Below are 69366 nucleotides of genomic sequence, written 5' to 3'. Positions count from 1 at the left end.
CAGAGTGGGAAGGCACCAAATCAAAGTCGAGTTGGGGGTAAGGGGGCAGCAGTGGGGGTGAAGCACTGTATCCCCTGCGATGCCCACATCTATTTAAAGGCATCGAGAGCATTGATCCACACCACATGCTCCTTCTCCAAGGACACTCTGTTGTGTAGCCTTTATCCTCAATCATAGAATAGAATCCCAACAGTGTGGCAGGAGAGAATTGGCCCATCAAACCCCACCAACCATCCAAAGAGCATCCCACCTGGAACACTCCATCCTTGTAACACTGCATTTCCCATGGCTGATCCACTGAGTCTGCATAATCCTGGACACTGTGGACAATTTCGCACAACTGATCCACCTAACACACAAATATTTGAACTGTGGGAGGAAACCAGAGCACTTGGAGGGGGCCCACACAATCATAGGGGAATGTGGGAATTCCACACAGGCTGTTGACCAAGGCTGGACTCCAATCTTGTACCTGATGCTGTGAAGCAGCAGTGCTACAATCACAATTTAAATCAAAACAGATGATCCCTGCTCACTGTCACGTTGCTGCTTGTGGAGACTTATTGCCCAGACAGACATCCTGAGATTCAGAAAGAGACTATATAAATTCAGTCAACTCCAGCTGAGTTAATGTGATTAACAACAACATCAATACTCCAACAGTGCCATCAGACCTCGTGCCTACTCTATCATTTACGATTTTTAACCCATGGGAAGTTTGTTACCAGCTTCGATGACAGCCATAATGCTCTGACCACTTTGACGGAGCCAGTGCAAGTCAGTTCTAATAGTTATCAATAGATTGAATCTAAACAGGATGCCCCACAACAGGAAGTGCTCTGACACTCAATGCCTGTAAGCCAAGGTCATTTTCCCAAAACCACTCACGTCTGGTAATACCATTGAAGATATTTTATACAGTAACGTTTCAGTCTCAATTTCCAGTTCCAGTCCATGAAGCAGTCAGTAACATGCACCAGTGAATTGAATTCTAACAGCAGCATTGCCCTGGCAGGAGAGATTGAGGAGCTTGAAGCTGTCTTCTCTGGAGTATCTAAACATGAAACACTTCAAAGGAACAAAAATCTTCAAGAGCTCCAGAGGATAGATACAGGAAGGATGTGCTCCTAGGCTGGTGTGCCTGGAATAAAATAAACGCTAACTACGGTATCTTTACCCAGCATCCCCTTTAGCTGCATCAATGTTTAAGATTTATTTGCTGCTCTAATTACACTCCCAGTTTTAACTGCTGTAATGTTGATGACTATGCAAATGTATAAAATATAATTTAATCCATCCCAAAACCTCTCTGTATCTGTGTCTCACTTGTGCTCACCAAGACACTCATTCAATCTGACCTCTTTACAAACCCTGCCCTGATATTTCCTTAGAGGGCTCAGAATGAAATATTCACAGAATTGTTACTGTGCAAAAGGAGGCTGATTGGCTCATCAGCTCTCCAAAGGATCACCTCACCGAATGCCATTCTTCTCCCTTTAACCCTAAACATTCCCATTCATCCTCTTCCAATAACACCAGTGAGATCACAAGTAACCACAGCGATTGGATTTGTTTTGTTTGTTCATGGGATCATGGCATCACTTGCTGGGGCAGCATTTGTCGTCCATTCTAACTGCCCAGGAGATGGTTCAGAGTCAACCACGTTATTCAATGTCTGGATTTACATGTAGGCTGGACCAGGTCAGAATTAACAGTTTCTCGGACCCAATGACACGAAGAGTTGATTTCTGGCCTATTATCTTATTTCTGAAATGATAATGAATAATTTTTGCAGTTGAATTAAAAGTGAAAGACCAAAATGGGTTTTTTTTCTGATTGAGCACATCCTCCTATTTTCTAAGTTGTTATTGACAGTCTCATTCCCCTCGCACCAGAACCTGTTCCAGAGAGTGTTACAGAAAAGGCAGAATGGTCAGCTGCAGCTGGTCCCCTGACCGGTCACTGGACCCAAAGGTTCACTCCACAGATGCTGCCAGATCTGCTGATATTTTTCCAGCAATTTCTGTTTTTGTTCCTGATTTCCCAGCGTTTGCAGATGTTTTGTTTTTGAATATTGATCTTGTCTGTTGCAGAGGAGTTTATTGATGAGTGCAACTTAGGACACAAATCAGCCATGATCTATTGAATGGCAGAGCAGGGTTGAAGGGCTGAATGGCTTCCTCCTGTTCCAATGAAAGTGATCCATCTGCAGCTTGTGGTAACATTTCCCCTCACTGCTCACTTCACCTCCATGTCTAACACACTGTTACTGACTGAACAAACCTCCTGTGTTTGAACTAAACCTGCTCATGTTCAGTGGTTCCCTCCACTGCCACCCAGATTTAACTCTCATCATGGAATGCTGTCTTGTGTTACTGTGGGAATGCCCACAAGGACTAATCGTGGAGTATGTGTCCCCTGGGATCCAAAAATCCCATTTATTTCCTTCTTCCTATTTCATTCTGGCATTGAGCTCTCGGTTTCAATCCATTCTCCTGTCATGCTCTTCAACATGCCCATGTGGGTGGACTATAGGCAGCTGGCACCTGAGATTGTGGGGGGAGGCAGATTCAATCAGGGATGTGGGAAAACACTCAGACACTGATCTGTCCATCTGATTGTTGACTCAGACAGACAGGCAGAAAGAAAGATGCCCATTTAGATAGCACCTTTGATGACCTGGGGCAACGAAACATGCTTCAACCCAATGATTTCAACCTCAAATCTCTGAAAACACAGACACAAAGCTTTCTACTTGTACCAGGTTGTCTCTCAGCCTCCTCTTTTCTTAAGAAAAGAGTTTTAAGCTGTTAAGCCTTTCCTGGTGATTATAACCACTGTGTTTCTGTCAGATTTGTGACTGAACCTTTATTTCCTGTTGTGAGTGATGCAAGTAGCAGAAACAGTTCCTGACTTGTGAGGGGTTTCGGTTGGAGTATTTATATTTACACATTCATTCCCACCCTCATATACAGTGTGAAATTGATGTAAAACAGAAGGAAAGGATTGAGTGAGCACCCACAGAAACACAAAAGGCACCATGTGTAACTGAGTTGAATGAACCTGGACTTAGCAAAATGTGACAACAATCAAAACTAGTTAGAATTACAGAATCCCTCAGGCGCACAAAGAGACTATTCGGTCCATCGAGTCTGCAATGTCCTGCTGTCCCACCCTACCTCCATAACCCCACATTTACCATGGCTAACTCAACGCATCTAACCTACACACTACAGGCCATGTCAGCACGGCCAATCCATCAAACCTGCACATCTGTGGGAGGGTCTCATATCATGTCTAAGTGCTCAGGATTGTGGATGAAGGCTCACAAATACTTGACTCTGACGCAAATCCTCTTTTTTTTTCAAAATAAAATCTGGGGGAAACTGCATCCAGCAAGATTTCTGATTATCTCATGAGGAAGAGAATTCAAAACTCCTGCCACTGACCCAGGGGGCGAAGTTAAGTCACAGAAGTCTCGGAACCATCAGAAATGTAACAAGTTGTGAGCAAGGTGGGAGTGAGACAAGGACAAAAAGACAGTCTGTCACATGGGGGAAGGCAGGAGAGATTATATTGCAGAAATGGTAGTCCATCAAGGCCATGGGGAATGGAGTTAGGGCTGGGAAAGAAACCAGGAAACAAGGTGAGCAGCTGTCAAAGAAATACAGTGAAAAAACAGATAATAACAACATAGAGGGCAGAGTACGCAGTCTGAAATTGTTGCTCTCATTGGTGAGTACAGAACGCTGTAAAGCCTGGGTCATTCTATTACAGCCAACACATGCAGGATAGACCAAGTGGCCTCGATCTGTGCTGTAACTTTCTGATAAATTTATTCTGACATTTGGAATTCAGGTCAGATGATGTTAATAACTTCTCAAATTGGATTTGAGTTTAATATTCTGGAGAAATGTTAAATCAATCACAATGATCCCATTCTGCAGACTTTAGTCCACAGCCCTGCATGTTCCAGCATCTCAGTTACATCCATGTCCTTTTATTCTAATGTGATGCTGGTTACTGCCTCTGCCACCCCATCAATGAGTTCCTGCTCCCCACCATCTCCGAGTGAAATGAATTCTCCCCTCCCATTCTTTCTGGGAATTAGTTTCAATCTAAATCCTCCAGTTTCTGACCTCTCAGTTAATGAATAGCTCCTTCCTATCTACTCGATCTGGATTCCTCAGCATTTTATCACTTCAATTAAATCTCAGCTCATCCTCCTCGGAAATCATCCCCAGCCTATCCAACCTTTCATCAGAGCAGAAATTTCCCAATTGTAGAAACATTCTGATCAATCTCCTCTGTACCCTCTCTGGTGTGATCACATCAATCCTGGAATAAGGGGATCAGAAGTGTGTGCAGTACTTTAACTGTGGTCAAACAAATGTTCCTGACATTTCCCGTGTCACCTCCATGTTCTTATGGTTGTCGCTCACACAAGAAGTGTCTTGGATTTCCCACATGGAACTGGATGTGCACTGGAACTGGATGTTAACTAATCCTAAATTAACTTCAGATTAAAACAAGATTATCAGCGACCTACCAATCAATTTCTTCCATTATACTCAAGTCACCTTACTTTTTAAAATCTCTTAAAATTATTACTATCTAAACACAACAGGCTTTATTTTGCTGATCAAGTATTCAGATGTCTCCACTGTTACAATCACTTGAAGATTCTCTTTACCTTCAGTTACATTTGGTGAATTGAACACTGATTGTAAATATATGAATATAAAAGGACTTGGGTTTTATGGTAATTAATCCAGTCTGACATTCTTGTTGGTTAATATCTTGAAGGGAACTGTCCTCCGAACTCCAGCTGTGCACTGACTTCATTCACAACTGGATGTGGCTGGACTGCAGATCTTAGATCTGTTCTGTTGTTTCCCGGATTGCTTTGCTCTATCTATCACTTGCTGATTATGCTGTTTGGAACACAAGTAGTCCTCTTTGGTAACTTCATCAGGTTAACACCTCATTTTTAGGTATTCATGCTGCTGTTACTAGCATGCCCTCCTGAATTCTCTCAGTTGAATGAGGATTGATCCTCTGGTTTGATGGTAAGAGGTAAGTTGGGGAATATGCTGGGCCGTGATTCTGTAAGTTTTGTTGGAGTACAATTCTACTGCTGTTGGTGGAAGGAAAGGGCTAAACTCTTGCACTGTAAGCCGTATATGTAAGAAGCTACATGCAGTATCATGAACACTGATAGGCCAAGACATGAAATACGAGCAACACTGTACAATGATGCAGGATCACAACTGCAGCAAGGGGAGATTAAGAGCCAACTTGACATAGGAGTAGGGAAAGAAGCAGCTGTTCAGATTGTCTCATTCATAGTCACAAAGAGACTCTGTGAGATTATTGTACTGTTGGAGTTGAGGATGGAGGAGGTCGGGGAGATGGAGAGGCCTTCAAAAGAAACTAATCTGCCTGAGAGTTATGAGATCGACTTGATTGCCATGCATTTAATAGAAAGCTAATTGAAACTGTTTTTATCCCCAAAAGATAACAAGACAATAGAAACAAACTCCAGAATACATGGTTCAGTGATGGATGTCAATAGCCCCTCAACATCCAACTCCCACAATTATTCAGCAAACGTATGTGTGATTACCCTGTTCTGATGAACCAGAAAACCGCTGTTCACTCTGTGCAGATGGACAGTGATGTGGGCAAGTATTGGCCGAGCGGTATTGACACTAGACAGTTAATCCAAAGCCCCAGATAACGTTCTGGAGACCTGGGTTCAAAGCCTGCTGCAGCACTTGGGGGAATTTGAATTCAATTTTTAAAATTTCTGGAATTTAAGAATCTAATGATGACCATTAATCGATTGTCAGAAAAACCCACCTGGTTCAGTAATGCCCTTTCAGGAAGGAAGCTGCCATCCTTCCCTGGTCTGGCCTACATTGTGACTTCAGTCCCACAGCAATGTGGTTGACTCTTACCTGCCCTCTGGGCAATTAGGGCAGTTAATGCTGCCAGGCCAGCGATACCCTCATCCTGTGAATGAATAAAGGAAAATAAAAGTATCTACCCAGTGTGAATCTGTACATGTTCAACGATGTTGTGAACATTTCCAAAGCTAAGTTCTCTATATGCAAAACTTTATGAACTGCCAAAACCATTATTCATTACTTGGTGTGAACAAGAGAAAAAAAAATCCTTCAACTTGTGGTTATGAGTATTGGTGAGTATTGGTGTCTCAGCAGGATGGATGCCTGAGTGAATCCCTTCCCCCGTTCCCTGCCTTCCACCACCCCCCCCCCCCACCACCACCCCACTCACACACACACACACAAACACACAGAGCAGGTGAACAGCTCCCCAGTCTGACTGGTTTGGCCAGTTTCCAGGTGGGATGGGTAAAGAATTCCCTTCTTGCATTCCCCACATTTCCAGAGTCGGTCCCTAGTGTGCCTGCACTGGTGTTTTGCCATTTCAGATAAATGCTGGCAGACTGTTATACACACCGTTACACACACCCCTCCCCTCCCCCACCCCAGAACCCAGTATAACACAGTAAACATTATCTCCTGCTGTGGAGGGACAGACTGTATTGGACTGAGTAGGAACACTGAGCAGATTTACCTCAATGACAATTTAATCGATGACCAGAGCAAGTTAAGCAAGTCCAAATAAAATGCAATATAGCACAGAAAGAGGCCCATCAAATCCAAGCTGGCTCTCTGTAGCAGAATCTCACATTCTCATTCCCCATATGTCCCACAAATTCTGAAATTTTATTTCCCTCAGATCTGATATAATTGTTTTTATCAATCATTCACCTTCTCTGCTTGCACCACCATAATAGGCAGCATGTTCTGCATATTTCCAGCCAATACAGTCAGCAGAGATACTTACTCATCTCCCACTGTCTCAAAACCTCACCTCTGATCTTAATTCTTGTGCTATCACCTATCGAAAACAGATATTTTTGTCTGTTATATCTAGGTGTGTTATAATCTTATACAGCTTTATCAAAAATATATTTAACTTATTTACTTCAATGAAAATAGCAATCTCTTCAAATCAATCCAGTGACTGCATTTTCTTCATCAGTGAACCACTTCAGTAAGTCTGTACTCCACACCCTGAAGATCACTCAGATCCTTCCTTGTTAATGTCTGTTTTGTTCCACAAATCTAGACGACACAAGTTTTCTGCACAACAGCAGTAGCTTTATTATCGGACAGCTGGCAAGAATTTCAAAGCATCTCTAAAGTAGCCGAGTGTCTACTTGTACAGACTCTTCTTCATGAATCTCTGCCTTACCCACAGAGACAGTATATTTAATAGGAATTAGACAAAGGCATATCAGTCACATGGGCGATTGTCATTACATATTTTAAAGCAGGTAATTATGAATTTACAAAGTTTGATGAATGCCAATGTCCTGTGATAATGTGTGATGGATTACAGAAACTGATTATCGTATTGTCCATGATTATGTGTTGATGGGAAGAGATTAAGGCAGAAGGGTTCTTCCTTCAGTAAATGGGGGATTCACTTACCTATGCTCATATGGAGGGGAAGTAGTGAGACAATGGGAGCAGGAGGCAGTTTAACAGGGTTGTGCCCAGGACTCTCAGTCTCTGATTCTCTGTCCGTCTGCAACTTCCCCTCTCAGCTCATGCAGTCACTTTGTCAGTTCTTTCACAAATTGTTTCACCCTATCCTTGCCATTGTACATCTCCTGCTCTCCACTACCATACCCTCTGGCAGCTGCATAGTCCAAATTCAAAGGGGGATTGCTCAGTTCCCTTTGCTGGGGTTGACGTCAGTTTTATTAGGATTGTGGGGAGTACACTAACCCATCCCTGCCTGTCTCTGTCAGGGCCTTAGTCAGACTAGCTTTCAGTGTCTGCTTCATTCCTTCTTCTGTCCCTGAGCTCTGGGGATGGTATGTGAGATGGGATTTCTGCTCAGTACCAAACAAGCCACAGAGCTGCTTAACTTTGTTTCCTGGAACATGTGTCCCTTGGTCAGAATCTGCAGGGGAATGTTTCCACCCACTGAGTAAACCTGTTTATTAAGACCCAGCAGGATTTCCTTCCCTGGGATTGGGATGGGGGTGTTTGTAAAATCCATCTGTAATTGTTCCCATGGGCCCCTGGATCCCTGCTGCTGCCTCCATTTTATTCTGATTGTTTTCCCTGGCTCACACTGTGTACAGACTACACCCCTTCGACAAAACCTTCTTGTTCCAGAACACCCCTGTAGTTGATCATCCGATATTGCATTTTATCCTGCTCACTATGGGCCAGCCCATGATATGTTTTTAATAATGTTTGTCTTATACAGTGGCACTGCTGGATCATCCTATGTCCTATTACTGCCCCACCCTTTTCCCATTCCTGTTTCTCCTGCTATGGGATTGTTTCTGGAAATGTCTTTAAACTTTCCTTTCTCGCTTCTGTAGCTACTGCCACTGCATCCTCCTCAAATGTCTGCACTGATTCAGTAAGTATGCTCACCCATGCTCACCAACTACCCCGTTGGTGTGGGGTTTCTATTTTCCTGTGAGCTCTAATCTTCATTATTGCTGCTTCACTGGGAACGTTAGCTGCTTCCACTAACTCTCTGACCTGTTCTTCATGCTCAATGTGGCCCCCAGACAGGGTGATATGCCTTCACCGAGCCCAGTCATAAATATACAAAAGGCATGCTGACTGTGTGCATTTTGCCTCCCTCACGCCTGGTTAATGTCCACGCTTCTGCCAGGGCTCCTGATGGTTCTCTATTTCTGGATAATTCCTCACAAAATTCCCACAATAATTAAACAATCCTAAAGTTTGCCTGATCCCTTTACGGTGTGCAGGTGGATAGTTTTATAATCATAGTTTTTGTTCCCGCTGGTCTGTTCCCTCTCCCTTCCTGATTTGATCTCCCCAGTGTGATGTCCCAGTTCTGTCTCTCCCTACCTTCCCAGTTTCAATCTTTGTGTGTTAACTTTAAGCCTGGCCTGGCTAACCTGATCCAATACTCTCTCTAATATCTGGATATGTTCTTTCTCACTGCTTGAGGTGATGAGGTGTTGGTAAGATCAATGTGACGAAATCCATCAAACACACATCAGTGGGATATACTGGAATATTGCGGGATCCCTGAGGTAATAGTATCCTGGTGGACTGTTCTCCTCGGTCAGTAAACACCACTCTCTTCTGCCATTCAATGTCCACAGGTATTGACCCAGACTATTTCCAGCTTCAGTCAATATATCACTGTCACAATTACTGCCTCTTCAGCCCCAGCTTTGATGAGATCCCGTTTGTGTGGGGAGTGAGAGGGCCCTCGATCTCTACAGAGTCGATAGACAACAACCCACTTTCCTGTTTGAGTTACGCACACTGCTGAGTGGGTCCGAGCTATAACCCACCAGATTCTCTGACTGTCCCATTCTCCCTACAATGTAGCTACTCCGGAGAGGTTGCCTCTCCTTTTCTTTCTGTCCCAGTCCTGGCCGGAGCATCCCCATGTTTAAATTCGGGTGTTGACGTCAATAGTTGCCATTTTAGAATAAATAGGAGCAACTCCCAGAATGGTCCCTTCTTGAGTTTCACACCTCCATATCTGAATACATTTTGTCATACTCCCGGTCTACATCGGGGCAGGTTTGCTCCATCCAGCTTCCGAGATAACCTCTCCGACTGCTCTCATTTTAGTAATTGAGGGGGTGAGGGGTAAATCCTTATCGGTAACTGACAAAGATGCTCCGGTGTTAGAATCATGCAAGTGTTGGCCCCTTAACAGCACATCAATAAATATTCATGGGCTATGCATATATCTACATGAACACAAGCCACTCACAATGTGAACACCTATCTCCCTCTCTGTGCCTACATTGCTTGTCTATGTGCCCTTTTCCTGCTTCCCTTGTAACATTGTGGGTCTGATTACCTTCCCTGTACTGCAGCTATTCCCCTGTGTTTCTGTGTTTGCCTCAGCTCTCATGGCCCAATTCAGAATGTGGTTAGAATTATCTCCCACTGAGAGTCCCATGTTTATAATTACAATTAAATCGGGTCCCATGTCATCTTTTAAATGCATCAAACCTATTTCATCATCACAGTTTGGGGTTTGGTAATCCCCCGTGGTCCTTACACACCTCAGGCTTCCTCTCTGTATGATCCTCGATATTACCCTTGGTTCCCTGAGTCACCAAGGTTATTTTAGCCCATTCAGCCTGTCCCCTCCCCAGTGTGTCCCTGCAATATCTGTAAATGCCTGGCGCCATGGATCAGCTGTACTCTGGGGGGGAACCGACTCACACCCCACCCTCTCATTGCAGGGACAGTTTCTGCTGTACACTTCAGGGCATCTTGGCCCGAGGGAGGGTCCATACATCACCTTCGGTGAGACTGTGTACCTCTACTAATTCATCGATATTGTCCCAATAAGGCCCATTATTACCATTTCTCTATCAGGCTGGTGTTCATTCACCAACATCTGTCATTCAGCGGGTGAACGGTTCAGGTTTGGTTTCTGTCAGTTCCCCTTGTTGCTCCCTACTGTCTAAGTTGAGCTTTGATGCACAGTGGTGCCGTAGACAGGGCCTTTTGGGCCTTATAGGGTGGTGGGTCATCCCACCCATTGCCGTCCCTCTGTCCATACGTGGGTGCTTTGTCATCTAAACCGTTCCAGTCAGTGTCACCATCCTCTCTGCCTTCTGAGGAGAGCGGGGCACTAGGTACCTCCCCCCACTGTAACTACCACCTGGCCCTTTGGCTTTAAGGCCTCACGTCTGAGAGTCACCACCTTCACTTGTTCCTGTTTCCCATAATAATGTAACACATCCTGTCATTCCTGGAATAAAACAGAGCAAACTGTAAATTTGGTTTTACGTGAAATATTAATAATTTTACATTCACTTTACATATCTATAGAGGTGAAAATTCTACTATGATTATTTAAGTGAATTTAACGTGATCATACAATGAAAATAACATATAATCAACGACAATGAATGAACTGAATAATATGTGATATTTTGTACAAGTTCTTGCAATGAAAATTCAATTTTATTTAATGTTTGTCACCCATTACACCATGGGCATTCTTATTAGGGAATAAAGTAATGGAAGGATATCAGAGAAAATAAATAGACGTTAATTTTAGCTTCACTGCAATAATGAACCAAAACAATATTTGGAAATATGGTTGAACTACATAACAAAATTTCCAGTATCATTATTGACATGAAAACTATTTTAGTTTGCAAGTTGTTTTGCTCTAAGAATAATTGGGAATGAATTGTGATTTGGAATACACCATTTAAAATATATTTTGAAGAGAATAATCAGATACATTTTTTGGAGGAAATTAGGAATGGAAATAAATATATATTGATTGATATTAATAGTTTTAAAATGTTGAGAAGTTGACTGGGATTATTTTAATTGAGAGAGGCTGCATGATTATAAAGACTAATTCGCCATTTTCATTGCACTGTTGGTTTCACTAGAATCTGTTGTGGTCTAAGCTCTTGTTGTGTGCAATGGTCTGTCACTAATAGCTTAATTAACCTGTGAGTTCCTGATCAGGTTTCCTTTGTCTGTAAGTCAGTCTGTAAGTGAGCAACACACCTCCTTTTGTGAGGGGAAATAAGTGGCAGTTCACTCTGAGAATGGTTTCTAGCACACACCATCAGCAGGGAAGGGTTTTTTCTAAAGATTTCCAATCTCTATCTACAAATCTGATTTGTCAGTTTGTTTAGGATTCAGCCCCTTTGTTCTGAGCTGTTTTTATACAAGCAGTTGGTTCATTCTGGCTTTGCCAAGAATGTTGTTTACTTTTCCCTTTTACTGTGATTCTGCAGGTTCGCATATTCTGTGAGTCAATAATGTTCAGTAACTGAACATTGAATGATTTTGTCTCTAACAAAGCAGTGGCCTTGTTTTCAGCTAAGTATTCACTTTCCATTTCCTGGTTGTATTGAATGTTCCAGAACCAGACTCTGAGCAATGTTTTCATTCACTTGTGTTGGAGTCACTGACAGCCACATGGTCAGTCAGTTTCAGCAGTTTGAATTCAATAATCATCTAGAATTATGAGTCTATTGATGAAATTATTCTCGATTGTCAGGAAAAACCCAACTCGCTCCCTGATGTCCTTTAGGGAAGGAAGCTGCCATCCTTACCTGATCTAGTCTACATGTGACCCCTGACCCACAGCAATGTGGTTGACTCTTACCTGCCCTCTGGGTAATAAATGCTGCCCATAGCCAGTGGCACCTACATCCAGTGAATGAATTTTCAACAAAGCTCTTAGTCCTGTGTCATGTGAGAAAGAAGCAGAAGGTGAAGTTTCAGCCCCTCAAGTCCACTCCATCATTCAATAAGGCCAGAGCTGATCTGTTAGTGATTTGTGTTCCATCTTCCCCCAACGTCCCTTAACAAGAACCTATCAACCTGTGTCTTTAAAATATTCATTGAGCCCACTTTCTGGGGCAGAGAGTTCCAAAGTTGCACAGCCCTCTGAGAGGAAATAAATCTCCTCATCTCTGTCCTGAAAGGGTGAATCTAATTTTAAAGCAGTTCTCTCGAGTTCATGTATGAACCACAAGAGGAAACATCCTTTCCACATCCTCCTTAACAAACCATTCAGGATCTTAGACACTTCAGTCATGTCACCCCTCACTCTCCCAAACTCTGGCTGAAACAAATCCAGCCTGTCCAACCGATCCACATTTTATTCCTGTCACACCGGGTTGAAATGTTGTGTTGTGTTTATTATGCAGTGAATGTGTTGTTCCACTGTGTGGGGTCTAAGAGTCAACTTGAGCCATACTAGCTTTCCTGTCTCACTGTGTTACATATATCTTACATCACTGTGGTGATCCAATCCCTCCCTACATCATATAACCAAAAAGAATGGCAGAGAGAGATCAAGGAAAGTTGTTAGAAAATTTGTTGTTGCCTAAAAGGTACTTGGTCTGTTTGTAGAGATTGCATCGTAATTGAAGTAACCAGTTAATGAAAAGTTACTGACAAAATATTTTAAGCGGAGTTGCTGCTGGTGATGGAAATGCTGCTGGTTGGTATCAGAGAGGGCTGGGGGGAATACTGTACTGAGGAGAAAGTGGAGCAAGGTAACCTTTTATCATTGTCAATAAGAAGAGGCAGAGATTGCAGCGAGGACAGCGTTGGAGCTGCTTTGATCTTGCAGACATTTTAATATTTATTTGATGTGATGTGGGTATCACTGGCTGGGCCCAGCATTTATTGCCCGTCCCTAGTTACCCTTGAGAAATTGGTACTGAGCTGTCTTCTTGAACCGCTGCAGTCTACCTGCTGTGGGTTGACCCACGATGCCATTGGGATGGGGATTTCCAGGACATTCACCCACCGACAGTGAAGGAATGGCGATATATTCCCAAGTCAGGGTGGGTTAGTACCTTGGAGGGGAACTTGAAGGTAGTTGTATTTCCATCTAGCTGCTGCCTTTGTCCTTCGAGATGGAAGTGGCCACGGGTTCCTTGAGTGTTGTTAGGGCAGCACTAATCCAGGTAAGTGGGGAGTATTCCATCACACTCCTGACTTGTGCCTGGTAGCTGTTGGGCAGGCTTTCAGGAGCCAGGAGTTGAATTACTCTTGTAGCCACTGTGTTTGTATAGTGAGACCAATTCAGTTTCTGATCAATGATTATCCCCAGGATAATGTTGATAGTGGGTGTTCAGTGATGGTAACAGCATTGAATGTCAAGTGATGGTGGTTCGGTCATTTCTTATACGTGATGGTCGCAGCCTCCATTTGTGTGGGATGTATGTTACTTGCCCCTTGTCCGCCCAAACCTGGATATTGTCCAGATCTTGTTGTTCTTGGGGTTGGACTGCTTCAGTAGCTGAGGAGTTAATTGGTTATCAATGTTCAATAATTACAAAATTATGCAAATTCCTTTTTCTATCAAATGTCATGGACTGTATCTTGTGGTCACTCTGATAGTCACTTTCATTATCTCCTTATTTTCTTTCTAATTCAGAAACAAATGTTTGAACATTGATCAGGATAAATTTAAATAATTTAAAAACATACGTTTCTACATGTCATTTAAGTGGGAGCAGCGGCCGAGTAAAAGCGAACCCGGGAGACTACAGCTAAGGTAAGACAGTTTGTTTCAAAATTACTTACCTGCAACGGGCAGCGGAAGTGAGGTTGGAGCGCATAGCTAGGCGGGAAGGTAAGTGATTAGTATTTGAGTGGGTGTGTTCTAGACCCCAGGTCCTACTTTCGTAGGGCCTCCTCTAACCTAACTTTAAAGTCCACAGGTAAGTGACTCAGTGTTCTTGTTTTTGGAGACAAAGTGTACAGTCATGGCAGCGCAGGCGGTGGAATGTTCCTCCTGCAGGATGTTTGAGGTAGGGGTGACCACCGATACTCCTGCCGACTTCGTGTGCAGGAAATGCAGTGAGATCCTGATCCTCACCGAACGAGTTAGGGAACTGGAACTGGAGCTGGATGAGCTGAGGATTATTCGAGAGGCTGAGAGGGTGATCGATAGAAGCTACAGGGACATAGTTACGCCGGAGAACAGAGGTAGCTGGGTAACAGTTAGAGGTGGGAAGGGGAAGAAACAGGCAGTGCAGGGTTCCCCTGTGGTCGTTCCCCTAAATAATAAGTATACAGCTTTGGAAACTGTTGGGGGGGACAGCCTTGCAGGTGTAAGCTGCAGTGAAGGGGTCTGTGGCTCTGAGATTCAGAAGGGAAAGGGGGAGAGGAGGAGAGCGCTAGTTATAGGGGACTCTCTAGTTAGAGGGACGGACAGGCGGTTCTGTGGACATGGGCGAGACTCTCGGATGGTTTTTTGCCTCCCGGGTGCTAGGGTCCGAGACGTCTCGGACCGTGTCTTCAGAATCCTTAAGGGGGAGGGTGTGCAGCCAGAAGTCGTGGTACACATTGTCACCAACGACATAGGTAGGAAGTGGGGTGGGGAGGTCATTCAAGAGCTCAAGGAGTTAGGCTGGAAGCTAAAAGCTAGGACAGACAGAGTCGTCATCTCTGGGTTGTTGCCGGTGCCACGTGACAGTGAGGCAAAGAATAGGGAGAGAGTGCAGTTGAACACGTGGCTGCAAGGATGGTGTAGGAGGGAGGGCTTCAGATATTTGGACAATTGGACTGCATTCTGGGGAAGGTGGGACCTGTACAAACAGGACAGGTTGCACCTGAACCAGAAGGGCACCAATATCCTGGGGGGTAGGTTTGCTAGCACTCTTCGGGGGGGTTTAAACTAATTTGGCAGGGGGATGGGATCCGGACTTGTAGTCCAGCAAGTAAGCTAGCTGTGTGTCAGGATGCCCAAGACTGTAGGGAGGCTGTGGAGAAGATAGCATTGACAGGGACTACTTGCGGACACAGAGATGGGCTCAAGTGCGTATACTTCAACGCAAGGAGTATCAGAAATAAGGTGGGTGAACTTAAGGCGTGGATCGGTACCTGGGACTACGATGTTGTGGCCATCACGGAAACGTGGATAGATGAGGGACAGGAATGGCTGTTGGAGGTTCCTGGTTACAGATGTTTCAGTAAGATTAGGGAGGGTGGTAAAAAAGGAGGGGGGGGGGCATTGCTAATTAGAAATGGTATAACGGCTGCAGAAAGGAAGTTTGAGGGGGATCTGCCTTTGGAGGTAGTATGGGCTGAAGTCAGAAATAGGAAAGGTGCAGTCACCTTGTTGGGTGTTTACTATAGGCCCCCCAATAGCAGCAGAGATGTGGAGAAACAGATTGGGAAACAGATTTTGGAAAGGTGCAGAAGCCACAGGGTCGTAGTCATGGGTGACTTCAACTTCCCAAATATTGATTGGAAGCTCTTTAGATCAAGTAGATTGGATGGGGCGGTGTTTGTGCAGTGTGTCCAGGAAGCTTTTCTAACGCAGTATGTAGAGTGTCCAACCAGAGGGGAGGCCATATTGGATTTGGTACTCGGTAATGAACCGGGACAAGTGGTGGGCTTGTTAGTGGGTGAACATTTTGGTGATGGTGACCACAATTCTGTGACTTTCACCTTGGTTATGGAGAGAGATAGGTGCGCACAACAAGGTAGATTTTACAATTGGGGGAAGGGAAATTACGATGCTGTAAGACAGGATTTGAGGAGCATACGTTGGGAGCATAGGCTGTCAGGGAAGAATGTGGTGGAAATGTGGAACTTTTTCAAAGAGCAGATACGACGTGTCCATGATATGTATGTACCTATCAGGCAGGAAATAAATGGTCGTGTGAGGGAGCCTTGGTTGACGAGGGAGGTTGAATGTCTAGTAAAGAGGAAGAAGGAGGCTTACATAAGGTTGAGGAAACAGGGTTCAGACACAGCAGTGGAGGGATACAGGATAGCCAGAAGGGACCTGAAGAAAGGGATTAGGAGAGCTAGGAGAGGGCATGAAAAATCCTTGGCGGATAGGATCAAGGATAACCCCAAGGCATTTTATGCGTATGTGAGAAACCTGAGAATGACGAGAACGAGGGTGGGTCCGATCAAGGACAGTAGTGGGAGACTGTATTGAGTCGGAAGAGATAGGAGAGGTCTTTAACAAGTACTTCTCTTCAGTATTTACGAACGAGAGGGACCGTATTGTTGAAGAGGAGAGTGTGAAACGGACTGTTAAGCTAGAAGTGATACCTATTAGGAAGGAAGATGTGTTGGACATTTTGAATAACTTGAGGATTGACAAGTCCCCCGGGCCTGACGGGATATATCCTAGGATTATGTGGGAAGCAAGAGAGGAAATTGCAGTACCGTTGGCAATGATCTTCTCGTCTTCACTGGCAACAGGGGTGGTACCAGGGGACTGGAGAGTAGCGAATGTTGTGCCCCTGTTCAAAAAAGGAATAGGGATAACCCCGGGAATTACAGGCCAGTTAGTCTTACTTCTGTGGTAGGCAAAGTAATGGAAAGGGTACTGAGGGATAGGATTTACGAGTATCTGGAAAGACACTGCTTGATTAGGGACAGCCAGCACGGATTTGTGAAGGGTAGGTCTTGCCTTACAAGTCTTATTGAATTCTTCGAGGAGGTGACCAAGCATGTGGATGAGGGTAGAGCAGTGGATGTAGTGTACATGGATTTTAGTAAGGCATTTGATAAGGTTCCCCATGGTAGGCTTATGCGGAAAGTCAGGAGGCATGGGATAGTGGGAAATTTGGCCAATTGGATAGAAAACTGGCTAACCGGTCGAAGGCAGAGAGTGGTGGTAGATGGTAAATATTCAGCCTGGAACCCAGTTACAACTGGAGTTCCACAGGGATCAGTTCTGGGTCCTCTGCTGTTTGTAATTTTTATTAATGACTTAGATGAGGGAGTCGAAGGGTGGGTCAGTAAATTTGCAGATGATACGAAGATAGGTGGAGTTGTGGACAGTGAGGAGGGCTGTTGTCGGCTGCAGAGGGACTTAGATATGATGCAGAGCTGGGCTGAGGAGTGGCAGATGGAGTTCAACCCTGCCAAGTGTGAGGTTGTCCATTTTGGAAGAACAAATAAGAATGCGGAATACAGGGTTAATGGTAGGGTTCTTAGTCAGGTGGAGGAACAGAGGGATCTTGGGGTCTATGTACATAGATCTTTGAAGGTTGCCACTCAGGTGGATAGAGTTTGTGAGAAGGCCTATGGAGTATTATCGTTCATTAGCAGAGGGATTGAATTCAAGAGTCGTGAAGTGATGTTGCAGCTGTACAGGACTTTGGTTAGGCCACAGTTGGAGTACTGTGTGCAGTTCTGGTCGCCTCACTTTAGGAAAGATGTGGAAGCTTTGGAGAGGGTGCAGAGAAGATTTACCAGGATGTTGCCTGGAATGGAGAGTAGGTCGTACGAGGATAGGTTGAGAGTTCTCGGCCTTTTCTCGTTGGAACGGCGAAGGATGAGGGGTAACTTGATAGAGGTTTATAAGATGATCAGAGGAATAGATAGAGTAGACAGTCAGAAACTTTTTCCCCGGGTACAACAGTGTTACAAGGGGACATAAATTTAAGGTGAAGGGTGGAAGGTATAGGGGAGATGTCAGGGGTGGGTTATTTACCCAGAGAGTGGTGGGGGCATGGAATGCGCTGCCCGTGGGAGTGATAGAGTCAGAATCATTGGCGACCTTTAAGCGGCATTTGGATAGGTACATGGATGGGTGCTTAATCTAGGTTAGAAGTTCGGCACAACATCGTGGGCCGAAGGGCCTGTTCTGTGCTGTATTGTTCTATGTTCTATGTCAACTAATTGAATGAAATACGTTACTTCTGTATTGTCTGCATTTTGAGCAAATGTAATTTCTTTTCAATAATTTCCAAATGGCTCATTTATTGTCCTCAATCCATCAATCCAGCTGTTATATTTTAGTCGCCATAATGTTCCCATGCAGGAAGGGCAGGATTATAATCACATACTTACGGTGGTTACTCACAGGGAAAACTGCTCGATATTTATCATGATAATTGGACTAGGATTGTATTAGACAGTTCCAGTGTGTAATGGATAAAAAGAATTACTAATTTCTAATAATGATGGAATGAAGCGACAATGATCTTTAAAAAATATAAGTCTCATGATAATCAAATACGTCAATCTGTTTCAAGCAGTTATTCATATACATAAATTAACATTGACCTGTTTTGTAATGCACATGAATTGGAAATAAAGCATATGCCATTCAACGTGACTACTCAGCGAAAGACAACTTTCCTCAGTTTCACAGAATTGTGATTTCTAAGAATTCAAGATTTATTGTAAAAGAATAGATCAAACATTTGTTATTTCAAGTTTGTGTACACAAGAAACACATGAAATTTAAATAATGTTTAATGTGTAAAATAGTTAGCTCTTTTGTAATAATCAGAAATATAGAAATGTTAGCATTGAAGTGAAATACAATCAGTACAAGAACGCAAAAAACTGTGGATGTTGGAACTCAGAAACAAAATCAGTAATTGCTGGAAAACAACTCAGCAGGTCTGGCAGCATATGAGGGAAACATTCAGTGTTAATACTTTGGGTCCAGTGACCCTTCCTCAGAATGTATTTTTGCTCACAGCCAATTCAATCCAACTAAGCTTCCATACTGAAAATTATTTTGCTAAGATTAAGAGATTGTAGAGTGCAATATTGTTTGTCAGTTGATGTATTGAGCCATTGTTCCACATCGACAGCTGGATATATTGTATTTAAACAATGATTACCAGTTAGACATTAGCAATAATTAGTTTTAAAATGGCTGAAACTAAATTTAAGGTTGATAAGAAAATCCTTATTGCAATGTAATTGTGCAGTATATCTGAATAAACTGAAATATTGAAGTGAAAAATAATTAGCCATCTCTTAATTGATAAGGCTGATTAATAATCCTTCCATTAATATGAGAATTCAAATGAAAGAGAATGAGATAGTTACTATGAGTGTTGGGTGAGAAAACTCTGGTTGATTGCAGGTGTGTTGACCTGAAAAGAATGTTAATATTTCATTGTGATACTGGCACTAAGAAATAATGGATTCAACTAAAATGTGAATCTCATGATGGTGTGAGAATTGAAATGACAATCAAATAATATTTCATGTTAGAACTCAACACTTAAAATGATTCAATATATTCAAAGCAGTTTGTACTGGATATTCATTAAGATCAGTAAACTGAGAATTAAAATATTGGGTTAATTTAAAATAACAATCACAACTTCAGAGGTTATTCATCAGAACTTTTTTGTCATTGAAAAAAACCACATTTATTCAAGAAATTTCCCTCACTTTCTGTCTTTTTTCCACAGGGATCTGTACTGGAACCCTTCTGTTTACGATACAAATATATAGAAGTGACATGAATTAAAACCGAATTGGGTGAGTTAATAAGCTTACAGATGATACAAAGTTCAGTGCAGTCGTGAATAATGTAGAAGGTTGTCAAAGAATGAAGCAGGAAAAAGATAAACTGCAGCTATGGGCAGAGAAATTAAAGGTAAAGCTTAATCCATACAAGTGTGAGGTGTCACACTTTGGGAGCTCAAATGTTAAGGAAAAGTAGATAGTTAATGGCAGGATCCTGAACAGCTTTGTTGTTCAAAGGGATCTTGGCATTCAAGACCATGGCTCCCTGAAAGTGTCCATGCAAGTAGATAGGGTGGTACAGAAGGCAAATGGCATGCTTGCCTTTATTAGTCAGGGAACTGGTTACAAGAGTCAGGATATCATGTTGCAACTTCATAAGACTTTGGTTATGGCATACTTAAAGTATTGTATTTACTTCTGTTCGCCACATTTCAGGAAGGATATGGAGGACTTGGAGAGGGTACAGAGGGCATTTACCAGGATGCTGCCTGGATTTGGAGAGGCTGCTTTTTTGTGGAGTGGCGGTGGCTGGGGCAAGAATTGATTGAAGTCTATACACTCATGAGATACATAGGTAGGATTCTGGATTAGTGGTGCTGGAAGAGCACAGCAGTTCAGTCAGCATCCAAGGAGCTTCGAATCGACGTTTTGGGCAAAAGCCCTTCAGGATTCCAGATGAAGGGCTTTTGCCCGAAACGTCGATTTCAAAGTTCCTTGGATGCTGCCTGAAATGCTGCGCTCTTCCAGCACCACTAATCTAGAATCTGGTTTACAGCATCTGCAGTCATTGTTTTTACCACATAGGTAGGGTTGTCAGTCAGGAAGTTTCTCCCCAGAGTTGAAATGTCAAAACTATGAGGGATGCATTTAAGGCTGTTGGGGGGGAGGGGAGTTCAAGGGGCATATGAGGGGCAATTAATTTTTACACAGGGAGTGGTAGGTGTCTGGAATGAACTTCAAGGGTTGGTGATGGAGGCAGATACATTAAGGCTATTTAATGTTCATTTAGATAATTTGGATGGATATGGATCAAGGGTCGGCAGAAGGGATGAGTTTCTTTTGCATTATGTTCAGCATAACGTTATGGGCCAAAGGACCCATTCCTGTGCTGCACAGATCTTTGAGAGAAAACTAATATCTCACTCATATGACATTTAATCTAATCAATATTTAGCCACACGTGTCAGAAATAGGAAGAAAATAAGTAGAGAATGAACTTGACTATAATCTAAAGTTAGAGTCAATGACATTTAGAGGTAATTTTTTGTTTTTTTTAATTATAAGATTAATAACTTTGGAGATGTGTTGAAAACTTTTGCAGTTATTGATGTGCTGAGCCAAAATTACCCTTTTTAAACTCAAGATTGGACTAGAATCCTGTTAGAAAACTTGAAAATATTCAGTAAGGTGTGATGCACATCATATTTTAATGTATTCATTATTACTGCCAATACTACAATAAAAAAAAATCAGGTCTACACCAAAAAGCATCGATTTTCCATCCAATGCTCATTGGAAATATTGGAATACTACTCATTTCAACAATCAAAGTAATCACAGGCTCATCGATTAAGAGATATCTAATGACATTTCACCAATAATTACTGTTTATTTCGAAGAAACGGCAATGGGAAGTTTCTCATTAACATGCAGTTCACTGACAGCGTTTTAATAATTTAGTTATTGCTAATATCTAACCACTGATCAATCCAGTAAGGGATAGAAAAGTGGAATTATGGTTCAGTACATCAACTGATGGAAAGATATTGCAGTGTTCACTCTGCCAATTATTGTGAATATCGATGTATATTTTGATTTGATTATATTTTTCTTCAACACAAAGATTTATTGTAATTCTGATCACAGTAAGATTTAAATATTTTAAAGCTAAAAAATTTAAAATCGTGACTTTTTTGGAAACAAAAAATAGAATTTACAGGTGTTTGCTCTTCCCTTTATCAATCAGAATACATTTGTAATTGTTGCAAGGTATACATTTGTGGAAGGAAGAGAAGATGTCTGCAGCTGAATATTCACAGTGAATGACCTTTTCTTCCGATTCCGTCCGACTGCTAAACATTCTCATTATCTTTTTCTTTATAAGGAAAACTGCTTTAAACGTATTCAGCAGTTGTATGTTTTATGAATTTACAATATGTCGATTTGTCTTTCTTCCAATTATCCTGATATTAATATGTGAGAGCATATGTGCTTAGTACCATTATTATCGTGAATTACTACTTCATTCTCAGTCCATGACACAGAAACAGTCTAATTAATTCCCAGCCCAATTATCGGAATGAACACTGGTTAGTTTTCATTTGAGTAATCCCAATTGATTATAATCCCACCCTTCCTTGATGGGAAGATAATGAAAGGCACTTGTGTCGCTCTAGTCGTGTGTCTCCTAAGAGACCAGATAACCAGATGCAGAGCCATAGCCTTGAAAGCTAGAGCTTCCAAATAAACCTGTTGGACTATAACCTGGTGTCATGTGATTTTTAACTTTGTACATTCTAGTCCAATACCGACATCTCCAAATTATTGTTGCACAAAGGAATTCTCGTAATTTTTAATAGAAAATATGACTTTAATTAAGATCTTTAACACATGATTATTAATCCCTTCCTATATTAATATAATATAATTGTAATTGAAAAGAAATGCTCACTGAACACGGCACACACAGCTACACAAATATCTTCCTGGTCATCTAATTACTGCTCAAGACAAAATCCTGAGTAAGTATCTTATTGGTTCTGAGAACAAGAACCACAATAAACATTTGGTGAGCAGTTCCATCCAATAAATGCACTTGATTTCTGACATTTCACTTCAGTAATTGCACACAAAATATTTCACTAAAACCAATAACAATGCTTTATTACAAATGAGCGAGGACGCTAACATCAGCATACATAGCAGATTTCCAATCCAGGTGAAGTATCGCAAAAAAAAACATGTATTTTGGCTCAGTACAATCTGTAGGTGAAAACATTTTGAGCTTGCACCTTAAAAATCTTTATCTGCTTATTCAGAGAAAATAATGAAAGATGGCACTGTAAATTTATTTTGACTTTCACTCACAAAAATACTCATGTGAATCGCTTCTCGTTTTCTTCCTAGTTCTGATCCAAATGTCGAAATATTTACGATAATAAAACTTTCGGAATAATAAGAGTGTTCTTTGCAAGAACGACATGAAGATGTTCAAGGTCCTCGAATTCCTGTTGAGTCGAATCCCCTCCATAAGGGTCTTATTGTCTCGTGCCGATGTTTTTTTGTGACTGGTGACGGATGTGTTTTCAAATCAAGTGCACTGCAGAAGGATTTTTTAAATTTTCAATTTGTTATGAGCAAAAAAACTGCTTTGAACATGTTTTACTTTTTTTACTCCAAAGTTATTTATCAATGTACAATCATCACAAAATTGTGGAGGTTCCCTGTATCTTACGTTCACTGTCATACACACTTTCACTATCTACTTATTAACTTCCTACTTCTGACAGGAATGTCGAAACATTGGTCATGAACAAACGTATATAAATTAAAAGTACGTCTCAAGAAGCAAACCAATGGATGGGAACATGTCATTCTTGTAATCCTGCATGTTTGACTCAAAAACAATTCTGCTGAATAATAACTGAATGGATCATTTTTGTGAATCCATAAAGCTAGCCATTATATTGTATTCCTCAGTTTACCGATCTTAATGAATATCCAATAATCATCACAGCAAAGTGCTTTTAGAATATCAAATCAATTTATTTTTTCAGATTATAATGTTATTTTTCCAGTCACTGTCATTACAATAATTGCACAATTATTGGAGTTAATCTTTCTAACAAATATAGTGAGAATCGCATTTTAATTGCATCAATTGTTTGTGTACGAACACTACAATATACAAATCAATTTACTGTTCAGGTGAACGATCCCATAATGGAACCAATGACTTCCCATTCAATGCCTCATTGTAAATATTTGATGATTGCTCATTTGAATGATCACGGTAATCTCAGCCTGAAGTGTTCAGAGAACTGTAATTACTTTTCATTAGAATAATTCCTGGTCGTTTCTCCACATTGTTCAGTGAAATAATCAACTAAGATTTCTCAGTATTCTTAAATTAACTGATATAATTTGGACAATCCAATTGCTGCTATTATCTAATAATTGTTCAATAGTTCAGGGTATATCTGTGGAATTATGGCTCATGCATGATATAATGTAAAGATTTGCAGTGTGTGTTGTAAATATCTATTTTTGTTTGAACCCTAGCAAAAGTTGAATTGATTTAATTATGTTTCGCTTACATGTTAACATTACTGTATTTATAAACACAATACAAGTTCATCATTTTTCATGGAACAAAATCATTTAAAATTCTTGTGACGTTTTGAAGTACAACAAAAGATATTTGCATCCCTAATGTTTCCTGAAATAGTCACAGTACATTTTGAACTTTGGGAATTTGAACATTTCTGGAAAGAAGAGAAGTTGTCTTCAGATGAATAGTCGCATTGTGTGACTAATTCATTTATTTTCCTATTCATTTATGTTGCAAAAGCCTTTTAATTTTCTTTTTATTCTGTGAAAACTTGCTTTGAACATATGGAACTATTTTATTGATTTTTGTTCATCAGTGTACAATGATCAAATGATTAGGCATTTTTTCCTATCATGGATCTTCATGAGATTCATATTTAATTAAAGTCATTATTGCTTTGTTACATCATTACTGTAAATTAATAATTCATTTTGTCAGTTCATTACACACAGGAATTATGTAATTAATTCCCATACAAATTATTACAATAAACATCTGATTCATTTTCATTTGTGTTGCCACAGTAAGCATGTGACTATGGTCCTGCCCTTCCGGGGTGGGAACATTATGAAGGGTCCTTGTGGAGCTCTGACAGTGTCTCTACGACAAGATCAGGAGGAATGATTTCAATTCCCACCTTCAGCAGAGATGTGTCAGAGCGGCTCCAAATATTCATGAGAAAATACCTGAGCATAGACTGAACTGCTTTTCAAAACAACATGAAATATACTTCAATCTGCTGTGCATTTCAATCATCACCATATCTACTACTTATTTTCTTCAGGTCACTAATAAAACGATGTATCTAATTCTGCTGGTTCGACATTCCTTGGAAAAGTAGTTGAGAATGTTGAAATCTTAAAGTTGGAAGAGTCTAAGAAATGATACTCACTGTTTTTTTTTCTGTTTGAACGAACCTAGTTCAGACATTTCAAGCACATAAATCCTTATTCTCCAGTGTTATAAAGATGAAAAAATAAACAGTCGAAATTCCTCTTCAGCAAAATAACCAAATGCAACTTCATATTATTCATTGGTCAGTTGATCACCTACAATTGTAACTAAATATTGCAATTCATTTAAATATTGTTATGTGCTTTGAACAAATTAAATTTCTTATTGCTATTCATTCTTGAATTGTCAGGAATTTGTTTTTATTTTCCATCCACCTATTCATAATTCATAAGATTGATATGTTTTCAAAATATCGATGTGCTCATTTGAACATTTAATTTGTCGCTCTCTCACTTATCTCACCGTGCATGATAGCTTCAATGCATTTTGCTAATTAACTCTACAAAACTTAAAATTTTTGTTGACTTTGTTTTCTTGCGCACAAAAGAAGTAATGTAGGTACACTCACCTGTTCTTTATCTCAAATAACACTAAATTTTAATTTATTGAAAAGACTACACTGGGGCAAAAAAAAACGATTCTTCATCTCAAATATCACATTAAATGACACTTTTTCAAATCATGTGACCTCTAAAATGATTTGTATTTTAATTTCATTATAAGAAAGAAAACCTGCTTTGGAAATGTTAGAATCTGTTTCTTTTACTTTCAGCATTAGTTGTCAATGAACAATAATCGCGTAATTATCAGTCATTTTGAGCAAAATAATTTTCTGTACCAAATGTCATTTATTTGACCTTTTATTCGCAATAGTACTCACTTTCCCGGTCGAATTATTTTCTTCCTTATTCTGACATAGATGTCTAAACATTTATCAATAGTATTTTTTTAGAATTATTAAAGCGACTTTTTATATATTAATTTTCTGTTTATCAATCTTAATTATTACGAAATCGATGTCAGAGCAAAGTGCTTTCAAAATATTAAGTTAATTTATCTATCAATATTCTAGAAACAATTAACAATTACAATAATTACACAGCACTTTGTGCTTGTTACGAAGTCTACATTAATGTGTTTTTAATATTTTCCATATTTCGTATTGTGAATGCTACAATATAAAAACCTGTTTGGTCGGGCCAATACACCCAGAAAAGACCAATAACTGCCCTTGCGACATCCTTCGTAAATATCTGACTTTTGCTCATTTGAAAGATCACAGTCATCACAGTCATTGATATTCAGAGAACACCAGTTACTTTACACTGCAATATTTCTCTTCATTTCTGCACATTACTCAGTGGAATAGTAAGATGAGATACCTCATTATTCTTAAATTCATTAATAGTAGTTTTAAAATCAAATTGTTGCTAATATCGAGTAATTGTTCAATTTGGCAAAGGATGTAAATGTGGAATTATGGTTCCATATAATAACTATTGCAAGGACATGTCAATGTAAAATCTCTCAATCATTGTGAATATTGCTTTTCATTTTAAACTTGGAAACACATTTGAAATGATTTGAGTGTAATTCTCTTCAATGTTAACATCACAATAATGGTTGAATATTTTTCATGTGCAAAATTATTTAAATTCCGATGAACTTTTCTGAAGTACACAAAAGAAGGATTGACATCTTTCTTGTTTCATTAAACACTCACGGGAAATGGTGGCTTCTTAGAAACCAGACATTTCCAGAAACAATGAAAGTTGTCTTCAGCTGAATAGTCCCATGGACTGACCCAAGTCATCATTTTGTTCCAATTTACGTGTAGAGCAAAAAGACTTAACTTTGCATTTCATAAAATGAGAAACTGTTCTGAACAAATAGAATGATTGTATTCATTTTTGTTTATCAATTTACAGTAATCACACAAACCTGTCAAGTTGTCATTCTGCAAATTATCATAAAAATCATATTTACTTAAGACATCTGTTAACTCCCATCATTATTGTAAATTACTCTTTAATTTTCAGTACATTTCACACAAGATCCATCCATTTAATTCCAATCCAATTATCACAATAAACATCTGATTAATTTTCACTTGAGTAACCACAGTGAGCATGTAATTGTAGACCTGCTCAGCCTGGTTGGGAACATTATGAAGGAATGTTGTGTAGCTCTGATACCAGACCAGGACGTACAGTTTCAATTCCCATCTTGCACAGAGTTGTGCCAGAGCATCTCTGAATGTTGATTAGAAAATATCTAAGAATCAAATGAATTGCCTTTCAATTCAATATTAGATATGCTGCCATCTGTTGTTCATTCCAATAATCACAGTATTTGCTATTTATTTTCTTCAGGTCACTAATAACAGAATGTATCTAATTCCACTCAATCAATATTCGTTGGAAAATATTTGAGAATGTTGTAGTCATACAGATGAAATATACATAGTAATGATATTCATTGATTTTCTTTTGTTTTGAAGAGCTGAGTTCAAACAGTACATAGAACTTGATGCTCCAGTGCTATAACAATGAAGAGAAAAAATTAATTTCTTGTTCAGTAAAATAAACAAATGCCAATTCCTTTTATTTATCAATTTTTAGTTATTGATCGGTTTATGAAGTGCTTGAAATATGTTTTAGTTTTCCACTCACCTATTTATATAGAATGTCAGATCGAACTGCTGTGAAAATATCCAAGTGCATTTATTTGAAAATTGACTTTGCATATTTATCACTGTGGGATATAGGTAAAGCAGTGTTATTTCTGCAATCATTGTTTATTCAAGGTAAATGAACTCACACCAATGTATAATTGTTTCAGCCAAGAGCTGAGGTAACAAGAATGAAAACTATATGAAGGAAATATATAATTGCTTTTGTATTAGCTAAAACGTGCATACAAGAATGAAATGTGTCTGCAAATAACGGTAGATGTTACAGTCAAATAGATAAGGTGCTGTGAGGGGAGGGGGTGTAGGTTAAGCTAGATATGCCTGTACAAACAGTTACAAGCATCTGTTTCCCGCTTCAGCAGAAACAAAAAAAAAATCAAAAGGTCATAAAGCTCGGTGTAAATAAAGAATAAAAGGAAATTATGCTTTGGTTAGCATGGAAACAGATGGCAGTGAAGAAGGATAAATAACAAGAAGACCATCGAAGGAGGTGGTCAAAAGGCCTTGTGAGGCCAGAGATAGACATTTTTTCATGGACAAGGCCGGATGAGTTCAGAGATAAACAGCCGGTTTAGATTAGCAACAGATGTAAACAGGGGAGGAGCAATGGGAGGAGGGAAGAGAAATGAATTACATAAATATTGTGTACTCGTTAAATTCAGTGTGTGTGTGTGTGTGTGCCTTGTGGACAGTGGACACCACACCCCTCTTGCAACAGCATAATAAACGATATTACTGATTCAGGTCTTGTTCCGGACTGAAGTTATTGAAGTGACTGAACTTCGTTTCTCACAATCACTTATCTCATTTATTGCATGATGTCTGAAGTGTGTTTTGCTCAGCAATTCTATCAACTATTTAAAAAGTCTAATCTTAAATAAGATCCTTAACACCCAATTATCAATCTATTCCTAATTCATGTAAATATCTCAATTTTCTTGAAGTCAATGTTCACACAAAACAGTGCACATAAAGCGACACAAAGATATTCATAAAAGCTAATTACTGTTCAGTGGAATAACCCGAGTATCTTATTGTTCCTGAGACTAATGACAACAGTAAGCATTTGTTTACTAGTCCATGCAGTGAGTGCATTTGATATCTAATATTTCAGTTCAGTCGTTAATGACGATTTATGTTGTTTAAAACAATAATTCTAATTTATCATGGATATTGACTGTAATACAATAACACTGGAAACATTTTTTAAACTATTCTAACAATCTAAGCTCCTCTTCTGTTGTGTGTGTGCAAGAGACAATTCAAATTATAACCATTTTTGTTGCAAATTCAACAAACGCTACATTTTGAATTTATGAACTTCTTACATTTTTGCAAAAAGGTTAGTCTTCACTCTATGTCATATTAAAAGACTGCTTTTTCCAATCATGCATGCTACAAAATGATTATTGCTTTCATTGCATTGTAAGAAAAGAAGTGTTGATTTTTTTTTGTTCTTTCAATTCCAACATTATTCATCATTGTACAATAATGACACAATTATTCCAATCGCTTTATATACCACCCAGCAGTGACTTCATTGTTTGTTTAGTTTCATGCTCATTTTCATGATCTATTAATTCTCTTCCTTAATCTGACACTTTGATTATAATATTAATCAACGTACCATCTCTACAAGGAATCCAGTGGAAAGAAACTCGCAAGTAAATATCCAATCGACATCACAGCAAAGTGCTTTTGAAATATTGAATCATGTTAATTCTTCATATGCATTGCAGTGTACAATCTCTCAATCATTGTAACAACCAATTTTTATTTTACCTGTTGAAACATAGTTGTAATAATGTAAATATATTTCACTTCAATGCGAACACTTCTTGTGTTTGTAATCACAATAAGACTTAAACATTTTTCATGCAACAAAATCCAATGAAAAAGCATCAGCATCTCTTTATTGTTTCATTCAACAATAACAATAAATTTTGAATTTTTGAAAGTTGAACATTTTTAAAAAGAAGGCATGTTGTCTTCAGTTGAATGTTCGCATTGAATGACTTATTCACAGTATCTGCTGTTTATTCTCTTCGGGTTCCCAAGAATAGCAATTAACTAGTTCTGCTGGTTCTAAATTCCTGGAAAATATTTGAGAATGTTGGGGTCTTAAAGGTGAAAAGACTAAGTGATCCTAAGTGATCATTTTTTTTTGTTCGAAAGAACTTGATTCAAACATTTCAGACATTCACATCGTTATTCTGCTGTGTTACAAGGGGGGGGGGGGGGGGGGAAACAAGTCGCTTTCTTCATCTGTAAACATATGCCACTTCCAATTATTCATTACTCAGCTAATTACCTACATTTGTTATTAAAAAATGCAATTCATCTAAATATTGGAATGACCTTTGATCAAATTAAATTTCTAATTATTTTTCATTCGTGAATTGTTGGAGATTTTTTTTTGTTTTCCAGTCATCTATTCGTATTGAATGTAAATTTTACATGCTTTGACAATAGCGGAGGGTGTTTATTTGAAATTTGTCCTTGATTACCTCTCACTGATTTTACTTATTGCATATCATTTCACATTGGCTCAGTCATTAACAATGCTGCCTCACAGTGCAATGGATCTCGGTTTGATCCCATCCTTGGGTAACTATCTTTGTGTACTTTACCCATTCTCCCCAAGTCTATGTGACTTTGCTGTGGTTTCCTCCAACAATCCAAAGATGTGCTGGCAATGCTAAATTGTACATTGTGTTCAGGGATGTGTATGTTAGTTAGCAGTAAATGTAGAGGAATATGGTCGGGAAATGTGTTTGGGTGGGTTACTCTTTGGAGGATCATTTTTTTTCAATCAAATGGCCTGTTACCACACTGCTAATAGGGATTCTACAATAGTTTAATTGCGTTTCTCTCAGCAATTCTAACTTTTTTAAAGTTGCCTTTAGTTAATATCTTTCACACTTGTTTATCAATTCTTCCTAAATCTTGTAAAATATCTCAATATTTTTGAAATCATTGCTCACACAAAAAACTAAACATGAGGTCACATTTAGGGCTTCATGACCAGCTAATTAATGTTCAGGGGAATGATCAGAGTAACTATCTGATTGTTCCTGAGATCAATCCCCACTGCCAAAGTAAGGATCTGTTATCATTCCCTCCAATAAATACAGTAGTTGTCCTCTGGTATTTCAGTTCAGTAATTACACACGGTACTGGTTGGTTAAAGCAGTGGTTATTCTTTATTATGAATGGTCAAGGATTCTAACGGAAGAGATGTTCATATGTCCTGATGTGTTACATGATCACAAACAGGTTTTCAGTCTAAATATTGCAAAAAAAAAATTGGTTTAGTTCAACTGCCGATGTTAACATTTTCAGTTCATGTCCATTAAAAATATTTGGAGAAAGTGAGGAAATCAGATGTTGGAGATCAGCGTCAAAAGTATGGTGCTGGAATAGCACAGTAGGTCAGGCAGCATGTGAGGAGCAGGAGAAACCACGTTTCGGACATAGACCTTCATAGGGAATCTCTGGCTCCATGGATGCTGCCTGGTCTGCTGGGCTTTTCCAGCACCACACTCTCGACATTAAAAATATGTGTCTGCTTATGTGAGGTTATTGACTTATGTGAGGTTATAAACAATTATTGACTGTTTCCTCTGTAATATAAATTTACTGTGCTTTCTATTCACTCAAGTTCTCATATTAATTGCTCCTCGTTTTCTTCTTAATCTGATACAAATCTCAAAATTCTGGGCACAATAAAAGCGATATGAATTATAAATTAGCATCTGGACAAGAGAACCAATGAACAGCTACATCGACTTCTTGAACAGCCTATATATTTGAATGAAAAAGCAATGCCTTCTAAAAAATCTCTGCACATCTGTATCCTTTTTCAATTCAATAATCCTGTAAGTAGCTTATAATTGTTAGTTGATCTCTCTTAATGACTATCTAATCAATCTCACTGTAAACTGCTGAAAAATATTGAATCATTTTGTTTGTTAAAATGCAAAGATTCATTCTCAATTCATTATTACAACAATAAGTGAACCATATTTATCTATCCACTCAGGTCAAGTGACCTGTGGCTCATAAGTGAACATTCTAAATATTCCTACAGCTGGAGAAATTGGAGCTGAAAAGGTAGACAAAATAATCAGCTCCAGAAAACAGTGGAAGGCCCGGTCAAAGAGCTCACAAAGGTTCGGGAGATCCAGTTACAACCAACCTGAGAGTTGTATTTGGAGAGGTTGAAGTAGACTTCCAGCCAGTGCCTGAGCATTATATACCTCACTTGAGAATGACAACAACAGAAGGGTGTTTACTCGAAACCCATTGGATGCTTAGAATCCAGAAGTCTGGTAAAATGTTGTGAAACATTTCCCAAATCATGGAGATCAGCTCAACATTATTGAAATCAAGGTACTTGTAATGGTCTTCAAGGCCACCTAATTACTGTTCGGTGAAAACCTCTTGGTAAGTACCTTATTGTTCTCAGGATCAATTATCACAGCAATCATCATGTTCTAATCAGATCCAAACATATGTACGAGACACCTTATTATAATTTACACACTATAACTTTCCCAGACCAATGATGACACTTTATTACTTATGGCTGTGGACGCTAATTGTAACATGTATTGAGGTGAAGCAAGTCCTGACTACAGGCAAGTTTTCTGATAGGTTTCCAATCTAATAATTATGATAAAATATAATTGAGGTTCATTACATTGTGAACAGATCCCCATAAAAGGAATTCATCTGTTTATTCAAAGACAATAGTGAAACAAATACCTTGACAAATGCTGTTGACTGTATTTTTCTGTGAAAAAAAGTTCCTTACTGACTTATTTTCTTTGTAATTCTGACTCGTGTCTAAATATTGATTATATGAAAAATTGCATGAATGAAATATAATACATAACTTGTTCTTATTATATATTATATTTCTCTAGAAGGAAAGCAGAGACACCAAGTTTAGAATTCTTGAAGATCTGAGGATTTTGAATAACAAACCAATGTTCACTGAATGTCCAATGTCTTTTCAAACCATCATGCCAGCATTTTAATTCTCAGTTGACTGATCTTAATAAATTACTAATCAACATCAGAGCAAACCTATTTGGAAATATTGATTCATTCACTTTGTCAGAGTTCTAAAATTAATTAATAATTTATTGTCTCTCCAAAAATCACACAGCAATTCAGTTTAGGTTTCGTAATAAACATCATCAAATTCACATTTTAGTTTAATCCATTATGTCTTAGTGCCAATATTACAAAGAATAATAGTTCTCTTATTCCAGGTCGGCACAACAACAAACTAACTAATGATTCCCCATCCAACACTCACAGATAATATCTGTTCCTTTCTCCTTTGAATGTTCACAGAAATCATTGGATTAATATTCAGTCTTACATATTAACAGACATCTGATTGTTTTGCACTTCAACAAATTCTGTTCATTTTGACACATCACAGGCAGCGATATGAGATTTCTAATCATTTTTAAGTTTGCTATGAAATGGTTTTAAGACTAATTGTTGTTTATATCTAATATTTAATAATTGATCAAATCCAGTATATCCAACTTTCAGTGTGAAATTTAGGCTCAGTGATGGAAACGTATTGCACTGTATAGATACCATTGGTAGCGAATGGTGATTTTTTTTTGCAATACTTCAATCTTAGTTGTTTTTCTGTTGTGGGTGTGGCCTGCCTCCATCTGGAACAGAAAATAGTTCATATTGGCTCATACAAAATGCCTGACAATCAAAAAGAGGCAGAGTACCTGAGAACTAAAACACAAGGTGTCAGAGGGGTGATAAATAAGACTAACAGTCTGTTCCAGCATTTCATTAAAAAAAACACACTACCAGTGGACCTACTCCAACACCAGGACTATAGAATTCTATACAGCATACAGACAAATGACCAATCCCGATCTTCATAAATGAAAGGATAATTGTCCCAGTAAATGAATAAACAGCAGCTGCAGGATGCAGCCCAGTTAACTCAGTAAGCAGCTATCACGACAACAGAAGAGTTTGTTTGTCAGAAAAGTTATTATTTTAAAGTTACTCAGAACATTAAACAAAGGTTCTAATTGCAGATTCTTGAGAATCATAGAGGTAATTTGCAACACAAGTTAGATACATGTAACCAATGCCTATTAAAAAGCATTAGAGAAAAGCATTTAGACTTAGATGTGAAGTTAGCTACTTTTAGGAATTAACTTCAAGATATGATGTTCACTGCCCATTAATTATAAAGTCCTGACAGTTAGAGTAGCTATATGATTTTACACAATGTAACGAACTTTATAACACAAGTCATATTACTAATCTTATAGCAAGTAAGTTAAAACTAACTGTCGTTTGTATTTCTTTGTACATAAATAATTAGGACAGTGAACAATATGTGGAGTAATTGACTTTGATAAAGTAAAATATAATAAACAGTAGAATTCAAAATGTCACACCAGATAAGGCATCCTGAGAGGCCCGAGGGAGTGTAGCAATAACTTTGGAATCTGAATGAATGAGATGGTGGAAAGATCCCAAGGCCTGGAGATTATAGTACCTGTTAAACAACATGAGATAAGAATCTGGGACTGTCCATTAGGATGCCCATCTGAGACTATGTGTTTGGTTTGAGTGTCTGGATGAGGAGGAGAGGGCTGTCACATTATATGTGCATAAAAATGCAGCTTTTTACTGTACATGTTACAGTGTGTCATGGATCTCCCTTCCGAGATTGGCCTCGGGGGACGGTCCCTTCATGAACTGATTGTTGCATGAGTAAACATCTTCCACATACCTGAGCTCAGCCTGCCTCCTGAGTCTTCATTCCCTGTCAAGGAAAAACACTTCTGCAGCTCTAATGACATTTCAATTCAATACAAACATTTATTGTGTGTGAAATGATTACATTTTGAGCAATGTCATTTTCAGGATAAAATTGCTTTTCATTTGCTTTTTTTGATATACAAGAAAACAATGGGGGTATATCCATTAGCTCTTTAGTTCAACTAACACTAAATTTTAAATTATGGTAAAGACTACAATAGGGGAAACGGGAACTAGTCTTCAGCTCAAATGTCACATTAAATGATTGAAAAAAAAGGAAACAATCATGTGTCCTCCAAAATGATTTTTTATTTTTATTTCATTTTAAGAAAAAAATTGCTTGGAGATGTTGAAAATTTTCCTTTTCCTTTCATGTTACTCATCAGTGACAAATACTCACCCAATTATGAGAATTCCTTTCCGGATGAAATGTCATTGACTCCACCTTTTGTTCACAGTCATAGTCACTTTCATGGCCTAATCCGTTTCCTCCTAATTCTGAAATAAATGTCGAAGCATTTATTGTGATAAAAGTTACATTAATAAAATGGACATGACACTTCAAGAAAACTACTGGAAGAAAGCATATAACTTTTACGTTGCGTGCATTTTTGAACAGTCATTTTTTTTTCAATTATTGCTGAATGATTTTCTTCACATCATACAGCTAAGTTTTATGCTTTAATTTTCAGTTTCTTAATCTTAATGAATATCCAATCAACATCAGAGCAAAGTGTTTTCAAAATATTAAGGCAACTTATCTGTCAGGATTCTAAAAGCAATTATCAATTACAATAATTACACAGCAATTTAACTTAGACTTCGTAAAAATTCAGTGTTTTTAAAATTTCATTCATTATTTCTTATTGTCAATGCTACTATATTAATACCATTTGTTCAGGCCATTGCAAATACAAAACGACCAATAATATCCCTTGCAAAATTATTTGTAAGTATCTGATTTTTGCTCATTTGAATGATAATAATTATCTCAGCCTTTGAAATTCAGAGAGGTCCAATTACTTTCCCCTGCAATATTACACTTCATTTCTACATATTACTCAGTCTAATATCAAGATGAGATATCTCACTATTCTCAAATTCACGAATATGATTTTAAAAATCCCTTTGTTGCTAATATATCTTGTATACAATAATTGTGCAGTCCAGTAAGTGGTATAAATGGGGAATTATGCTTCTGTACAATAAATACTGCAAGGACATAGCAATGTATAATCTCACAGTCATTGTGAATATTGTAATTATTTTTAACTTGGAAACATTTTTGAATTGATTTGATTATAATTTACTTCGATGCTGACACTTATTGTATATCCAATCACAATATCAGTAGATTATTTGGAGGTATCATCGTTCATTCCAATAATCACAGTATCTGCCATATACTTTCTTCTGGTTACTAATAGCAAGATATATCTAATTCTACTCAATCAATATTCCTCAGAAAATATTTGAGAATGTTGCAGTCATAAAGCTGAAATACACGAAGTCATGATAGTCATTAATTTTCTCTTGTTCTGTAGATCTTAGTTAAAACAACACATAGAATTTTATGTTCCAGTGCTATAAATATGCAAAAAGATCAATTACTTCTTCAGTAAAATAAACAAATGTCACGTGCTATTATTACCAATTTTTAATTACTGGTCAGTTTATGAATTGTGTGAGGTTTGTTTTTAGCTTTCCAGTCACCTATTTATATTGAATGTGACATTGAAATAGTGTGAAAATATCAGGGTGTGTTCATTTTAAAGTTCAATTTGCATATCTCTCACTTATCCCATTGATTGCATGATGGTTTAAGAATGTTTCACTCAGCAATCCTCGTAATATCAAAAACTGCCTGATTTTAAATCAGATCATTTGCACCCAATTATCACTCTGTTCCTAATTGATATAAATATCTCAATTTTATCGAACCCAATGTTCACACTAAGCATTACACATAAAGCAACACAAAGACTTCCATCACCATCTGATTATTGTTCAGTAGAATAACCTTATTGCTCCTGAAACCAATGACAACAGTCAGCATTTGGTTACTATTCCATGCAACAAGTGCAATTGATATCTTCTATGTCAGTTCAGTAGTTAAAGATGATTTATGTTGCTTAAAACAATGCTTCTACTTTATCACGGATATTGACTGTAATACAATCATGCAAACAACAAACGTTTTATCATTCTAATAATCTTTAAGTTTACTCATTTTACATTTGTGTGCAAGAGATATTTCAAATTACAACCATTTTTAGTGTATAATTCAGCAGACCTAAATTTTGAATTTGGGAAAGTCTCCATTTTTGCAAAATTGAAATAGTTTTCAGAATAGATAACACAATAAATGATTTTTTTTTCAAATCATGTTCTCTGCAAAATGAGTATTGGTTTCATTTAATTGTAAGAAAAGAACTGCTTTGAATCAACTGCTTTGATTCTTTTTGGTTTTTCTATTCCAACATTATTCATAACTGTACAATAATGACACAATTATTATAATTCCTTTATGTACCAAATGTCATTGACTGCATCATTTGTTCACTTTCATGCTCACGTTCATTATCTATTCACTTTCTTCCAAACTCTGACACAAATGTCTGAACTCTGATCATAATATTAATCATCTAAATTAAAATAACATGTCTCTATGAGGAAACCATTTGACAGAAATTCATATTTCTTGTGTTACCTGCATTTTTTAGTAGAGAAAGAAAAGAATTGTTCTATAATCACTGATTGGCTCATTTTTTCTTCAATTCATAAAGCTAGTTACTATATATTAATCCACAATTTACCAATTTTAATAAATATCCAATCAACATCAAAGTGTTTTTGAAATATTGAATCATTTTAATTGCTCATATTACAACATTATCAAGCCATTGTCATGATAATAATTGCGCAATTATTTGAGAAAGTTTTTTGAACAAGTAAAGTGAAATTCACATTTTAATTTGACCAATTGTTTCTAAGTACCAACACTGCAATAGGAAACTTTATTTTCAGGTCAAGTTTCTCACAATGGACCCAAGGACTTCCCATCCAAAATTAATTGTGAATGTCTAATGTTTGCTTATTTGAATAATCTCCATAATCACAGACTTTAAACTCACAGACCTGCAATTACTTTTCACTGCAATAATTCCTGTTTGTTTGCACATATTCCTCACTAACATAGCAAAATGAGATTTCTCATTATTTCTAAATTCATTGATCGAATTTTATAATCCAGTTGTTGCTCATACCTAATAATTATTCAATCCAGTATTTGCCGTAAATGTGGAATTATGGCTCTTTACATGAATAACTAAATATATTGTAGTGTACAATCTCTCAATCATTGTTAACATTAATTCTTATTTTACCCACGGAAACATAGTTGAATTCATTTACATAAATTTCAGTTTGTTGCGAACATTTATTGTATTTCTAATCACAATAAGAGTTAAGTATTTTTTCATGCAACAAAATCATGTAAAATTCCTGCGTTTTGTTAAGTCAAATGAAAAAGAATTAATAGCTCTGTATTGTCTCATTAAACAATGACAATGCATTTTGAATTTTTCGAAATTGAGCATTTTTGCAAAGAAGGGATGTTGTCTTCAGCTGAATAATCGCATTGAATGACTAATTCATAGAATCTGCTGTTTATTCTCTTCGAGTTCCCAAGAAACCAAATTAACTAATTCTGCTGGTTCTAAATTCCTGGAAAGTAATTGAGAATGTTTGAGTCTTAAAGATAAAGAAGTCGATGTGATTGTACTGATTTTTTTTCATTGGAAAGAGCTGAATTCAAACATTTCAGACACATAAATCGCTATTCTGCGGTATTGCAAAGAGGAAAAGCAAGTCAATTTCTTCATCAGTAAAACAAACAAATGTCACTTCTCGTTATTCATTAGTTAGCTCATTCCCAAATTTGTTGTTAAACAATATAATTCACCTGAATATTGTTGTGTCCTTGGATCATATTAATTTTCTAATTATTGTTCATTCATGATTTGTTAGGGATTTTTACTTTTCGTTTTGCACGTCTCTCACTTATCTCACTTCTTACATGGGGGCTGGGCATTGAGAACAGAGGATCAGTGGTTAGCACTTGTGTCTTACAGTGTTATGCACTTGGGTTTGATTCCATCCTCGGCCACATGTTTGTGTTGAGCTTGCATGTTCTTGTTTTCTCCCACAATCCAAAGATGTCCAGATTAGGTAAATTGGCCATGCTAAGCTGCACGGTCTGTTCAGGGATGTGTAGGTTATGTGCATTAGTCAGGGGTAAATGTCCAGTAACCTGAGAGCAGAATGGTGCTGAGTGGATTATTCGTTGGAACGTCAGTGTAGATTTGTTGGGCCAAATGGCCTGTTTCCACACAGTAGGGATTCCATATAATTAGAATAGTGTTTCGCTAAACAAAACGGACAATTTTTAAAAAAATGTTGCCTTTAAAACTTACCTTTAATAGTCAATTGTCAATCTTGTAAAATATCTCAATGTTACTGAAATCAATGTTCACACAAAACACTGCACATAAAGCCACACAAAGATCTTCATGACCATCTAATTACTGTTCAGTGGAATAATCACAGTAAATATCTTATTGTTCCTGAGATCAATCACCACTATCACAGTAAGGATCTGGTTATCATTCCCTCCAATAAATGCAATCATTGTCATGTGGTATTTCAATTCAGTAATTATACACCATACTGGTTATTCAAAGCATGGTTATTCTTTATTATGAATGGCCAAGGGTTGTAAAGGCAAGAGATGTTGTTTGATCTGATTTGTTGCATGTTCTCAAACAGGTTTTCACTATAAATATTGCAAAAAAATGTTAATTTGGTCTTGTTCAACTGCTGATGCTAACCTTTTCAGTTCACGTTCACTGAACATATTTGGAGAAAATGAGGAAAGCTGAAGCTGAAGATCAGAGCCAAGAGTGTGGCATTGGAAAAGGGCAGGCACATCCAAACAGCAGGAGTATTGACCTTTCGAACATTAGGCCGTCATCAGAAAAAATTCCTGATGAAGGGCTTATGCCCAAAACGTTCATTCTGCTTCTCCTCGAATGCTGCCTGAACTGCTGTGCTTTTCCAGTGCCACACTTTTGACATTAGAAATATTTGACTGAATATTCAGAAATTATACTAAAAGTTGCTTCTGTCAATTTAATTTTCTGTGCTTTCTATTCACTAAAGTTTTCATGTTAATTGCTTCTCCTTTTCTTCTTAAATCTGATACTAGTCTCAAAATACAGAACACATTAAAATTCACATGAACTATAAATTTGCATTCTCGACAAGAAAACCAATGGAAGGCGATATAGAATTCTTGAACAGCCTAGACATTTGAATGAAAAAGCAATTCCTTCCAAAAAATGTTTGGACGTCTGAAGAATTGAATCTTCCTTTCAATTCAATAATGCTGCAAATAGTTTATAATTGTTAGTTGATCTCTCTGAATGAGTACCTAACCAATGTCCATGTAACCAGCTGAAACATTAACAACAGATCGATAACTGGGTGTTAAAGATCTTGTCTGAACCCAACAAATGTTTGGAATTTACTCGAATTCCACCAGAAAATATTCTTGAATCATAATACAAGAAATGAGATATGTGAGAGATGTGCAAACTTTATTTTTAAATGAACAAACTCCAATATTTTCAAAGCATTTCAATCTTATGGTCAAAATGAACATGTGAATGGAAAAATAAAAACAAGTTTCTGACAATTCATAAACTGAACAACAATTACAAATTTACTTTGATCAAAGGACAGAAAATATGTAGATGAATCACACCATTTAGTTACAAAGTAGGTAACCAGCTGACTGACAAGTAATAGGTGGTAGCATTTGTTAGTTTACTGAAGAAGATATCAACTTTATTTCAAATTTATAGCACTAGAGAATAATGTTTAATGTGTTTTAATTTTTTGGACTTGCCCCTTTGCAACAAAAAAAATCAATCTCATTACTTAGGCATCGTAATCATTAATTCTGCAACATTTTCAAATATTCTCTAGGAACTTACAAGCAACAGAATTAGATACAGGTATCCCCATTATCCAAAAGTAGAGCGTTATTATGAAACCTTTCATAAGCTGAAAAGTGGTAAATCGAAGAAGCATTAATCTTTTTCCTTTTTTTCGTAAAAGTGAAAATCCTCTTCAGATTCCTTTCAGTTAAAGAAAGCAGGGACAGATGTTAGTCTTTTGGAAAAGCCAAGTGGCTAAAGCAAACTTTCCAAAAGTGGGGGATACGTGTACACATATTTCTTGGTAACCTGACATAAATAAGTATCAGATTTTGTGATTATTGATATAATAGATAAAAGCAGATCTAATGTTGGATTGAAAAGCAATTCAATCTGTAATTTAGGTACTCTGTAATCAACATTCAGAACAGCTCTTGATATATTTGTGTTGAAGGTGTGATTTGAAACCTTCCCTCGGGTGCAGTAATAGAGACACTGCCACAATTCCACAAGATGCTTTCATAATGTTCCCACTCAGGACGGTAGGACTGCAATATTATGTTTAATGTGGTTACTCAAATGAAAACTAATCAGCTGTTTATTGCAGTAATTTGAATGGGAATTAATTAGGTAGTTTCTGTGTGTAATGGACTGGAAATTAAACAATATTTTACAATAACAATAGAATAAAGGAATGATAGACTTAAATAAACAGGAATCGCATGACAATTCTTTGAAAGACAAATTGACAAAACTGCATGATCATTGTACTTTGATTTTTAAAATGCATCAGTCACTCAATGTGACTATTCAGCTGAAGACAATTTCTCTTCCTTTCAACAATGTACAACTTCGAGGGGAATGTATTGTGTGGGGAACATATGGCCTCTGTAATTGTTGAAGCATTTAACTGTTACCATAGAGATAATCCTGATCAAGTTAAAAATCACAGCACATTCCAAAAGCTTGTACTTCCAAATAAACCTGTTGGACTATAACCTGGTGATGTGTGGTTTTTAACTTTGCCCACCCCGCTCCAACACCGGCTCTTCCACATCAGAATCCTGACATACAGCCCCACTGAAACTGAAGTGCCTGTTAGATACCTGACTGAGCCACAGGGGTGTGGGCGAGGGGTATGTGGTTAACCACAAAGTGCTGAGCTGAACTCGACTTTTTAACTGCCATTGCCATGGAGATAATATTCACAGACAGCATCCATTTAAAACCACAAAGATACAAGAATGGGAGCTGTACATCAGACAGGCGGGGAGTTACCTGATGCTGCCTGAAGGTATTTTGCATGTACACTATCCATGTAACTGCCATGTCTCACCAATAAAGACTCAAAGAAGACCTCTCAGAGTTCTGTGCCTGGTTATTCCTATCCAGCAGGGTTCAGGAATATGAGCACACAGCAGTCAGTCTTCACAGTGGAGGATACGAAGAGCATGGCAGTAATTGATAAGGAGACTGAGGAAGGTGAGGACCTAGATAATAACCATTATCATGAAAGAATTAGAGCTGGGCAAGTTAATGGAGCTAAAGGTGGACAAGTCTCCTTGTCCTGATGGAATACATCCCAGGGTACTACCAGAGTTAGTGGGAGAAATAGTAAATACACTTAGAGTTATAGAATCCTACAGCAGAGACAGGCCCTTTGGCCCAAACTGGCCCATGCCGACCAGAATGTCTCTCCATGCTAACCCCATTTCCCTGCACTTGGCCCATCTGCTTCTGACCCTTTGCTATCTATGTATTTGTCCAAATGCCTTTTAGATGTTGTTAATGTACCCACCTCAACCACTTCCACTGCCAGCTCAGTCCATATACATACCACCCTCTGTGTAAAACAGTTGCCCCTCAGCTTCCCTTTCAGAATTTCTCCTCTAACCTTAAACTGATGCCCTCCACTCCTTGATTCCCTGGGAAAGAGACTGAGTGCATTCACCTTACCTCAGCATCTCATGATCTTATACACTTCCAGAAACGATCCCACCTCTGTTTCCTCTGCTCTAAACAAAAAAAAATCCTCGCTTGTCCAACCTCTCCCTATAACTCAGACCCCTGAGCCCTGGCAAATATTCTTTTAAATTTGTTCTGCACTTTTTCCAGTTTAATAACTGAAACCTACATTACATTCATCACATTTCCAGTGTTTCCCCACGGCGCTGGAACAGACGTGACAATGCCAATAGATTACAAGCCCTGTTCGATAATTAATTCCTTTACAACAATCCCGTTTCCATGGTTTTCCATGGTGCAGGTATCCTTGTGTCTGTCTGGTTGCATGATTAATTAAAACCTTGTCCTCATACAAAACAAACCTGTAACTTAATTGTTCCTGGGAAATGTGCCATGTTTTTTCAGACTTTTAAAAACAAATGAACTCTCTCTCCTCAGTCACCACGCCGACATGGACTTGGCTGTGTCTCAGTAATGTTTCCAGCCACACTGAGATTTGAAATATTCGCCCACGGACAGAATACACACCTTTCCTTCCAGATGAAAAGGCCAGTGATATTCAGATCGGCACGGATCAAGTAACTATCAAAACTGAACAGGAAGTTCAATTTGAATTTCTCATCCACAAATCCGCCCTTTCAGAATTCTACAACAGAGAAAACAAGTTACCACTGTTAATACAGGATGGAAATTGATAAGACAATTATAGGATTAAATTGTAGTTTCTTTGTTTCCCCCAAAGCTTTAAATCTCAGTCTCACAATTTCTCTCTTCTGTGAACTGAAATCCAAACCAATCGCCTCACTCCTTTCCTCCACACCCAGTTCTCACACTCTCTCTCCTCTCTTTGAACTCAGCTTCCTAGCTCCTGCCTGCAGACTAAGAACTAATAAAAGAGGGGTGGCACGATGGCGCTGCTGCCCCACAGCACTAGGGTACCAGGTTCGATTCCAGCCTTGGGTGACTGTCTGTGTGGAGTTTGCACGTTCTCCCCGTGTCTGCGGGTGCTCCGGTTTCCTCCCACAATCCAAAGATGCGCAGGTCAGGTGAATCTGCAAGGCTAAATTGCCCATAGTGTGAGGTGCTTTAGTCAGAGGGAAATGGGTCTGTGTGGGTCACTCTTCAGAGGGTCGGTGTGGACTGGCTGGGCCGAAGGGCCTGTTTCCACACTGTAGGAAATCAAATCTAATCAAATCAATGAGTCTGACTCGGAGCCTCCTGGGTGTTGGTGAATCCTCCCCCAACCTCCCAGGGTTTCCTTCCGGGTCAGACTCGCACTGATTTTTTTTTCCCCCAATCTGGAACCTCTTATTTATTTCCCCCACTTCGATCCTCTGATGAGAACCATCCGGCACGCACTGGCCAAATCATATCTGGTTGAAAGAAAATTAATGTTCCTTTCCATAACATTCCTGAATCTTCACCCGAGTTCTGATAACTTTCTGCAAAATGCTCTCCCACAGATACGCCGACCACTTGTCACGATACCGGGGCAGGGACCATTCTCCTGGGTCCTGTTCTCAGAGGGAGGAAGGGAGGGAGCTGGCAATGACAGATTAATCCCACACATCCACAGCCTCCCTCGCTGGCACTGACCCATACTGCACATACGCCAACAATTGGCCAGCACTGCGCCTGTGCACAGGTCTCCCCTCCTACAGAGCATGCTCCAGATCACACAGGTGCCTGGGTGATTGACAGCAGCTGCACCCAATAGAGTGGAGGGGGCGGGGCTGGAAGACTGGGACAATGGGAGTATAAACAACGAATGAATGTGGAGGACACTGGGGGATGGACAGGTCAGTGAGGGACAGGAGCAGTGCAGCAGCAGGAGGGGATCCTGGACAAACTGAGCAATGGGAGAGTCTGACAGGAGAGAAACTACAGGAAGGTTCTGTTTGGAGGCTCAGGCAGGGACAGCTGGGAGACTGTATGGTCTGGTGGCTTGGGCACGTTTTCTACTCTGCCTCTTCAAAGCCGCTGTTACCAAACTCTGAACCCGATCCTCTTGGTCCAGAGGAAAGGACACTACCACCATTTCTTGGTGTGCTTGTGGAAAGAAGGGAAGATTTTCTCAATCTCACTCACATGCAAACTCCATGAGCTCCTCCCACTTACTATCTACGGTGGGGATGAGATCGGGGTTAGGGATATAGGGACTGCCTTTCATAAGGAACTCACCTGTGTTGGTGTAATTAACAAGACTCAATACACAGTCACTAACACAAAGCTGGTGTACGTGAACTTTATCCAGAATATTAATACCCATAACTGGGTGACGCAGACCCCAATGTACAGAGTTAAGTCCTGGATATTAATAACAGGCTTTGTGTGTGAGAAATCACGTCTCATGAACTTGAGTCAATTTTTTTGAAGTAACAAAAAGGATCCATGAGTAAAGCGGTGGAAATGATCTACATGGTCTTCAGTAAGGCGTTCAACAAGGTTCCCCATGGGAGACTGGTTAGCAAGGTTAGATCTCATGGAATACAGAGAGAACTAGCCATTTGGATACAAATCTGGCTCAAAGGTAGAAGACAGAGGGTGGTGGTGGAAGTTTGCTTTTCAGATTGGAAACCTGTGACCAGTGGGGTGTCACAAAGGATTGGTGCTGGATCCACTAATTTTCACAATTTATATCAATGATTTGGATGTGAACACAGGAAGTAATGTTAGAAAGATCACAACAAAATTGGAGGTGTAGTGGACAGTGAAGAGGATTACCTCAGATTATAACAGGATCTTGATCAGATGGTTGAATGTGCTGAGGACTGGCAGATGGAGTTTAATTTAGATAAATGTGAGGTGCTGCATTTTGGGAAAGCAAATACTAGCAGGATGTATACACTTAATGGTAAGGTCCTCGGGAGTGCTGCTGAACAAAGAGACCTTGGAGTGCCGGTTCATAGCTCCTTGAAAGCAGAATCGCAGTTCGATAGGATAGTAAAGAAGGTGTTTAGTATGCTTTCCTTTATTGGTCAGAGCACTGAGTATAGGAGTTGGGAGGTTATACTGCGGCTATACAGGGCATTGGTTAGGTCATGCTTGGAATATTGCATGCAATTCTGATCTCCTTCCTATCAAAACAATATTGTGAAACTTGAAAAGGGTCAGAAAAGAATTACAAGCATGTTGCCAGGGTTGCAAGATTTGAGCTACAGGGAGCAGATGAATACACTGTTTTCCCTGGAGCGTCAGATGCCGATGGGTGACCTTATAGAGATTTATAAAATCAGTAGGGGCATGGAAAGGATAAATACACAAGATCTTTTCCCTGCAGTAGGGAGGAGGCATGATGGGAGGTGGGAGACAGAGGGGGGAGACCGAGAGCAGAGGGTAACGGTTATTTTGTAGATCTGTTTTCTCCCTATCCCCTTCAATCCCTCTGAAGGATTCAGAACAATTGCACAGTCCCTGGAAAGTCGAGCTTCAGGGTGGTCAGGTGCTGAAGGTTGCATTTGGGACACTGATCTTTATTGGTCTGTGCACTTATCAATAAATGGACCTGGATTCAATTCCACTGTCCTGGATTCATGTCTGTGGCCACAGATGCGCCTGTCTCTGACCCTGACTTACTGCATCCCCTGTCAGTATAGCTCTGCCATTCTCCTTCATCCAGTTTTGTGGAGCGGAGCTATCTGTGGTGTCATGAACCTGGCTGTTACTGATTTCCCCTGAGAGTCCACTCCACCTGTTCCCCCCTTACAGAATCCCAAGTGGTGCACAATATCTGTTTGAGAAGGGGAATGATCACTGGGGAGTCCTGCACTTCCTTCCTGAGCCTATTACTAGATCTGATGGTCACCCATTCCCTTTCTGCCTGTGTAACCCTCACCTGCAGTGTGACTAACTCACTAAATGTGCTGCCCATAACATTCTCAGTATTGCAGATACTCCACAGTGAGTCCACTCTCAGCTCCAGTTCTGAAAAGCAGTTTCCCAGTAGCTGCATATGGACACACTTCCTGCACACATAGCCGTCAGGGACACTGGAAGCGTCCCTTATGTCCCACATTGTACAAGAGGAACACACCACGGGTCTGAGGTCTCCTGTAATAATGTGTCTCCAGATTCAGCTAATTACTCCCATTAAGAGAATTTAAATGAGCGAGAAACCTTCCTTCACTTCAAACATTTCCATTATAATCAAAAGCCCCAATCTTTACTTAAGCTGACACTTTATATTTTTAAAAACTGTTAAAAAAAAAACTCAGCAGGTTTCACTTACAAACTGGCTGTTCCCATTGGGACCATACGAATTTCTGAATGGCCTGAACTAAAACTGAAGCTGAGGGTTTCACCTTCTCCCTGTCTCCCCTCACTCTGTTTACACCCAACTCCAAAACACACATTGAGCCAAGCAGCCCTCACAGTGCAGCCCTGTCATTTTCATTGCCTTCTCACATCTACACTGCCCTCAGCCTCCTGTACTGTTCCAATGTATCTCAATGGGAGCTGAGGAACTGCACCTCATCTTTCAACTCAGACCTTTGTAACCCTAGAGTCAACATAGACTTCAGCAGTTTCTGAATGAACAGATCATTGTCAGAATCTGGAACATTCCCCCCCCAATCCCTGCATTCCTGATGAAAGGAATATGCCCAAAACGTCAATTCTCTTGCTCCTGAGATGCTGCCTGACCTGCTGTGTTTTTCCAGCGCTACACATTCATGCAAGCTGGAAGAACAACACCTCATCTTCTACTTGGGGACCCTGCACCCCTCTATCCCCAGTATCAAATTCAATTATTTTAGGTCCTGGACTCTCCAATGTCCGAGCGCCCGAGCCTCTTAACCCACATACCAGGCCTTGTTATTACAGCCTATCATTACACATTACCTATGGTTAGCCACTAACAGTCCCCATAAACAACTATTTACCCTCCCCCAGCCAGATCGTTATCCACTCCGTTGTCCAACTGCTCCCATCTCTTTGGACTCTATCACCACCTATCGTTTACTCCTTAACCCCTACCTTCTGCATATAAACCGACATTTCTTTTCAGTCACATCAGTTCTGAGGAAGGATCAGCAGATCCAAAACGTTAACTCTGATTTCTCTTCACAGATGCTGCCAGACCTGCTGAGCTTTTCCAGTCCCTTTTGGTTGTTGTGTGAGATTTACAGAATCCACAGTTCTTTTGGTTCTAATTTACCAGGAATTTCTAATTCAAGTCTAGCAGCCTAAAACCGTGCATTTATAAACCCTCCCAGTCCACAACAGCTCCATTTCTTCCCCAGACTTTGCAGCCTCTCCCACTCCCTTCACACTCACTCGGTCCCCCATCACCGTGACACTGCGCCTGCACAGCTTATGGCTACGCGTTGGTCTGCAGGACCCACCCCAATTCACTCCCATTGGCTGGAGGATCACGCCAATTCTCCTATTGGTCTGAAGTTGCTGTCAATCACTGGGCCCCATTGTGACATGAGTGGGCTCCTCCCAAGAGCATCAGATGCTGAGAGGTGACCTCATAGAGCTTTATAAAATCATGAGGAGTATGGATGGGAAAAATAGATAAGGTCTTTCCCTGGGGTGGGGGAGTCTAGAAGAGAAGGTGTAGGTTTAAGGTGAGAGGGGAAAGATTTAAAAGGGAACAAAGAGGCAACTTTTTTCACACCGAGATTGGTGCGTGCATGGAATCTTCTGTTCAGGGAAGTGGTGGAGGCTGGTACAATTACACAATTTGGCATCTGGATGGGTATGTGAACAGGAAGGGTGTAGAGGGATATGTGCCAAATGTTGGCAAATGGGACTAGATTAGGTTGGGATATCTGGTCGGCATGGACCAGTTCGACCAAAGGGTCTAATTCTATGCTGTATGTCTCTATGACTCTGCCCTGGGATGAGCTTCATCATTCACAGTGAATGGGCAGTAACACAGATAACAGGGGTTTGGGGCTATTCAGCCCATTGGGGCTGTACTCTCCCCCTCTGGAGATGGTGCCAGTCAGTCCCAACTCACCTCCCATTTGGACATAGCCCTCCAAATCCTTCCTTAAACATGTTAAATTCCAAATTTGTTTTGACAAAAACTACTGAATCTGCATCGAGCTGTCGGTCAAACTGTTCCAGATGCTCAGAACTTAGTGAGTAAAATAATCTTCACATTTTTAACCTGCATTATTTGCCAGTTACCTGAAAGTAGTTACTAAAAATTGTGACGTTAATAATTTCTCCCTCTGTGCCACCGTGAGTGGTTAGCACTGCTGCCTCACAGCGCCAGAGACCCGGGTTCAATTCCCGCCTCAGGCGACTGACTGTGTGGAGTTTGCACGTTCTCCCCGTGTCTGCATGGGTTTCCTCCGGGTGCTCCAGTTTCCTCCCACAGTCCAAAGATGTGCAGGTCAGGTGAATTGGCAATGCTAAATTGCCCGTAGTGTTAGGTAAGGGGTAGATGTAGGGGTATGGGTGGGTTGCGCTTCGGCGGGGCGGTGTGGACTTGTTGGGCCGAAGGGCCTGTTTCCACACTGTAAGTAATCTAATCTAATCTAATCCTCTAATCTCTCTGTAAATTAAATATCCTGGATTCAAATCTGCTCCTGGTCAAAATCACTGCCTAATCTCAGCTCCAAGGAGAATTATCTGACCTTCTGCTAACTCTCCATAAAAGAGAAACCCATCTTAATTTTAGTAGTGTCATAATAATGTACAGCAGAGAAACAGACCCTTCGATCCAACTTGTCCATCCCGACCAGATATCCTAAATTAATCTCATCCCATATGCCAGCTTTTGGCCTATATCCTTCTAAACTTTTGCTAATCACATCCAACATCTCAAAGGCATAACTGGGTAATTGTACCAGCCTCCACATTTCCTCTGGCAGCTCATTCCATAAACGTACCATGTTCAGCTGGAAACATTGCTCCTTAGATCCCTTTTAAATCTTTTCCCTCACATGTGAAACCTGTGCCCCCAAGCTTTGGACTCTCATATCCTGGGAATAAGACCCTGGGATTTACCCTATCCATGCCCCTCACAATTGTATCCGATGCTCCAGAGAAAACAGCCCCAGCCTATTCACCCTCTACCTATATAGCTCAAACCCTCAACCCTGGCAACATCTTTGCGGATCTTTTCCGAACCCTTTCAAGTTTCACAATATCATTCCGATAGCAGGGAGACCAGGACTGAAAGCAGAATTCGAGAAGTGGCTGATTCAATGTGCTGTGCAGCCACAAAATGACGTCCCAACTCCACTACTCAATGCACTGACCAGTAAAGGCAAGGACACCAAACACCTTCTCCACTACCCTGCCTATGATTCCACTTTCAAGGAACTATGAACCTGCACTCCAAGGTCTCTTTGTTCAGCAACACTCCCCAGGACCTTCCCATTAAGTGTATAATTCCTGCCCTCGTTTGCTTTTCCAAAATGGAGCACCTCACATTTACCTGAAATAAACTCGATCTGACAATCCTCAGCCCATTTGATTGAAGTCCCATTGTACTCTGAGGTAACCTTCTTCACTGTCCAGTGCACCTCCAATTTTGATGTCTACTGTAAACCTACTAACTATACCTCATATATTCACATAGAAATCATTGATATAAATGATGAAAAGCAGTGGACCCAACACTGATCCTTACACCATATTGCTCATCACAGGCCTCCAGTCTGAAAAGCACTATCCTCCGTCTCTAACCTTCCAGCCAATTTGTATCCTAATAGCTGGTTCTCTCTGCATCCCATGGTGTCTAACTTGCTAACCAGCCTGTTATGTGGAACCTTTTTAAATGCCTTTCTGAAGTCCAAGTTAGTGATTTATGTACAAAGCCATGCTGACTATCCCTAATCACTTCTTGCCTTTCCAATTACATATAAACCTCTCCTTCAGAATTCCTTCCAACACCTTGTCTGCCACTAACTTCAGGCTTACCAGTGTATTTAACCCTGGCCTTTCCTCATCACCTTTCGCAAATAATGGCACCTGTCTTGCAGCACCTCACCTGTGGCTATCGGTGATAGAAATATCTCAGCGAGGGGCCCAGCAATCACTTCCCTAACTTCCCACAAAGATTTGGGATACACCTGATCAGGTCCCACAGATTTACTCAGCTTTATGTATAAGACATCCAGTACAACCTCCTCTGTAATATGGACAGTTGTCAAGTTATCACTATTTATTTCTCCAAAGTATCCAGCTTCCATATTCTCTTTCAGTAAATGCTGACATGAAATCCTCGGATAGCATCTCTCCCACCTTCTGTGGTTCCACAGACAGCCTTGTTAGACAATAGACAATAGGTGCAGGAGTAGGCCAATCAGCCCTTTGAGCCTGCACCACCATTCAATATGATCATGGCTGATCATTCCTAATCAGTATGCTCTTCCTGCCTGATCTCCATAACCCTTGACTCCACTATCTTTGAGAGCTCTATCCAACTCTTTCCTAAGTGAATCCAGAGACTGGGCCTCCACTGCCCTGTGGGTCAGAGCATTCCACACAGCCACCACTCCTCTGGGTGAAGAAGTTTCTCCTCATCTCTGTCCTAAATGGTCTTCCCCTTATTTTTAAACTGTGTCCTCTGGTTCGGCACTCACCCATCAGGGGAAACATGTTTCCTCCTGCCAGAGTGTCTAATCCTTTAATAATCTTATATGTCTCAATCAGACGCCCTCTCAGTCTTCTAAACTCAAGGGTATACAAGCCCAGTCGCTCCAGTCTTTCAGTGTAAGGTAATCCCGCCATTCCAGGAATTGACCTCGTGAACCTATGCTGCACTCCCTCAATAGCCAGAATGTCTTTCCTCAAATTTGGAGACCAGAACTGCACAGAGTACTCCAGGTGTGATCTCACCAGGGCCCTGTCCAGCTGCAGAAGCACCTCTTTGCTTCTATACTCAATTCCTCTTGTTATGAAGGCCAGCATGCTATTAGCCTTCTTCACTACCTGCTGTACGTGCATGCTTGCCTTCATTGACTGGTGTACAAGAACACCCAGATCTCTCTGTACTGCCCCTTTACCTAAATTCATTCCATTGAGGTAGTAATCTGCCTTCCTGTTCTTGCCACCAAAGTGGATAACCATAAATTTATCCACATTAAACTGCATCTGCCCCTCACCTAACTTGTCCAGGTCACCCTGTAATCTGCTAACATCCTCATCACATTTCACCCTGCCACCCAGCTTTGTATCATCAGCAAATTTGCTAATGTTATTTCTAATACCATCTTCTATATCATTAATATATATTGTAAAAAGCTGCGGTCCCAGCACTGATCCCTGCGGTACCCCACTGGTCACTGCCTGCCATTCCGAAATGGAGCCGTTTATCACTACCCTTTGTTTCCTATCAGCCAACCAATTTTCAATCCAATCTAGTACTTTGCCCCCAATACCATGCGCCCTAATTTTGCTCACTAACCTCCTGTGGGACATTATCAAAAGCTTTCTGAAAGTGCAGGTACACTACATCTACTGGATCTCCCTCGTACATCTTCAGAGTTACATCCTCAAAACATTCAAGATTAGTCAAGCATGATTTCCCCTTCATAAATCCATGCTGACTCTGACCTATCCTGTTACTACTATCCAGATGTGCCATAATTTGATCCTTTATAATAGACTCCAGCATCTTTCCCACCACTGAGGTCAGACTAACTGGTCTATAATTTCCTGCTTTCTCTCTCCCACCTTTCTGAAAAAATGGTATAACATTAGCCACCCTCCAATCCTCAGGAACCCACCCCGAATCTATCGAACTCTGGAAAATAATCACCAACGCATCCACGATTTCTCGAGCCACCTCCTTCAGTACCCTGGGATGTAGACCATCAGGCCCCAGAGACTTATCAACTTTCAGACCTAACAGCCTCTCCAACACCAAATCCTGGTAAATATAAATTCCCTTAAGTTCAGGTCCTTCAGCCACAGTTACCTCAGGGAGATTGCTTGTGTCTTCCCCAGTGAACACAGATCTGAAGTACCCATTTAATTGTTCTGCCATTTCTTTGTTCCCCGTAATATAACTCCCCTGTTTCTGTCTTCAAGGGCCCAATTTTAGTCCTAACCATTTTTTTGCCTTGCACATACCTATAAAAAGCTTTTACTATCCTCCTTTATATTATTGGCCAGTTTACCTTCGTACCTCATTGTTGATCTTTGAGGATCCCTATTCTCTGCCTGGTTACTCTTTTGTCCTTAGTGTTTTGTAGAATCTCTTTGGATTGTCCTTAAACCTCTTTCCCCCAAAGCTCTCATTTATCATTTTTGCCCTCCTGTTTTCCCTCGAGTGTACTCCTACTGCCTCTATACTCCGACGGATTCACTCAAACCCAGCTGTCTGTACCTGCCATATCCCTCCTTCATCTTTTTGACCAGACCCTCAATTTCTCTCGACACACAGCATTCTCTACACCTACCAGATTTGGCCTTAACAGGAACATACTGTCTATGTACTCTTGTTGTCTCATTTTCACAGGCCTTTGGAGGCAATGGCAGATGAGGACATGGAAACTGTCATTCTCAGTAAAGAGGTAGTGTTGGGAAAGCTAACAGCCCAAAAGTACATGGGTCTCCTGGCCATGATGGAATGCATCCCAGGGGACTAAGAGAGATGGTGAAGGGTCTATTGACATTCCTTGCGAGAGGGATGTTTCTGCTGCAGCTGTACAGGGTGCTGGTGAGGCCACAATTGGAGTACTGTGTACAGGTTTGATCTCCTTACTTCAGCAAAGAATTACTGACACTGGAGGGGTTTCAGAGGAGGGTCACTGGTTGGGGTCGGGAGTTGAGAGGGTTGGTGTATGTGGAGAGACTGAATAGACTGGGACTGTACTTGTTGGAATTTAGAAGAATGGGAAGTTGTATTGGAAAAAATAAAATTAAGAAGGGAATAGATAAGATAGAAGTAGGGAGGTCATTTCCATTTGGGGGGGGGGGGGGGGGGGGCAGGTCAACCTAGAGAGCATAACGTCAAAATAACGGTGTATCTGATTTAGGACAGAGTTGAGGAGGAACTTCTTCAGCTAAAGGGTTATGAATCTGTGGAATTCCCTGTTGAGTGTAGCAGTTGACATTATCAACTTGAATTTCTTTAAGACAAAAGGTAGATTTGTGAACAGGAAAGGAATTAAGGGTTATGGTGAGAGAGCAGGAATGTGGAGCTGAGGCCATGAAAAGATCAGCCCTGATCTTATTGAATAGCAGTGAAGGCTCGAGGGGCCAGATGGCCTACTCCTGCTCCTATTCCTTCTGTTCTTATGTTCCCACTTTCCAGCCGTCCCTTTATCTGGGGGTTGCAAAGAAATATTGAAAGATCTCGCCTTGTACCGTCAAAATTCACCTTTGTCCAATTTTGAACACCAACTTTTAGATCTGGTCTATTATTTTCTGCAACTATTTTAAAACTAGTAGAATTATCGTCAGAGAATCCCAAGTGTGGAATCAGGCCATTTGGCCCATCACATCCACACTGACCCTCAGAGCCCCCTACCTTACCCCTGTAACGCTGCATTTCCCATGTCCAATCCCCCTAGCCTGCACATCCCTGAACACTCTGGGCAATTCAGCCTGGATTATCCACCCAACCTGCACACCTTTGGACTGTGGGAGGAAACCAGAGCACCCGGACGAAACCCACACAGACAACCTCAATAAGGTGATCATCCTGTTCTTATTTCCCAGTTCCACCCAAGTAAGTTCACCGGGCGAACTCACACAAATATCCTCCCTAAGCACAACAAGAATGTATCCCTAATCAAAAACACCATTCCACCTTCTCTCTTATCCCCTTTTCTATCCTTCCTCTTACATCTATTCCCTGGGACATTAAGCTACCTGTCCTTTCCAATCTAAGCCACGTTTCTGTAATACCCACTGTATCCCAGTCACATGTCCAAAACTATATCTTAAGCTAATCTGCTTTCCATGTTAAACATTCCGTGTCTTGCATTGAAATAAATGCAGTGCAGTGCTATCAAAAGGACATTGTGATGGGTAGAGGAGGTGGGTTGGCCCTGTTGGTGAGGGATTACGCTCATCCCCTTGCAAAGGGGGAGACACAGAATCAGGAGATGTAGAGTCAGATTGGAGGGTGGCTAATGTTGTCCCACTTTTCAAGAAAGGTTGGAGAGAGAAAACAAGGAATTATAGACCGGTTAGCCTGATGTCAGTGGTGAGAAAGATGCTGGAGTCAATTATACAAGATGAAATTATGGCTCATTTGGATAGCAGTAAAAGAATTCGTCAGAGTCAGCATGGATTTACAAAGGGGAATATACTGACTTGGATTGAAAATTGGCTGGCTGACAGGAAGCAAAGAGTAGTGATAAATGCTTCCTTTCGGAATGGCAGGCAGTGACTAGTGGAGTATCAAAAGGTTCGGTGCTGGGACTGCAGCTGTTTACAATATACATTAATAATATAGATGAACATATTAAAAGTAATATTCGCAAATTTGCTGAGGACACAAAGCTGGCTGGCAGGCTGAACTGTGAGGGGGATTTTATGAGAATACAGGTTAACTTGGACAGGCTAGGTGAGTGGACGGATGCATAGCTGATGCAGTTTAATGTGGATAAATGTGCGGTTATCCACTTTGGCGGCAAGAACAGGAAGGCCGATTACTATCTAAAAGGAGTCAAGTTTGGTAAAGTGGAAGAACAACGAGATCTTGTACTTGTATTCTTATACATCAGTCAATGAAAGCAAGCATGCAGGTACAGCAGGTAGTGAAGAAAGCTTACAGCATGCTGGCCCTCATAACAAGAGGAATATAGAAGCAAAGAGGTCCTTCTGCAGCTGTACAGGGCCCTGGTAAGACTGCACCTGGAGTATTGTGTGCAGTTTTGGTCTCCACATTTGAGGAAGAGCATTGTGGCTATTGAGGGAGTGTTGGGAAGGTTCATGAGGTCAATACCCAGAATGGCAGAATGATCATATGTTGAAAGATTGGAGCGACTGAGCTTGTATACACTTGAGTTTAGAAGAATGAGAGAGGATCTGATAGAGACCTACAAGATTATTAAAGGGTTGGACACTCTGGAGGCAGGAAGCATGTTTCCACGGACGGGTGAGTCCAGAACCAGAGGACACACTTTAACAATAAGGGAGAGGCCATTTAGAACAGAGTTGAGGAGAAACGTCTTCACCCAGAGAGTAGTGGACACATGGAGTGCACTGCCCCAGAAGGCAGTGGAGGCCAAGTCTCTGGATACTTTCAAGAAAGAGATGGATAGAGCTGTTAAAGATAATGGAATCAAGTGTCACGGAGATAAGACAGGAACAGGATACTGATTGTGGATGATCAGCCATGATCATAATGAATGGTGGTGCTGACTCAAAGGGCAGAATGGCCTATTCCTGCACCTATTGTCTATTATACCTTGTCAGTCCTACCTCATTCTGTGCCTTGCCCTTGCCTGTCTAACTTCTAAACTGTACCAGCCTCAGACTTACCTCCTTTCTCACTATCTCTTTAGGTTTACCCCCCACTCCATCACTGGTTTAATGCCTCCCGAGTAGCACTGGCAAATCTCTCTGCTTGGATATTAGACACCTTCCAATTCAGGTGTAATCCATCCTTCTTATGCACCTCAATTCTACCCCAGCAGAGATTCCAATGATCCAAAAATGTGAATCCTTCTCCCCTGTATCAGATCCTTGGCCACGCATTCATCTGCTCTACCCTGCTATTCCTACTCTCACTAGCATGTGGCACCGGGAGTAATCCAGATATTACTACCCACAAGGACCTGCTTATTATCCTCCAGGCTCATTTGCTATCTTCTCTCATCAGGACTTCATCCTTTTCTCTTATGTCATTGGTAACAATGTACAGTGACCTCCCACTGATCATTCTCCCCTTTCAGTATATTCTGCACCTTTGGAGCCATCCTTCACCCAGACAGTAGGGAGGCATCATCCCATTCTGATGTCTCACTGATAGCTACAGAAACTGCAGTCTGTGCTGCAGACCAGAGAGCCCCCTATCACAATCGATCACGTGGAACCGGATATACCTCACATTACACTAGATCCATTCCACTAGGAACTTGGCTGTCAGTGCAATATTCCCCTGAGAGTGTGACCCCCGACGCTTTCCAAAACAGTATACGTGTTTGAGATGGAAATAACCACAGGAGACACCTGCACTACTTGCCCTCCACTCCCCCCTTTCCGAGAGGAAACCCATCTACCTGACTGGATCGGCAGTTTTCCTACCTTTCTGAAACTGCCACCTATCACACACCACCCCACCCCCCCTCCCCCCACCTCCCCCCCCCACCCCCCACCCCTGTAAATTCTTCATTACCTTTAACCATCACTCCATCTGGTCCATGAAATCCTACAGGATTTGCATCCTCACTTCCTGCAGACAATCAGGATCACTGAAACTTTCCTTAATCTCCTAAAACCAACAGGAAGAGCACATCACTGTACGAATGGCCACCTCTGCACCTTAACAGTCCACAGACCCAGAAAAAGGCACACAGCCTTACAGCTTTACAAAACACTACTCTAGAATAAATTAGTACCAATATTTTATCTTAAAATACTTAACCAAATATCATAAGATATGTATTTAAAGATATAAGCCGTCGCCCTACTGAATGTTGTAGCTTTACTAAAATAAAACAGACTAAGATTTATCTTGGAAGAGACCGAAACCGACTGAGCTGTGAGTTACAGATGAACACCACTAAAAGAAACTTCGGTCAAATTTTTCCATGCCGACCAGATATCCGAACCTAATCTTACCCCTCTTGCCAGCACCTGGGCCATATCCCTCTAAATCTTTCCTATTCATGTCAAGTATCCAAATGCCTTTAAAATGTTATAATTGTCAGCCTTCACCACTTCTTCTGGCAGCTCATTCCAGACACGCACCACTTTCTGCATGAAAAAGTTGCTCCTTAGTTCCCTTTTATATCTTTCCCCTCTCACCCTCAACCTATGCTCTCTATTTCTGGACTCTCCTACTCAGGGAAAAGACCTTGTCTGTTTACCCTATCCATGCTACTAATGATTTTATAAACCTCTACGAGGTCACCCTTCAGTCTCTGATGCTCCAGGGAGAGAAAGCCCCAGTCTTTTTGCTCTCTTCCTGCAGCTCAAACCCTGGCAATATCCTTGTAAATCTTTTTTGAACCCTTTCAAGTTTCACAACATCCTTCCGATTGATGGAGAACAGAATTGCACACAATATTCCAAAAGAGGCCTAACCAATGTCCTGTACATGACCTTCCAACTTCTATACTCAATGCTCTGATCAATAAAGGAATGTATTCCAAACACTTTCTTCAATAACCTATCTACCTGCAACTCTATGTTCATGGAAATATGAACCTGCACTGCAAGATATCTTTGTTCATCAACACTATCTAGGAAATTGCCACTAAGTGCATCAGTCCTGTTAAGATTTGCTTTTCCAAAATGCAGCTCGTCACATTTATCTGCATTAATCTCCATCTGCCACTTCTCACCCCTCTGAACAACATCCTGTTGTAATCTGAGGTAACCCTCTTCGCTGTCCACTATACCTCCAATTTTGGTGTCATCTGCAAACTTACTAATTATACCTCCTATGCTCATATCTAACGCATACATATAAACCACGAAAAGTAGTGGACCCAGCACCGACCCTTGCGGCACTCTACTGGTCACATGCCTCCAATCTGAAAAACAACCCTCCACCACCACCCTGCCTTCTACATTTGAGCCAGTTCTGTATCCAAACGGCTAGTTCTCCCTGTATTCCATGAGATCTAACCTTGCTAACCAGTCTTCCATGGGGAACCTTGTCGAGCGCCTTACTGAATTCCATAGATCATGTCCACCTCTCTGCCCTCAACAATCCTCTTTGATACATCTTCAAATGTATCTTCAAATAACTCAATCAATTTTGTGAGACATGATTTCCCACGCACATAGTCATGCTGACTATCACTAATCAGTCCTTACTTTTCAGAATACATGCACATCTTGTTCCTCAGGATTCCCTCCAATAACTTGCCCAGCATCAATGTCAGGCTCACCGGTCGATCGCCCCCCTAGCTTGTCCTTACCACCTTTCTTAAATAGTGACACCACGTTAACCAACCTCTAGTCTTTTGGCATCTCACCTGTGATAATCGATGATACAAATATCTCAGCCAGAGGCCCAGCAATCACATTCCCAGCTTCCCCGAGTTCTCGGTTCACCTGATCAGGTGCTGGGGATTAACCAATCTTTACGGGTTACAAGACACCCAGCACGTCCTCCTCTGTAAGATGGACATATTCAACATGTTGACATCTATTTCCCCACATTCTATATTGCCCATGTCTTTCTCCACAGTAAACACTGATGCAAAACATTCAGTTAGTATCTCTCCCATCTCCTGCGGCTCCATACGTAGGCTACCTTACTGATCTTTGTGGAGCCCTATTCTCTCTCGAGTTACCCTTTTGTTCTTAATGTATTTATAAACACCCTTGGGATTATTCATATCCCTATTTGCCAAAGCTATATCATGTCCCCTTTTTGCCCTCCTGATTTCCCTCTTAAGTATACTCCTACTGTCTTCAATGCTCAGGGTTTTTTGGGATCTTTGGATTGGAATAAATGCAAATTATTACATCTTGAAAAAACAAACAAGGGCAGACTTACATTAATTAAAAACAGGGCCTCGAGTCGTGATATGGAACAAAGAGGCCGAGGGGTTCGGGTCTTTCAAGTCTGTGTCACATGTAGACAGGGTGGTTAAGAAGGTGCTTAGCACACTTGCCTTCAATGCGCAGACCTTTGAGTACAAGAGTTGGGACATTATTCTGGATGTTGGGGAGGCCTTTTCTGGAATTCTGTGTTCAGTTCTGGTCATGCTGATATCGGGAGGACATTATGTAGTTGGAGCAGATTCAGAAGAGATTTACCAGGATGTTGATGGGAATGGATAGTTTGAATTATACGCAGAGGCTGGATGGGTTGCGACTTCTTTCACTGGCGCGCAGGAGGCTGAGGAGTGACCTTATTAGACGTTTCTCAAATCATGGAGGGGTGGTATCAGTAATGTGAACAGCAGGTGTCCTTTCCAGGAAGGGACGTGATTCAAGACTGAGGACATACCTTTTAAGGTGACAGCAGAACGGCTTTAAAAAGGCGTACGGGATTTTTTTAAATTTTTGTTCAGACAATGGTTTATGTGTGGAATGAACTATCAGTGGAAGTGGTAGTTGTGAATCAAATTACAATTTTGGGTTGGCACAGTGGCTCAGTGATTAGCACTGCTGCCAGGACCCCAGGTTCGATTCCAGCTTTGGACAACTGTCTCTGTGGGACTTGAACATTCGCCCAGTCTCTGCATGGGTTTCTTCCGGGGCTCCAGTTTCCTCCCTAATGATAGCACAGCCCTATGGTCTGGTAGGACAATGCTGCCTTTACCTTTTACACAGTGATGCCACTGTGTCTCTGGGATGGGGAGAGGAAATGCTGAAGGTAGTGGATGGGACACCACAAAGGCACAGTGCTTTGTCCTGGAGGATGTTCACTTTATTTAATATTGTTGGGGGCTGCACTGATGCAGGCAAGTGGAGAATGTTCCAACAGAATCCGATGTGTGCCTTATAGAGAGCAAACAGACATTGGGGAATCAGGGGTTTGGGGAAACTGAGGTGTTCTCCTTGTAGCAAAGGCAATCGAGAGGAGCTGTGACAGAGGGGTTTAGAAAAGTTACACATGAAAATAATAAACCTTCTACCCATCAGCTCATGATACAAGGATTACAGGACACATATTAAAGGTTTGGGAAGATTCAAAGGAGAAATTTTATGCAGCAAATGGGATTCAGATGGAATACAATACTCACATACAATGCAAATATCCAGGTCCTGATGAATTGACTAATTCAAGCAGAGTTAGGTGTTACAATGACTGAGATTACCATCTGAATGTCCACTGTAATATCCTGTATTACAAGTTTATAAAATCCATCACTGTCAGTTCAGGTTAGAAACTCGCACCATCCCCTCCTCCTGGCCCAGTATGACTGGACATATTACCCCTTGTGGAGGTCAGCAGTCGGTTCAGGGGGAAATCTATGTGGGTTTCTAGGAGTTTCCACCTTGGAATTTCATGTGACTGAACAGGGCAGATCTTTGAAACATGGGACTGAATATTCCAAGAGTCAGTGAGATGTGGAGACCAGGATTTGCTGCTTTTCTTTCCTTCCGTGCTGCTGCTGTGCCTCATCAATGAGACACGGGGGGGTGAAAGGCTCATGCAGCTCGATGGGCAAGTTGCCTCCATTCTGACCAATGGGCAGCAAGCTCCTCCCACAGAGTATCTCTAAAAACAGAGCAACTCTGCATGCTTCACACTGCCCAGTGCTCCCAGTAAATGTTTAGCAGAATTGGGGGGGGGGGGGGGGGAACTCCTAGTAAAGGCATAACTATAAAGTTCTGAGAGTATTGTGAAGAGAGAGAGATGCACAGGAGAAGGGGGCAACAAGTTGTCAGATGGAGTATAATTTGGGAAAAAGTGAAGTCGGTCATTTTGGAGGGGATAAGAAGAGAACAGAGTGCTATTTACATGGTGGGAACTGTAGAAAGCTGCACCACAGAGGTTTTTTGGTGGTGGTGGGGGGTAATTCTGCAGGAAACACTGAAAGCTCGCAGATTCTGGGTCAGTCATGAAATCAAGGGTTCATTTCAGATTCATCAAGGTTAAGCTAACACCGACACAGGTATGGGGTTTCAGTAGCAATGGAGCTACGGTGAGGTGGAGACAAGCAACATTTTAGAAATTGGATCCTGGTGTTTGTGATTGCGTAGATGTCTGATCAGAAGGTCACCTTGGGGTTACAGATATGACAGCAATGTTGTGAAGAATGTAGTTCTGCCTCAGACTGCACCCAGTGAGAGGGAGGGGCTCAGCAGTAAGGGAAAGGAATTTGTATTAGCAACTGAAGGTTTAACCGTAACAATGTTTCCTTGGAGGAAATTGCAGTTAATCGAGTAGTGGGAATGTGATAAGCAGTTTGGTAACTGAGCAACAGTGGAGCAATGAAGTGGGACGATGGGGAGGGAGAGCTGGACATCGTCAGTGTACATGTGAAACCTCACACTGTGCTTTTGGACGATGTCACCTCCTGGCAGTGCGTAGGTGAGAAACAGGAGGGATCAAGGATAGATCCTTGAGGGACACCAAATACAAGGAATTCAGAAATGAAAGGGAGAGTGGAGATGGAGCAGGATTTACAAATGATGGTGAGGTCAAATGTTAGTTTGTTTTGCAGAATGGATGAGAAGGACATAACCAGAAAAGACAGACAGACATAACAAGGAACAATACCTGTGAATTGGGAGGGGGAGTGATGAGGAGGAAACAGAGTAGAATGTCTGTAGTTTAGCGAGACTAGTAAAAGATCAAGGTGAGCTCTGATAAGGCTTGACAAGAGACTGGAGAAAGATGTGAGTTTGGGACAAAAACCAGGAACACCATGTGAGGCAGTTAGTCTCGGTGGGCTAATGGGAGGGAGGGAAGCAGCAGAGGCAGCTGATCGGATTGTCTCAGTCTTCGTGACAGAGATACTCAATGTGCTCCTTGCTCTTGTTGTTGAAGGGAAGGATGAAGGAGACAGGATAATGGACAGTGTTTTACATAGAAACAAAACCAGGGTTAGTGATATTTAAAATGAGTGAACAAACCTAATGTATTTAACTTTTATCCAGAATATTAAAATGTACAATTGAAGTCCTTGTTCGAATCCCAGCTCGGCAGACGGTAGAAACTGAATGCAAGAAAAAATAACGAATTAGGAATCTCCTGATCTCCATGGAACCATTGTCAATGGCGAATAAAATCCTCACAACGTGACAGTCGCCCAACAAGCTACTCATTGTGTTAATCACTGCAAGGTCTCAACAAAGGAATGAAACTGGATGGACCACTCGGCATCTAACAAGGCATTAGAAAATACAACCACAGAATCAGCCCTCTCGACTCTGCAACATCCTGCTCACTAACATCTGGTTTTCTTTGTGCCAAAACGTGGCGACCTGTCTCACAGACTAGTCAAGGAACAGCCTGACATAGTCATACTCACAGAGTAACCCCTTACAGATAATGGCCAGACGCCACCATCACCATCCCTAGATAGAGTGTGATGATGGAAAAGCACAACAGGTCATGCAGCATCCGAGGAGCAGGAGAATCGATGTTTCGAGCCTAAGCCCTTCATCAGCCTGACCTGCTGTGCTTTTCCAGCACCACACTCTCGACTCTGATCTCCAGCATCTGCAGTCTTCACTTTCTCCTGAAATCTCTCGATATGTCCTGTCCCACCGGCAGGACAGACCAGGCAGAGGTGATGGCACAGTGGTGTACACACAGGAACCATTTGCCCTGGGAGTACTCAGCATTGACTTTGGACAGCAGGATGTCTCATGGCTCCAGCTAATTACCACGTACCGTGCTCCCACGGCTGATGAATCAGTGCTCCTCCATGTTCAATAACATTTGGAAGAAGCACCGAGGCAATAAAATGGTGACAAGCCTACTCTGGGTACAGGATTTCAATGTCCTCTACCAAGAGTAGCTCAGCAGCAGGATTACTGACTGAGCTGGTCGGGTCCTCAAGGACATAACTGCTCAACTGGGTTTGCAGCAGGCGGTAACGGAACCAGCAAGTGGGAAAAACATACTAGATCTTATCAGCATGAATCTGCCAGCTGCAAATACATCTGTCCATGACAGTATTGGTAAGAGCGTCCATCCCACAGTCTTGTTGGAGACAAAGCCTCACCTTAAAGTTGAGAAAAACCTCCATTGTGCTGAGTGGTACTATCACTGTGCTAAATGGGACAGATGTAGGAACTCAAACTGGATCTCCCTGAGGTACTGTGGGATAACATTACAGCAGCAGAACTGTACTCCAGCACGAGAGTGTAATCTCATGGGTTTGTACATCCCGCACTCACCCATCACAATGGACAGGAAAGGACGGCATGCCAAGAGCAGCACCAGGCATACCTAAAAATGAAGTGCCAACTTGGTGAAGCTACCAAGCAGGACTACCTGCATATCATAAGACCATATGACATAGGAGTGGAAGTAAGGCCATTCAGCCCATCGAGTCCACTCCACCATTCAATCATGGCTGCTGGGCACTTCAACTCCACTTACCCGCATTCTCCCCATAGCCCTTAATTCCCCGAGACAACAAGAATCTATCAATCTCTGCCTTCAAGACATTTAGCGTCCCAGCCTCCACTGCACTCTGTGGCAACGAGTTCCACAGGCCCACAACTCTCTGGCTGAAGAAATGTCTCCGCATTTCTGTTCTGAATTTACCCCCTTTAATTTTAAGGCTGTGTCCACGGGTCCTAGTCTCCTCACCTAACGGAAACAATTTCCTAGCATCCACCCTTTCCAAGCCATGTATGATCTTGTACGTCTCTATTAAGTCTCCCCTTAATCTTCTAAACTCCAATGAATACAATCTCAAGATCCTCAGCCGTTCCTCATATGTTAGACCTACCATTCCAGGGATCATCCGTGTGAATCTCCGCTGGACATGTTCCAGTGCCAGTATGTCCTTCCTGAGGTGTGGGGACCAAACCTGGACACTGTACTCCAAATGGGGCCTAACCAGAGCTTTATAAAGTCTTAGTAGCACAATGGTGTTTTTATATTCCAACCCTCTTGAGATAAGTGACAACATCGCATTCGCTTTCTTAATCACAGACTCAGCCTGCCTGTTGACCTTTAGAGAAACCTCGACTAGCACTCCCAGATCCCTTTGTACTTTGGCTTTACGAATTTTCTCACCATTTAGAAAGTAGTCTGTGCTTTTATTCTTTTTGCCAAAGTGCAAGACCTCGCATTTGTTCACGTTGAATTCCATCAGACATTTCCTGGACCACTCTCCCAAACTGTCTAGATCCTTCTGCAGCCTCCCCACTTCCTCAGTACTACCTGCCTGTCCACCTATCTTCGTATCATCGGCAAACTTCGCTAGAATGCCCCCAGTCCCTTCATCCAGATCATTAATATATAATGCGAACAGCTGCAGCCCCAGCACCGAACCCTGCGGGACACTGCTCGTCATCGGCTGCCATTCTGAAAAAGAACCTTTTATCCCAACTCTCTGCCTTCTGTCAGACAGCCAATCCTCAATCCATTCCAGTAGCTCACCTCGAACACCATGGGCCCTCACCTTGCTCAGCAGCCTCCCGTGTGGCACCTTATCAAATTCCTTTTGGAAGTCTAGATAGATCACATCCACTGGGTTTCCCTGGTCTAACCTGCTTGTCACCTCTTCAAAGAATACCAACAGGTTTGTCAGGCATGACCTCCCCTTAGTAAATCCATATCAAGCAGCATCAGCAGCAAGCAACAGAGCTAAGTAATCCCAACAATCAATGGATCAGATCAGAGCTCTGCAGTTCTGCCACATCCAGTTGTGAATGGTCATGGACAATTAAACAACTCGTTGCAGGAAGCACTACAGATATCCCCACCCTTACTGATGGAGGGGTTTCATACATCCATGCAAAAGATAAGATGACAGCATTTGCAGCAATTTTCAGCCAGATGCAAAGTGAGATGATCCATCTCAGCCTTCTCCAGTGGTTCCTAACGTCACAGATGTGAGCTTTAAGCCAGTTCAATTTAGTTTGAATAATACCCAGAAATGGTTAAGTAGTGTAAAGGCTATGGGTCCTGCTAACATTCTGGCAATAATACTGATAGCTTGTGCTCCAGAACTTACCACCCACCAAGTCACGTACCGCTCCAGCACTGGCATCGACCGACAATGTGGAACATTGCCCAGGCATGTTCAACACAAAAACACATGGCAAATCCAACCCAGGCAATTTCCATCTATCAGTCCACACTCGATCAGCAGTAAAGTGATGGAAGATGTTATAAACAGGGCTATCAAGCAGCAGCTGCTCAGCAACAGCCAGCTGAGTGACACTCATTTTAGGCTCCACCAGGGCCACTCAGCTCCCGATTGTGTTACCGCCCTGATTCACAACCTGACAACTAACTGAATCCCAGAGGTGAGGTGAGAGCGACAGCCCAGTCCCACTCCAACACCACTATTTCTAGCTGATTCCACCCTCATCTCAGCTCATATACTGAAACTCTCATCCATTGTGTGTTATATCCAGACTTAATTATCCAAACACACTCCTACCCAGCCTCCCAAATCCAACCTCCCTGTCATCTCAAGAAAAAAAATGAAAGCTCTATCACCTACGTGCTCACTTCTCCCCAAACATGTTCATCCATCAAAAGGCTCATATTCATAAGCGACAACAATATAAAATTCTCATTCTTGATTTGATTCCTGGCTGTGATCATCCCTAGCTCCCTGCACCACACATCCTTTGAGACCTCAACAACCCATTTTCTTTGAGACTCCCAACGATTTGTTAATTCATTACTTCAACTGTGTGGCTGATTCTACAGTTGCTAAAGCAACATGGTCTGGAATTTGCAGACAAAACCTCACAGGTCTGCTTTCCACCTTTAAGACATCCCTCAAAACCTGCTTTTTGGCAATGCTTTTGATCACCTGACCTAATATCTCCATCTCTGGCCTTATATCTAAAACTCTCAATAGTATTTTTGTGAAATTATAAGCATGATAATAAAACTACAAACCGTTCTTGATTTGGACATTATCTTCAAATCATCACTGTTGCTGTAATGAATACTCTGTAATGTCTCTTACCCAACCACATTGTGGGAGCACCTTCACCACTGTCTGTGTGGAGTTTGCACATTCTCCCCGTGTCTGCGTGGGTTTCCTCCGGGTGCTCCGGTTTCCTCCCACAGTCCAAAGAGGTGCAGGTCAGGTGAATTGGCCAATCTAAATTGCCCGTAGTGTTAGGTAAGGGGTAAATGTAGGGGTATGGGTGGGTTGCGCTTTGGCGGGGCGGTGTGGACTTGTTGGGCCGAAGGGCCTGTTTCCACACTGTAAGAAATCTAATCTAATCTAATCACTGCAGCTGTACAAGAAAGTCAAACATCACCCTCTCCACAGGCAACAGGGCTTTGGCATTAATCACTGGTATCTGTGGAAGGAGAAACACAGTTGATGTTTCAGGGAGTGCAAAATGGATTACAGGGAATGAAAATGGTGCCGAATTTGATCGTCAGAAATGGAAGGAAAATCCACTCGCTTATTGGAAAAAAAGAATTCTTGACTGTCAAAAATATTCAAGAAAAATGTAATCTGATAATAGAGCAATACATGGTCAGGGGCTGGGCCGCAGTGAAAAACTCATTTACAAAGGGTCTATAAAAGTAATAATACAGTACTAAACAGACCAAAAATACACCCATGGTTCGAGACTGAGGAAGCTTGATATCGACAAAGTGGTCATGAGGGAGCCCAAAGGTGAATCAGAGCAGTATTAGCTGTTATGATCACAATGACTCTATAATAGAGAAAGGCTGCACATGCGCCTGGCTGCACCTTGCCCCCTACAAAGATGGCGGCTCCGCACGTGTCCAGTGAATCTTTGTCCCGAATAAAGATGGCGGCCCTCACTCAGGCCTGCAGCCGCTGAGGCAACTCTCCATTTACTGCAAACACGGTACTGGGGCGTTCAAACTTGTGTTTTCCGACGTGCACAATTTGTAAAACGTCTCCGCTCATAGTAACACAGTTTTTCTCCCGTTTCCCTGTTTATTTCTTTCCTTACCGTATCCTTTCTCTCCATAACTTCCCGAGCATTCATTACGGCGACTCTGCGCCGCGCGCGAGGGTGATCACATGGTTTAGTTTAGCTCCGCCCTTCATTTCCTTTCATTGGTTGGAGGACCAACCTCCCCTAGGTCCTTCAGTCCCGCCCACTGTCCTTTCATTGGTCCTGTGTAGACATCAATCACCCGCGGGCCCCTTGTTGAATAGAGCATGCGCACTGTGTCCTACTTTTGCTGATGTGGTGGCTAAAGTGATGGGAGAGTTTAGATTTTTTTTAGATTACATTACAGTGTGGAAACAGGTCCTTCGGCCCAACAAGTCCACACCGACCCACCGAAGCGCAACCCACCCATTCCCCAACATTTACCCCTTTACCTAACACTATGGGCAATTTAGTATGACCAATTCACCTAACCTGCATATCTTTGTGACTGTGGGAGGAAACCAGAGCACGCGGAGGAAACCCACGCAGACACAGGGAGAATGTGCAAACTCCACACAGTCAGTCGCCTGAGTCGGGAATTGAACCCAGTTTACTGAGGGGAAGAATTCCCTTTGTGTGAGCTCTGCAGTAGATTTCCTTTATTCATGGAGGGAATTGCCTTCCTAATCATGACTGTATAGCTGTGATTGATGAGTCAATGCCATCTGAATCAGTACATAATGTGAGAGGTAATTTCGGTTCAAACTTTAAGATGTGCCTGGACCACAGACTGATCTATAATAAAAGACAAAACTTTTGTTTCTTTTCTAAAACATTTTGTATACTCAAAAGTAGAATAGTTTAAATTGTGCAGAATGCTGACAATTTGTGAGCAGAGTAAAAACAAACAGGCCCTTGATTGATGAAACCATTAACACAGGCAGGGAAGAATGAGTCCTTGACTGATAATACTGCAGGGTGAGAGAAACAACTTTGGAGACTCTGAAGACTTTGTGATAAGGGTGCAAATCAAAGAATAATGATGTTTTTAAGAATGTGAACCTCATGGCTCGTTAGAGCCAGGAAGGGGAGGGTCTGGAGGCATTTGTTGCAGACTTTGTGATAAGGGTGTAAATCGAAGAATAATGATGTTTTTAAGAATGTGAACCTCATGGCTTGTTAGAGCCAAGGAGGGGAGGGATTTGTGCTGTATATAATGAGAAACTTTGTAAGCCTCAGCGCGCCTTTTACTCAGAAGGCTGCCCGACTCTGCAGACTTGCTAATAAAACTTTGTTTTCCTGAATTTGTCTAGAGCGATTATTAAGAAGCGATTTTCGTTTCTAACAACTTGGGGGCTCGTTGTCCGGGATCAACACTCCGGCCGCGGGGGGAGCTGAGGAAGGACATCGGAGAAGGTGCACCCTGCTGATTTCAGCAGTCCCTGATTCCTTGCTTGTCGCCCCGCGCGGCTTGAGCGAGTGATATCCGGGAGGCTCAGGAAAACAAAGGAGGGGTGTGGCCGAGGCAGTGGGGACGGTTAACGATCGAGTAATTTCGGTGCACCGAACCCAGGTAAGAAAAACTTGCAGGGACCGTGTTTCCGGACGCCTGGGGACCTACGGGGTGCCTGTGGATTTTTCTACAGAGACGTAGGACTCAGGTATCTCGAGACCGGGGCTGGCCTGTGAGGGATTTTGCAGAGACCGTGTTTGCGGAGGAACGTGTACCTACGGGGTGCCTGTGATCTGTTTCACAGAGACGTAGGACACAGGAATCCAAAGACCGGGGGTGCCTGCAAAGGAACCTGGGCGATCACGGGACTGAAGGTCCGGGAATTGGCTACATTGTGATAGATTATCACGGGAGAAATATGAAGTCCTCGGAAATGGGAAATAAGGGATCTAAGGCGATTAAGGGATGGGCTGGGGTATGTTTTGTTATTTGTAGATAGAATAAGTATAAGTAGCAGGAAATGATCTTGGAAACATATGTTATAAAATCCATATAAGTGGGAGCTTATAAAAAATAATGGGTAAAGATGCTGCTGGGAGTTGTCCACAGACCCATCAACAATAGCTTTCTTTGGGACAGAATAGTTCAGGGAGAAAATAAGGTGTGTAAAAAACAGGCAGTATATTTATCACTGGTGATTTTAATTTTCATGTAGATTGGGAAAATCAAGTTGCCTAAGGAAGTCAGAAGGACACTTTTCTAGAATCATATGTTCTACATCCAAATGGGAATCAAGCTATTTTGCGTCTGATAATATATACTGAGGAAGGTTTAATACGTGATCACAAAGTAAAAATAAACTCTAAAGGTTACAGTGACCATAATATGATAGAAGTTAGCATTCATGTTAAGAGTAAGAAACTTGGGTTGAAAAC

The 69366-nt window shown here is 41.0% G+C and overlaps 1 long non-coding RNA gene across 4 annotated transcripts; it reads right to left on the bottom strand.

The window, feature by feature from the left end:
- Positions 1 to 22661: 22661 nt before the first annotated feature.
- On the bottom strand, positions 22662 to 67139 carry LOC140494039 (uncharacterized). Of its 4 annotated transcripts, none has more exons than XR_011963869.1 (5): positions 67054 to 67139; positions 42937 to 43054; positions 34845 to 34942; positions 34416 to 34448; positions 22662 to 23124 (listed from the first exon to the last, which is right to left on the bottom strand). It is a non-coding gene; the product is annotated as an uncharacterized lncRNA (long non-coding RNA). The 4 variants fall into 4 exon arrangements; XR_011963871.1 differs by lacking the exon at positions 22662 to 23124 and adding an exon at positions 32518 to 33321; XR_011963868.1 differs by lacking the exon at positions 34416 to 34448.
- Positions 67140 to 69366: the final 2227 nt, after the last annotated feature.

The sequence above is a fragment of the Chiloscyllium punctatum genome, chromosome 23 (assembly GCF_047496795.1).
Source record: "Chiloscyllium punctatum isolate Juve2018m chromosome 23, sChiPun1.3, whole genome shotgun sequence".
NCBI lineage: Eukaryota > Metazoa > Chordata > Chondrichthyes > Orectolobiformes > Hemiscylliidae > Chiloscyllium > Chiloscyllium punctatum.
This window is presented reverse-complemented; position numbering and strand designations above follow the sequence as displayed.